Here is a 66007-nt window from a genome sequence, read left to right on the forward strand (position 1 = left end):
GCAGGTGAACCCAGTATTTATAAAAAACAAAGAATAAATTTTAAATTACCTTAAGTAATAGGAGGCTTTTCTAACTATGATACGAAACCCAGAAGTTAGCAAAGAAAATGCTGACAAATTCAACTACATAAAAATAAAAAATATTTGTATAGAAAAAAAATCACCATAAACAAAGTAAAAAGACATAGGACACTCTGGGGAAAGAAAAATTTATTTGTAACTTACACAAAGATAAAATATTAAAATATGAGCAAAGTATATGAACAATGTACAGAAAAATAAAATACAACTGCCATTTAAACATATTTAAAAATGCTCAACCTTATAAGTGAAATTAAAATTACAATGAGATACTGTTCACACTATCAGAATGTCAAAAATCAAAAAGTTTGATAACACACTGCCTAAGCATGTTGATGGGAGAAAAAAATTAATAAAGCTTCCATATATTTTAATTTAAAAAAATTAGTATCAAAGGTATCTCTCTAGCGGACCACAGATACAATCTTGCGTTCATTCAAGTTCACTGAGTGCTTCTCGTGCGCCAGGCTCTATGATAGAACCTAGTGCGAAAGCTCACATTACAAGGAGCGCCCCACCCTGATCCCCAGGGTGGGCCCTGGTGCGGGGCGGGGGCGGGGGCTGGGGAGGGGCGCTGGGGCCGCTCGCGTGGGTCCTCGCCGCGCACGGGCTACGTCGCAAGGCCCAACCGTCCCCAACGGTTCAGGACCCCGCCGGCGGCTGGAATGTACTCTTCCAAAGCAAACCGCCGCTTTCAGAAACCCACCCCCTTTTTCCTCCCCCACAGAAACCGCTCGCTACGCCCGTCGCCAGACCCGTTTCCCTCGATCCCCAGGGAAGGGCGGGCCCGCAGCTCCCTTACCACCGGCGCTCAGAACTCCTTCATCGTTCCTGCTGCGCATCCATCCTCATCTTCTGTTCATTCCCCGGCGGAGGAATAGTGGGCCCTCGCTCGTGGCCCCGCAGCTCCTTCCCCTTGACCTTCTCTCCGTCTCTGCGAAGCCTATTTTGTGTTCCCATCCCCACCCCCCAAAAATGTTTTCCATGTCTCCCGAGCCCATGTCACGGTGTGGCCAAAGATCGCAAACAAGTAGCGGAGCACGGCCCATCATGAGACTTTTTCTGCAATGGTCACTGGGTTGTAGGGTGGCACTGGCTTTGTACTAAGACAATGATTTTGTGCGAACGATGGCACGGCCCGCCGCTCGCACCTGGATCCCAGCTTTGGGAGCGCAGATTTTTACCCCAAAGCTTAAGAGGTGGGGCCCTCGCCGGTAATTGGCCTAGAGGTGGGCAGGGAGGACTCCATTAGGCCTCTAATTGGCTGTTTAATTCTAAGCAGGTGCACTTCTCAGTTAGCAAAGTCTGCTTTCCCTGGGTCCTATTGGCTGACACGGTGGGCCGGCCTTGAATTCCTTCCGGGTAATTGGGTATCAGGACGCGGTCGCCGGTCGCTCGGGGGGCAACCCGCGTAATGATTGGTTGTGGAGGGGAATGCGATTGGTCAGGCTTCTTGCCGGGCGTTGATTGGTGCGGACGGGCTGCGGGGGCGGGGAAGTGTCGGCCGAAGCGAGGTCCGCGGAGCAGGGAGTCGGGTGCCAGTGGGCGGGGGTGACGGCGGCTGTGCCGAGGTTCGAGGAGGAGTGCGCCACGGCTGAGTCGAGGGTGGTAAGGCGGCGACCCGGAGCAAAGGTTGGGGAAATGGGAGATTCTGGCCCGGGGCGTCCGTGGCAACGAAGAGACGAAACGGGGGGCTGGGGAAGGGAGGCGGCCAAGCGCCCCCGGGCGAGGCCAGGGGCGGCAGTCGGAGCCCCGGGTGCTGAGGCGTTGTTGGGGACAGCTTTATCCCCGGGGACATAACCGTAGCCAAAAGAAATGCTCTGGGCCCAGGGTTAAGCCACAGCAGACTCGGTGCGAGAGGGTTTGCCAGTTCGGACTCTTCCATGGACTGGTCGTTTTTGAGAATTGCTCTGTTTATGTTTGCCTTTTATTTTCCCCTGTTTTTTTTTTTTTTTTCTTTAATTATTTCTAAAAGAATGACGTTTGCAGTCGTCAGAATAATACATTGGGGTGGGGGTTGGTTGTTTTTCCATATTTCCCTCCTTACAGCAGATATCATCATGGTTTTGGGCTGAAGACTCCCATGCCAAAGTTAAGTTTTAGACTCTTCTCAGCTTGAGAGAAATGGAATGAGGCTTTTTTCACTCACTGGTTTAAAAATAATAAAAAATATATCAAGGATGAGGAAAGTGAATGAGGTATTTCAGTTCAACAAGCCTACCTCCATTTTTTAGATACTTTGTAGGTTCTGATAATCAGGAGATAGAAGAATGAGATCCTTTCTCTATGGACTCACAGTGTGATTTGACTCCTATGTTTTTGAAATGACAATTTAGAACTAAGTCTATCAGTTAGTTGTTAGCTGTTTAATACAAATATCTGGAAACTTTGAAGTTTCCTGAAAACCATCATCTAGCTACACTTCTCACCTTAAAATGATCCACGTGTCTCCTCTTTTCTTTACTCAGCTTCCCCTAGGAATTATGGTCTTAAATTCTGATCTCTTCCTCTTCATATTCAATTTGAAGTAATGAAATCAAACACAGGCTAACATTCAGTACTATACAGTTATCCCCATTTCCATCATATTATTTCCCATTTTTATTTCTTTTTTCTGAAGAGAAACTTACAACAGTGTGAAAGAATGTCAATTGGGGGGGGGGACCTTGATCAATCAAGTGGATATTCATTCTTTGAGACATCAGCTGATAGCTAGATTAGCAAAACTATTTCTAATATCCAAAGATGAGTTAGTAGAATTTAGCTTCAAATAGAAGTCACCCAATAAATGTATCCTTGTCACATTCATCTTCATACCACACACACACCCTTCACCACCAAATCATCAATATTTTCTATCTCAGATGCTACCATCTACCAGGTATCTCTACCAGGTGCTCAAATGAGAAACCTGGTAGCCAGGTTTCCTTGGCTCACCCTCTAACGTTTCCATAAGTCAATTTCTAAGTCTTATATATTTTACCTATTAAAACTTGCAAATCCATCTCCTTTTCTCCATCTTTATCTTTGACACCTGGACTTACTTCTGAATTAGTCTCTCTACCCTCACTGTTGCTGCTTCCATTCATTCTCACTACAGACACAGCTGTTAGTAAAAAATTACAAGCAAATTTTGAAGGGATGTTTGGAGTACTGTGGAAGCCCAGAAAGATGAAACCCAATGTAGTATAAGCGTCAGGACTGAGGGGATCTGTTTGCGGAGTCAGGAAAATCAGATATCCTTTTGCCTTGATCCTGATAGTTTCTGAACTGGGGGGGGGGGGGGGGGGGGATGCTCTTAGTCCTTTAAGTCTCCTTAAAGATGTGCTATTTGCGACTGGTCTTCAAACCACATTTGTGGAAACGACTAATTAGCTGTGTATATCCTTAGGGAAATTTCTTTATCTCCCTGGGCCTCAGTTTTCACAGTTGCAACATTATTAGTAGAATTAGATCATTTCTGTGGTCTCTTCGGTTATAAAATTCTGTGATTTCGTTGTCTCATAGCATGAATTACGGCCAGAAAGGTGATGTTAAAGACAGCATTGGAGTTCGGATCAAATACTGCTCTTGTTCACAGGGCTGGTGGATTTATTTTAGTTTCCCCAAACCTTTGACATTTACAAACTGCTGTCAAGATAAGACCTTCCCTACTTGATAGGAAGCTTTTTGAAGGCAGCTACTAAGTCTGTCAGAACTGTTCTATCCCTGGGGCCAAGCACACACTAGATACTATATATTTATTGGTTTCAATGCAGAAGATAAATCATTTGCATTTTAATGGGGTGGTTTTTCACCTGTGCACCATCAAAGAAATAAACCTTTTAAATTCTAGCTCCTCCCAGCTGTTGGATTAACCAACAGCAATTACATTAACCAAAAATGTATATTGTCTTTGCATTGCCATGTAATTGTTCTGGTGTTGATCTTTTCTACTAGACTATTTCAGGGCAGGAATTCTTATCCCTCGTGTCCTGAGCATGCTCAGCCCACAACAGGGAGCTGGCACTATTTAACTGGGGCACATTAACAGCAAAGACAAGCTTTGCATGTTAAGAGACCATATCAGGAAATATATGAAGTAACCAGTAGATAAAAGAAGTGAAATCTTTTCTAGACACTCAGAATAAACCATTTAAGAAAATGGCAGTTCTTTTGGCTCAAGAATTACTTAAGCAAAAACTCTCCTTTATGAAACCAAACTTGTTTCCTTTCGTTTGGTATATAAAAAGATGTTTACATGATGCCACCCAAACTTTCACAGAAAAACCAGCCTAGTTGGGGAGGCAGGAGAGAGAGAAACTGATTTTTATCCAGTTAGGGGAGGAACCTATCTCAAACAAATAACCCTACATTAAAACTCAACCCTTTTATTCCTACTCACTCTAAGGTAGGGGTTCAGAGCAGCCACATTCTTCAGGTTGATACTCAGTCTCTTAAAGTGATACAATCCTGGCCAGGTAGCTCAGCTGGTTGGAGTGTCACCCTATATACCAGAAGGTTGAAGGTTCGATTCCTGGTCAGAGCACATATGTAGGTTGGGGGTTCGATCCATGATCAGGGTGCATCTGGGAGGCAACCGATCTATGTTTCCCTCTCTCTCTCTCTTTCCCTCTCTCCCTCCCTTTAAAAAATCAATAAACGTCCCCAGATGAGGATTAAAAATAAATAAATAAATAAAGTGATATAGTATACTGGATCTACTTACTGAGTAATTGCCTAGAATAACAAGACACTTGAAAAGAGTCCCTCAACAAGCTGATAAAAGGAGGTTTTGTTTTTCTATTCAAGCCATGAGTCTGAGCAAGACAGTGGATTAAATTTGTTTAAAACTATTGGCTAGAAAAAATAGATTTGTCAAACTTCTGGTAGTTCTCTGATGACCTTTATTAATTTCTGTTGATTAGTAAAGCTCTCTGAGGTCAGATGCAAAACTGGGTTCTCTGACTGACAGTAGTAAGAAATCCACCTGCAGTCTCCTTATGTGATTTTTATGTGCTCCTCAGAATGAGATTTCTGTGCAATGGCTTGCTTCTCTTTGCCCTCGTTACTCTTCCTGAAAGGCTTTCAGGAAAAGCATATGTAGAACCAAAGTTTTATTCCTAAGTAGATCCTTATTAATGAATATGTTTTTAGACTTACTTGGATACAACCATTTTTTTTTTCTTGGATATCATGTGGGTTGAATTTTTGTACTTGTAAGCAAATTGTAGCATAAATTACATTTCCTCATTCATTTTAAAGCAAATCTTGTTAAAAGCCACATTGTATTTTGTCCTACTAGATTGTAATATCTGGAAATAGACATTGTCTTTAGTTTTTGTGCATTTTTTTATTTTACCACCTACAATGTTTTCCAACAGTATTTATTCATTTTGAATTGAATGTGTTGACTAAAATAAAAAATAAAGATACTAGGTACTGTTTCACTGAGAGCTAAAAGAAGGGGTGGGCCAGGTGCTTCCAAAGTCACTTTAAAGGGTTTTTAATATGCAAATAATAATCCAGACTCTGGGTAAGAGGTTAGGTGACCTCTTTAATTATGTGTACTCTTCTACAAAACTGGGGTTATTATTTCCTACTTTACAGGATTGTATAAAGATTGAGTAAAATAATGTATGTAAAGTGCCTGGTGGTATTTTACCCAATACATATATCTATTCATCTTTGTGTCCTTAGTGCCATAGTAGCATCTAGCACATCTACTTAATAAATATGGTTGAACTGCACTGGTGAAGCCAGTGACCTAGAGACAACAGATACACCATTGCATACAGTGTGAACAAGTACAGTCATGGAGGCATCATTTACAGGGCAGTGTGAGCTAGGGGAAACCCCAGAGACCTCAGAAGAAGTGGTAGTGGTAGAGCTGAGACTTAAAGAAGGAATAGGATTTTGCCAGGGATACCAGATGGGCTAGGAAGACAGAAGTGACATATGTCAGAGCAAGGATACATAAGAGAGCACATCATACTCCTGTAGTAGAGATGTGGTTAGAATATAATGGTAGTTAGAGATCAGATTACGAAGAACCTTTTATGCCAGTCATGAGTTCACATGTATGCAACAGAGTTGCTGAAGAAGAGAAGTTCATTCATTCAACAAATGATTATTGAGCAAATATTTATCTAGTGGCTATGTTTACTAAGCACTGGAAGCCACTGGAAAGTATTGAGCAGATGAGGAATGTTATTTGACTCCAGCTATTTTGTTGAACATGAATGAACAATGGCAAATGCAGGGACATCATTAAATAATTGCAATAATCTAGGCAAGACATTAGAGTGGTTTGGAACAGATGGTGGTCATAACAGTGAAGAGGTAAAAAGTGGTCAGATTCTGGATAGTTTGAAAGTACAATGAATGGGAGTTGCTGACAAGCTGGATGTATTGTTTGAGGGAGAGGATGAACGGGCTATTTAGTCTGAGAAACTAAAAGAAGGGAATTACCATTTACCAAAATGACAAAGACTAAATACAGGAAGGGGGTGAGATCAGAAGCTCAGTGTTGTACTTGTTTGAGATGTCTATGAAACATCAAATGGAGATGTCTCATATGCAGTAGGATATGTAAACCTGTTCAAGAGAATGGTCCAACTGGATCTATGAATTTGAGAGTCGTCAGCATATATGGGATTTAAAGCCAAGCTGAGAATGAGACTTGCGATCACGAAGGAAATGAAGTAGAGCCCAGAAGAGGGCAAAGGACAGAGCCCTGGGGCACTCTGGTGTTTAGAGATTAGAAAAAGAAGGAACCAGCAAAGGAGACTGTTGGAGCAGCCAGAAAGGGATAAGGAGAGCTAAGCAAGTGCACTGTGGTGGAAGCCAAGAAAATGTTTTAGAGAAGAGGCAATCACCAGCTGTGCCAGACAGGGCACGGTCAAGTAAAGTGAGGACGAGAATTGATTATTGGATTTAGCAGTGTGGAGTCACTGACTTTGACAGGAGCTCTGAGAGTGGATTAAGAAGATAAATTGAGCACATAAGTATTAACACTGTTGCGTTTTCCTGTAAAAAGAAAGAAATGAGAAGTACTTGGAAGAAGAATTGGAATTGAGGAAGGGTTTTCATTTAAGAAACATGTAATAGCATGTTTGTCTGCTGATGGAAAGATCCGGGAGAGAGGGAAATATTAACGATGCAGGAGAAGGAAGGAGAGCAGTGTTGGTGGAGCAACACTTTTATGAGATACTTTAGTGCTAGGAGCAGAGGTTGTTCATCCAGGGCTACAGAAGAGAAGATAGAATATTTAGGCACAGATGGACGTAGGTGGGTAAATGTGGTGGAAGTTTATTTTCTCTGAATGCTCTATTTTCTCAGTGAAATAGTAAGAGCGGATGGAGAAAGAGGTACTAGAGATCTGAGAAGAGATGGTATGAATCATTGTCTGGGAAAGTGAGAATATATAGGGATTAAGGAAATATAGTGAGGGATGTGTTAAGATTTGCTTGGCAGCAAAATTAAGATAAGAGTCAGAGAGTATTTCACTCTGTCACTTGCTGGCCATTGTAAGAAGACCAGTAGGGAAAAAATAAAAAATAAATACATAAATACATAAATAAAAAAGAAGGCCAGTAGGAAGACCACTACAGTGGTCTAATTGAGATTTGTTAAGCTTCTGTAATCAGTCCAGGTGCAGTGTTTTGACATCATTAGCATGTAGGTAATAATTGAGGCTGCAGATGTGGGTGAAATCACCCAAAGAGAACAGAGTGACAATAGCAGTTGAAAGAGGCCACAGAAAGACAAACCCAAAACTCAAAAAAGTCCTCTCCAGTGAAACAGGAGACACCAAGAAAAGGGGGAACAGAGGTAAGATTAGATAAGGCTTATACGTGCCATCTAGGTTAATTAACTCATAGTTTTGGTGGAGCAGGGCAGAATCCCTCCCACCCACCCCTTTCACTGTTAGTTGAGCAATAAATAGAAATCAGGAGTACAAATAATAAAGACTCTACTTTCAAGAAAGATAAGTAGAAGTAGCAAAGCCCAAAATAGGCCTGGAAAGCCATTCTTGCAGCAACGACAGCTTCGGGAAAGGCTGGGAAGCATAGAAGGGCGCACATACGGAATTTTTTTTAAATATGTTTCTATTGATTTTTTGAAAGGAGAGAAACATCCATATGAGACAAACATTGATTGGCTGCCTCCTGCACGCCCCCTACTGGGGATCAAGCCTGAAACCCGGGCATGTGCCCTGATCCGGAATTGAACTGGGACCTCTGTCCATGGGGTGACACTCAGTCAACTGAGTCACACCGACTAGGCTATGTGTGTAATTTTAAATAGTTTGAAATAAAAAACTGAATACAGCCCTGGCCGGTTTGGCTCAGTGGTTCGAGCGTCGGCCCTCGAACCAATGAGTTGCGGGTTCAGTTCTGACCAAGGGTAGGTACTTCGGTTGCAGTTTGTCCCCGGCCCTGGTCAGGGTCGTGCGGGAAGCATTCAGTGGATGTGTCTCTCTCACATCGATGTTTCTCTCTCTCTCCCCCTTTCTCCCCCTCCCACTCTGTCTGAAGATAAATAGAAAAATATCCTTGGGTGAGGATTAAAAAAAAAAAAAAGAAAAGAAAAATATCCTCAGGTGAGGATAAAAAAATCTGAATACATATTTTTAAATATTTATTTAACAATGTTTTGTTCCTTTGTGTTTTAAAACTGTGATCAGTGTATAGTTAGTTCTACTTGGGGTGCGGGGATGAAGTATGCCTCTAGCTGTATGTGTATGTGTCCCTTAGGTAACTTTTAAAAAATACTCTGATACATGATACAGATTTTGAGACTGCTCAAGCTCATAAAATGGGAAAAAGTAGACAGTAGTATTTTTTTTAATAATAATAATAATATACTGTGTTCCCTTGTCTCTCTGCCAGTCATAAAGGTATTGGATGAAAGTTCCTTCTTTTCCCTCATTTGCTTATTTCAGGATGTAAGTCAGAGTACAGCAGAAAATGTCCACTGAACGGACTTCTTGGACAAGTTTGTCCACTATTCAGAAAATAGCACTGGGCCTCGGAATCCCAGCCAGTGCAACGGTTGCCTATATCCTATACCGCAGATATAGGGAAAGCAGAGGTATGTGAACCCCACAGCTGTACATTATGGAAATGTTCAGACCATGTTCCAGCCTTGTTAAATTGGAATGAAAACTGTCCTTGCCAGACTGGGGATCATTTATTGGGATGTAACTGGCTTTCTCTGAGGGGTCTTTGACTGAAACTATTTGGTTTCTTCTTTTCTATAGTCTTAATGTGGAGCTATCATCATTTATATGAAGCTATAATTTCTGTGAAATGAAGAATTCATTTTATAATTCTATTGATCTGTTCCATTCAGCAACATCAACACTACAATGGATTCTTTTTCTTTTTTTAATATCCATATCTTATCTTTTTTATATGCTCCTTCTATTTAATTGTTAGGAGAAGGCTAACGGTGGGGTTCAATTTTTCCTAGAGGCTAGACCTAGAGAAGAGGACCTAGAGAGATGATTTATGTACAAACCAGAGAAGTTCTGAGCCTAATGAACTACTCAGGCAACTTCTAGCCTTCATTCTTCTCCAAGAGAAATAGTTTGCCTAAAATCCAAAACGTCTTGGTTGTAGAGCCAAATGTTTCTCCTACTTTAGCATCTGAAACAATATCCTAGAGAGAATGCTCATCTTCTGGTCTTTGGGGATCGAATTCCCCCTCAGATGCTGCTACTTGTTGTTGCAGTTGAGATTCTCAGTTTATCTCTTGGATCAGTGTCTCTTTGACAGCTAGATTTGCGGGAGGGCTGGTATTAGCTTTGGGTGTTAATAATCTAAGTCTGATCTGATGAGCCATGATCTGTGCAGAAGAACGGCTGACGTTTGTTGGGGAGGATGACATTGAGATAGAGATGCGAGTACCCCAGGAAGCTGTGAAGTTCATAATTGGCCGGCAAGGAGCCAATATTAAACAGGTAAGTGTTAAGCCTGCAATCTGCTCTTCCAGAGAATGATTCTACTTTCCCCCTCTCTGCCCTCATCCCACAAAACCCACCCACACTATGTATATTTTTAAAAGAAAAAAATAATGGGAACTTTTTAGCTGATATGCTATCTATGTTTTAGAAATGAGTACCTCTGCTTCCTAGAGAATAGATGACTGAGCTTGATATGGAGATTTTTGATTGGCTGCATCTCAACTTGAACTGTTTTTTTTGGTTAATCCTCACCCAAGGATATTTTTTTAGAGGGAATGGGAGAGAGGGGTGGGAAAGGAGAGAGAAAGAGATAGATACATCAATTGGTTGCTTCTCACACATTCCCCAGCTGGGGCCAGGGATCAAACCCAAGTACATGCCCTTGACTGGGTCTCGAACCTGCAGCCCTTTGGTGAACGGCCGACACTCTAACCACTGAGCAACACTAGCCAGGGCTCTTTTATACTTTTCAAATTCTCATTAATTGACATTAAATATTGAATTCCTGCCTGATTCTTAGCATCTTTCACTGTTCAGGTGCTGTGTCAAAAATACTTGATTCTCTAATCCAAATAAAATTAGGAGAAAAGAGGGGGCTGTAAATGCAGAGAAACTGTTTTAAATTATCTTTGTCACTAATCTTTTTCCATAAGTACCTATAAGTGAGGAGTGTTTATAACATCCTGATTTTGCTGATAATTGTGTCCAGCTCCATCTAACTCCAAGGTTAGGTTTAGTGTCCTTAGCTAAAGGGGAGCTCTTCCAGAGCGTATTGCTATGTATCCTTTTCTCTGCAGCTGCGGAAACAGACAGGTGCTCGGATTGATGTGGACACGGAGGATGTAGGCGATGAGCGGGTGCTGCTTATCAGTGGTTTTCCTGTTCAGGTGTGCAAGGCCAAAGCAGCAATCCATCAGATCCTGACAGAGACTGCCCCAGTGTCTGAGCAGCTCTCAGTTCCCCAGAGATCTGTGGGCAGAATCATAGGTACCACTGGACAGCTTCCTCTACTGTTTCCGTTTTGTTTTGTTTTTTCTTTACCTTTGCCTTTGTTTCACATCTGCCCAAGGGTTTATCCTGGCCTACTTTCTCCTTCACCTTGCTGAGGAATAAAAAGGGACGTTGAGACCAGAGCTGTACTCTTTTTTCCTCTTTATTGATTTTAGAGAGAGAGGAAAGGAGAAAGAGAGATAGAAACATCGATGAGAGAGAACATTGATTGGCCGCCTCCTGCATGCCCCCCACGGGGGATTGGGCCCACAACCTGGCCATGTGTCCTGACTGGGAATCAAACTGGCGACCTCTTGGTGTGTGGGTCGATGTTCAACCACTGAGCCACACCAGCCGAGCGAGAGCCTTACTTTTTTACAGAGCCGTTGGTAAAGCAAAACCCATTACCTCAAGAAGTTGTATGATCCGAACTTTACAAATAGGTTCCAGAAGGGTTCGGGCAAAGGTACATACCTCATAATAGTTTTGTTGTTGTTGTTAATCATCACCCTACCATATTTTTTCCGTTGATTTTTAGAGTAAGTGGAAGGGAGGGAGTGGGAGAGAGAGAGAGAAACATCAATGTGAGAGAGACACATTGATTAGGTGCCTGCTGCAAGCACCCTGACAGGGGTCAGGGATTGAACCTGCAACCCTTCAGTGTGCAGGCCGACAGTCTAACCACTGAACCACACTTGCTGGACCATAATCGATTTTTAAAGGGAAATTGAGAATGCTCATGTTACCCCAAATCACTGTAGATAGTGCTCTTGAGAGCACCTGTCATGCTTTCCCCTAGAGCACTGCTGTGCCGCTGTTAGAGGCAGAGAAATGTCCTGTCCTTGGTTCAGTGTTTCACACCTTGTAGGATCTCTTCTAATGAAGTGGGGATATAAAGTATGCTGAGTGTCCAGAAAATGGAAATGGCATGAAGTTGTTAACCTAGCCAATGTTAGAGTTTAAATAAAATGGATAGAGCAAATAATCCAGAAATACCCTTCTTACAGTAGGAATTTCAGTAGCCCCTGCTTTCCATTCAATATTTTGCATTCTGTTCAGTTTGAAAATAGGAACTGACTCTCTTCTGGTATATACAAAATAGAGATTTCTCTAGCAGTTAAGGTTGGCCGAAACAGAAGGACGAGATTTTATGTGTCGTTCAATGTAGGGAGAGGTGGCGAGACGATTCGTTCTATCTGTAAGGCCTCCGGAGCCAAAATTACCTGTGACAAAGAATCAGAGGGGACATTACTACTATCAAGACTTATAAAAATCTCAGGAACACAAAAGGAAGTGGCAGCAGCCAAGGCAAGTAGCTGATCAACTTGAATCATATCTCAGAATGAGAAGAACCCTTTATTCCATCCTGGGTCAAAATATCTGGCCACATAGCTGTCACCCCTTTTCTTATTTTCCACAGCATTTGATACTAGAGAAAGTTTCAGAAGATGAAGAACTTCGGAAGAGAATCACTCATTCTGCAGAAACCAGAGTCCCACGCAAACAGCCAATCAGTGTAAGAAGAGAGGAAGTGACAGAGCCCGGTGCAGCGGGAGAGCCAGCTTTATGGAAAAACACTGGTACCTGCATGAAGCAGGCTGCACAGCTGACAGACCTTCCCTGCAAAGGAGCTGGTGACGTGGCTGTTATAGAGCCAGAAGAAGATTCCTGGGAGAAACCTAATGGTGACAGCTTTCAGAAGTCTGGAGCCCAGACCAGTCCAGAGATGTCCATGTTTGAAAGTATGTAACAAAGGGAACACATAGCTATATGGAAGATAGAAATACTGGCTTAGATAACCCACAATAGGAGGCAATGAAAAAATAATTCTTATTTTCTTGACTACACTTACAAGTTTTCATCACACGCCCTGGCCTGTTTGACTCAGCAGTTAAAGCATCGGCCCACGATCCAGAGAGCTCCGGGTTCGGTTCCCGCTAAGGGCATGTACCTCGGTTGCCCCGGCCCTGGTTGGGGTTGTGCGGGAGGCAGCCACTCAATGTGTTCCTTTCATGTCAATCTCAATCTCAATCTCTCTCTCTCTCTCTCTCTCTCTCTTCCTCTCTTTCCTTCCTACTCTGAGCAAAAATGGAAAAATGTCCTTGGGTGAGGATAAGACAAAACAAAAAAACAAGTTTTCATCACAGATACATGTCCCTGGTAATATTTTACTTGGAATACTAAAGATAATATTTTTCTGAATATAAACCAGCTAATGATGGAGAACAATATAGAAATATGCTAGTTCACAGGAAACTAGGCTGTAATATATCAAATAATGAATTTACATGATATTCTTCACCAAAAATACTATTAAACAAGTAAAATAGCCCAATTTTTTCTGCCTGTTTTATTGTTTTTAAAAATCATCACCATTCAAGAAGAATTAAAAGGCTGTACGCTTTCTGTTTTATGCATAGGTATGGGATAGGCAAGGGAAACCAGGGCCCGAGAGGTTCACAGATTTGTCCAGGGTCACATAGTGAGTCAGTGGAAGAATGGAAGCTGGATAAGTCCATATCCGTCCATGTATCTTTCGACTGGTCCATGCTGCAGCTAGCATATGGAGGGTTTACCGTCATTATAATTGGTGACTAATTTGAATAAATAGCTGATGACTAAGAAGTAAACTCTCTTATTACTCAATTATATAGAAAGGTACAGAACATAGCTCAGTACCTTTCTTCAGGGTGTTCTTGTATGATTCATCCAGTTGTCCCTCCAGCTACTTTTAAAATGGTAATAGTACCCTGGCCAGTTTGGCTCAGCGGTTAGAGAGTTGGCCTGCGGTCCAGAGAGACTCGGATTTGGTTCCCGCTAAGGGCACGTACCTAGGTTGCAGTTTTTCCCCAGCTCCAGTTGGGGTTGTGTGGGTGGCAGCTAGTTGATGTGTCTCTTTCACATCGATGTTTCTCTCTCTCTCTCCCCCCCCTCTCTCCCTCTCTTTCTCTCTCCCTCTATCCCCCCCCCCCCCCCCTTTTCCTCCTACTCTATCTGAAGATAAATGCCAAAAAAAAAAAAAATGTCCTCGGGTGAGGATAAAAAAAAAAAAATGGTTATAACTACTTGGTATTTGTACCCCCTGGTGCAGTCTCCTAATTCCAACCAGAGATGATTCTGATATGGTTACCATATTGGAAGGATGATTCTGCAGCTTAATTTGCTTATCCCTATGTTTAGTTCCCAGTCCTGACTTCAGTTTTCATGCTGATGAGTTTCTGGAAGTCTACGTCTCTGCTTCTGAACATCCTAACCACTTCTGGATCCAAATCATTGGCTCCCGAAGCCTGCAATTGGATAAGCTTGTCAGTGAGATGACCCAGCACTATGGGAATAGTCTGGTGAGTTGCCATAGGGACAGGCTCAGTTTGATGGAAAAAAAGCATATGTTTTTCATTGTGGTATATTTTCTTCCTTTTCCTGTGGTGCAACTACTCATTTCTTCTTCCTTCTGATATTGCTTGTTTACCTATTTTTAAGCCTACTTCTTCTTAACTCTACCCCCTCCTGACTTCCTATCTCCTCTATAGCCTGAAGACTTGACTGTGCATGTAGGAGACATTGTAGCAGCACCTTTATCTACAAATGGTTCCTGGTATCGAGCCCGGGTCCTTGGCACCTTGGAGAATGGGAACCTGGACCTCTACTTTGTTGATTTTGGAGATAATGGAGATTGCTCACTGAGGGACCTCAGGGCACTCAGGTCAGTGTGGAGGCCAAGGTAGAATCAGGCTGGAGTGCCAAATATTGACTCAACCCTGGCCGTAGGGTGGTGAGGTAGCTGTTGGCACTCATCACCAGGGGGATTTGGGAGAACCTATTTACATAGAACAAGATTATCTTCTCCTGCTGGGTTAGTTGGGAGCAAGGAATATAAGAAGAAAGCCCTTCTGGCACTAGGAGTCTAATTTTAATTTCTTTCACTTTAGGAGTGACTTCCTAAGCCTTCCATTTCAAGCAATAGAGTGTAGTCTGGCACGGATCGCTCCCTCAGGTAAATTGGTCATACCTATGACCTTGCCTCCAAATACAATACCTTTGATACAGCACATGGCAGGAGTTCTCACATTCCAAGGCTTTTTGAGTTCAGGGAGCTCAGGTGTCTTTTCCTCACCAGCACTAGAAAGCACAGCTAGAAACTTGCCTGGCAGTCAGACATAAGTGCCTTCCAGAGTGGAAAGAGATAGTTCCAGTTTCCCTCCAGGGTATCATCCCACCCATGTCAGCACTGACCCCTTCTTGGGCTCTCCCTACAATCTTTGGCAGGTGAACAATGGGAAGAGGAAGCGCTGGATGAGTTTGACCGACTGACTCACTGTGCTGACTGGAAGCCCCTGGTGGCCAAGATCTCTAGCTATGTCCAGTCGGGGATGTCAACTTGGCCCAAGATCTACTTATATGATACTAGCAATGGGAAGGTAATATTGGGGTTCACTCATTGTTCATTGACTCTTTACTATATTTATAGCCATGTTTACTTTTTCTTTTCTAGAAACCCTATCTGATATTACTTCCTCTTTGTAAGGTCCTGTGCCCCACCAAAAGAATGTCCTTTAAGTATCAGTCCTAGCTCTTCTGCCCTATTTCTTCAGATATGCCCTTCCTTACAGAGAGAATATCATTCCCTTTTCACTTTTCTTCTCAGAAACTTGATATTGGGTTAGAATTAGTTCGTAAAGGATATGCAATTGAGCTTCCTGAAGACATGGAAGAAAACGGAACTGTCCCAGAAGTGTTGCACGACGCGGTGAGTGAGGGAGCTGTAGTAGTCATTGAGGGTGCTTCTTTGGGGCAAATCTCTTGCCTAGAGAGTCATTAGGGCTTCTGGTCATGCATGGCATTTTGTAGAGAGCTTTCCCGTGTTATCAAAGAAGGATCCTCTGAGCAAAATGACAGAGTGTCCACTCCTTTCCCACCATTCTTCCTTTTTTTTCTTATTTCCATCCTCTCAGATGACAGAAACAGATGTCTCTCTCAGCAGCATGCTCACTGAGAGCAAGAAGAGTGCTGGAGAAATAGCAAATACCCTGTCCTGCCTCAGCCTATCAGGTACAAACAGCATTCCCTCCCTAGAGCATCTTGGGAAGTTGCCATTTCTCAGTCAATCTCTCCAAACTAGGGAGCTTGTTAAGGCTTGGCACTTAACCAAGGGGGGTCATCAAGCATTCCTGAGCCTCAGTGACAGTGTCTGCTAGACTAGGTTAGTGTCTAACTTTCTCCTCACTCCTGCTCAATAGAAGCTGCCTCTATGTCTGGTGATGATAACCTTGAAGATGACTACTTAATCTGAAGTCTGCTTCAGCTGCCTCAGCCATCTGCTTTGCTTTGTGAGTGGAGCTATCATCTATCTGTAGCAAAGGGAGAGTAATGAGGGTGACAACAGGGACCTTGCTTTAGTCTGTCTTCCCCACAGCCTAAGCACTACTACCCTGCAGCTGCTTTCCTGTAGCTTAACCTACTCTTAGATTGAGCCCTTTTAAGCTTTTTGTGTCTTTGTGTTCATGTTTTTGGCAGGATTTGGTGCCTGGAGAGAGGAGCCTATGATAAAGAGATCTATGCAGTCCTCCCTTTATTGCATACACAGTCTGGCTTGCTATGGACCAAATGTGTGTTCTCCTTCCATGGGATGACCAGAAAGAGTGTGGGGTAGAGGGAGACAAATATATGCTCCTATTCCATTCCCCACCACCATCTCTTCCAGTGTTTGAATACTGTTGCATTATGTCCAGGCTGCTCAACATCTGGCTTGTTCCCTTCACCAATGAGAATGCACACTCCTGCTAGGTTGTGTCCTTTTTGAAGCTGGGAAGCAGTCAAGGTTTGGTCATTGGAAGTGATGATTCTGCACACTTCTGACTCATCTCCTTAGGCAACTCTGGTTAAGGGAAGTTTTTGAATGATGAACTGACCCAAAGACTGCAGTTGAGTCAGGAAGCAAAGACAAAAATCAGCATATTTATATTTAAAAGCCTCAGGATGTAGGAAAGAGAATGCTGCTTCCAGCCTCAACTGTTGATGTTATTGGAGACCAGTTTTTTGAAAACAGTGTTCTAGCTATTTTCCTGTACACTTTGGTTAAAATATAAGCAAGGAGAGAGGCAGCTCAGGAAATGTTCTAAATTGCTAGTATAGCATCTATAATGTGTGTGTGTGTGTGTGTGTGTGTGTACATACCTATATATATATACATACATACATAGAGGAAAAGAACATGTATAGTTGTTCAAAGCATTTGGGAGGTTCTTTGCTGAATAAAGTTCTCAAAAAATTATCTAAAACTAACTTCTGGTTGAATCACAAGATGGAAGTAGGCCTGTGGGTGTGTCTTCTGAACCTAAATCTGGTGAAAATTGCCAACACCTCACATAGAGGGGGCCCATCTATGAACAAGTGTTCCTCCCATGTATAGATCATATTCTTTCCCTAAAGTTACCAGAACCAACTGAGGTTTGGACTGTGTAAATCAGACCCCTACCTAAAGTATTTGGAAGAAAAGGCCTGGATTCGAATTCCAGAAACCTGGGTTCTAGGAATACATCTCGGGGCTTGAGGAGCCTGTTTCCCTACAGCCTCTCTCCACTTCTGACAGGATTGTGAGGATCCAGTGAGAACAAGGAAGGTACTTGAAGAAAATATCAATACAATGCGGGTGGTAGAATAATGGCAAATGGACTTCTTTTTAAGGATCAGCAAAGTAAACTGGAAAACTTGAAATAGCACATAAGGATGCCTTATGCAGGATTTTTTTTTAAATCTAGGAATGTGAACTAGGTCTGCCCATTTGCTACGTGGCAACTCTGTTTTCCCATAGCCACAATTTTCAGTATTCATTTTATCAGAAAAATCTGAGTACCAGTTAGCAGAGGTGCTCCCATGGAGGAGCAGCTCTGATGAGTAGTTTTGGAAAATTCAATGAAGGGCTACCACTGACCTTTAGACCTTGGCTCAGCCCTGGAATTGGAGCCACTCTACAACAAAGGTTATGAGGTCACTTTGTCCCTAGTTTCCTCAGCTCTTAGTCTTTACTGTAAAATAGAGGACCCCTGACAAATCATACAACTCCTTGCTGTGGAATGAGTGGTGTCTCATTCCTGGCTGCAGTTTGCTCCTGTGTATGGAAGTATGTTCCTTCAGTGTGGCCTTTAAGTCGTCAGTTTCCACCCCATTCTGAAGGGTTCCTTATTCTTCCAACACAACTCTGTACTTTTCCTACTGCCTGGAGTGCCCTATTCTATGCTTCCTAATTGTTATTTTGTCTTTTGAAATCCCCTTGAGTCAAAGCCGTGGGACCCATGGGCCTTCTCTGATTTCCACATCCAAAGAGAAGGAATTCGTGCTTGTCTCCAATTTGAACTGAGACATTTGAATGAAAATCTCCCAGTAGGGCTTGTTTCTTGCTCCTAGTAGGTGGTCAGTAAATGGTTAGAATAAATGGGGTGAGGGGAAGGCAAGAGAAGCCTAAAATCCTTGGGTCCCTTTCCTCTCTGTTCAGTTCCCTCTGATCTTTTCAGTCATTAAATGTTTCTCCTACAGTGAATTCAGCTCTGTAAGGTGTATGGCTCACTCCAGCCAACTCCACCTTCCCCCGAAGAAACAGTGAACACCTGATTGCGCTACCTTTTATTCCTAGGATAGAAGGGGCCCAGAATCATATCCTGGGTCCCTGGGTCCCAATTATCAAGGCCCCCAGCCCTTATTCACAGGGTATGAATAAGCATGTTCAGGGAGGCTCTCTGGGCAGGTGGCCCAGATCCCTTTCAAGGGGGTACACCATAAAGATGGTATTGTCCCAGGGAGGGAGGGCAGGGTGACCTGGTCTGACCAGCTCAAAGCCCATGTAGCTGAAGGCCCGCAGCAGGGAACCTGTGAAAGGAGAGTACAAATTAGAAAACTCTGCAACCCAGTACCTCTATTCCCAGAGAGTTGGTTTTTCCACTCAGGGACGGCTGTGGGGGAGTGTGTAGTGCAAAATTCTAACCCTAGCTATAACATTTACTTTGTTTTGTGACATTCTATGAATTAATCCTTCTAAACTTTTTTGTCATTTGTAAAATGGGGACTATAGAACCTTCTTCACAGAATTTAAGATTAAATAAGATGGCCCTGGCCAGGTGGTTCATTTGGTTGGAGCATCGTCCTGTGCATGGAAAGGTAGTGGGTTCAGTTTCCAGTCAGGGCACATCCCCAGGCTGTGGGCTCAATCCCCAGCCCCAGTCGGGGTGCTTGCAGGGGCAACCAGTCGATGTTTCTCTCTCTCTCTCTCCCCCTCTCCCTTCCTCTCTAAACTCAATAAAATAAAATAAAATAAAATAAAATAAAATAAAATAAACAGTAAATTCCTACAGGGGAAAAAAAGATTAAACAAGATGTTTATGAAGTGCCTAACACAATGATGGTGTTGTAAACTCTTAACTATCCTTTGTCTTAAATCCAAGAGTATAAAGTCCTTGAGGGAAGAGGTTGTAGTTCCTGTAACATGTGCTCCAAGCATCTGGTTAAATACATTCCTATCCTGGCCTTTCACACTGTTGGTGCTTAAAACATTTTGATACCCTTTCTGTCCTACCAGCCACATCCCTCGAATGGATTCTAATTTCACCAGTGGTCCTTTAGTCTGGTTCCTGAAATCTATCTGCAGGGACTTCCTAATAGACTAGTTGTAACTTGAACAGAATGCTAGATACCTTAATTTCCTTGGTGGGAGTTTGGGGGAGAGGCCCTGAAATGCTTGAGCATGCCCTTTTTAAATAGTTGGGGAAGAGGGTCTCCTAAAAAGGAAAAATCACTGTTAGCTGTTTCAGCACCAAGGGCTAAGGATAGAGCAGATCCCCACCTCTGTCATTCCGGTCGTTTTGGAAGTTTACAAACACGGAGTCCACGTTGGTTTTCTCCTCCACGTACTCTAGTGTTGCAGTCAGACTAGGAACCAGAAAGAAAAATCATGGTTAATGAAATGTTTAGCAAACTCAGAATCTAAAAGAAATCTTATTGGTCAGTGTTTGCTAACCCAAGCCAGGAAATGAAAGTTGCTAAACTAATTTTGATAGGTTTCTTTTTTCTGAAGCCAAGGGGATTGCACGCTATGACTGAACCCATGCCACGGATGAAGTCTGGGAAGAAGGCACTATAAAGTCAACAGCTGGAAAGCATGTCCTAGACAGCTGTTTACGGGTTCTCACTTCTGTGTTTCTGACTCTGAATCCAGTAACCTCCCATGGACTGTTACCCTTGAACCTCAGATCCAGGCTGCATGCCAGTTCAGTGGTTTGAATGTATCCAGCTCCTGAATCAGCCCTCACTGGCTAGCATACCCAGTACCTGATGATGACATGATAAAAGAGTGAAACTCCAACTCTCTTCCCTTCCCACTCCCATCCAGGCTCAGTTACCTTTTCTGGTTGCCTTGATCCAAGGCCCGATATGGGATATCCAGGAAGAGTCGACGGTCACAGAGTAGGCCATGCCAGTGGACAGAGGTGTGGGGGGTGAGGCGGAAATGGAAGTCTAACTGCACTGGGTCCTGGTGGAGCAGAGCATCAGGAGTCAGCACCGTCAAATTCCCAGCCTGGAAAAGGAATACAAATGAGAATAACAGTGCCCTGCTTCTGTGTCCATTTGTCTTCACATATCAGATCTCAGGCCGATTTGGGTGGCTGAGGAAGCAAGAAGAGGGCTGATGGAGAGCCTGGGGGAAGTGGAGACAAGGCCTTATTCAACAATACATATCCCTTAGCCCTAGGACTTAACTCCATCCCTTTCGTGGAGTTCTCCTTCATAGCAAACATCTGAAATCCGGAGTCAATGCAAGATTACTGCCTACTAACCTCACCTCGGGGTGCACTATCCCTTTAGAAACTGATATTTGCATCAGAGAGTTTATTCTTTAAACCAGGGGTGGGGAACATCTGGCCCAAGGGCTGTATAAGGCCTGTGAAATCAATAGCAGCTAACATCACACGCCTGACCAAATATAGCAGGCTAATTTTTAAGCTGATAATTTTGTATGGCCCATGAATGCTGTTATAAATATCCAAATGGCCCCTGGCAGAAAAAAGGTTCCCCACTCCTGCAAGTTTAAACAAAGCTATGCCATCTGTTTACTGTGTCACTGATAATACTCTTCCACTTTTTTCCATCATACGGGTTTTCTCTCAATTCTCCCACTTCTCTAAAATGCAAGCATGTCATTGCAAAGTGATACAAGGGCACATGCCGGAGTTCTGGGTTCTAGTCCAAGTCAACATCTGAACAGCCTTATGTCCCACAAGTCTTAATACAATTCATTCTTTGTTCCACTTTCTCTTTTGCCATCCTGCTTTTCACCACCACCTTAAGATCTCTGGGCCAGAATCTTTGTCATTAAAACAAGAAGCTTTCACACATGAGCTTTGAGATCTCAACTAGCTAATGTTCCTTCTCTGCAAGGTATTACAGCAGGCATGGGCTACCTGGTACCAACGCACAGCACCAGCTCACAGCCCACTTACCGAGTACAGTTCTTTAAGCTGGTCATGGTCACCCTGCTTGGTGCTTCTGCCCATCTGGAGGCCTACCAGGGACTCAGGAGCACTGAAGGCAGGAACGGGGCCGGAGTGTCAAGTCCTCCTGTTCCTTATAAATGATGCTGGTTGGGAAAAAGAGGCCCAAATTAGTTTATAAGTCTGCGATGGGGAGAGGGTCATAACTTCCAGGAATATAGGACCAGACTCTGGCCCTGTCTTCTGTATCTTCCCCAGATCAGCCTGTTTCCATTTTCCCAGGCCAGCCAGTGGAAACATCATGAAGTTACATTCCAGCCTTCCACCCTATTTTGCTATTATCATCTCTTGCCACTTGAGGCGTTTTTTCAAGTTATTTTCTTTTTCCTTACAGTTTATATGAACAATTACAAGTAGGGATGAAAACAAGTACCTTTTATAACAAGGCAGCATCTTCTCCCGGAGGGTGATCCGGTATTTGTAACAGTAGAAGTAATAGGCGAATGGTGACCAGATTGGGTAGCGGTAGTTCCGTGTTTTTCCCCTCTTGATATAAGAAAGGGAGTAGAGAGAGGGGCGTGACCTGTTACAAAGCAGTTTCTCAGTTCAGTGCCTCCCTGTGGCAAAGTGAGGTTCAGAGATGGTTGACAAAGGTGTAGGCAACCTGGTACCATTGTGACCCGGTGGGCACTATGACATGGACAAGGAGTCAGCCCTTCATGTCACTTCAAGACTCTGCTGCTCCCTTCCCCCACCCTTCCCCTTTTAGCCAAGGATGCACTTCACAACTGGACCAGTGGCAAACAGCCCTGCCTGAGCATTTGTTGTGACCGCTGAACCTGCCCCCCCGCAACACATACAGAGACACTACTTCCTCCACAGTCAGCAACTAAAGGGTTGGTGTCTGACAGCCCAAGAGGCTTCCAAGATCTTTATCCAGGGTCTGACCTGATTGGATGGTTCCTGGTTCCTATCAGTTCAGTGTTTTCATTATCATCCCTAACTTTAACAACCCATGGGTGCTGCACATATTTGAACTTTCTAATGGCCTTGTAGAGTAGGAATTGCAAATTAAATGTCTCCAGGCTCTGGACAGCCAAAGGAAATTAGTGGAGCTGCTGGGAAGGGCTGTAGCAAAATGGAAAGCTCACACCCTGTCTCAAAGAAGCCAACACAATCACTCCATCCAGTTGCCATGCAGAAATGCAGACTTGGTGATACCAGATTGTATATTTTTCAACAGAAACTAGAAAGATTTTTGTAATAAATTTCTCCAATTTTTAAAAAAACTTTTTACCTTTATTGATTTTAGAGAGGAAGTGAGAGGGAGAGAGGGGTAGAAACATCGATGAGAGAGAACATCTATTGGCCACCTTCTGCATGTCCCTCACTAGGGACTAGGCCCATAATCTGGGCATGTGCCCTGACTGGGAATCAAACCAGTGACCTCTTGGTGCATGGGTCAACACTCAACCACTGAGCCACACTGGCTGGGCAAAACTGATTTTTTAAAAAGCAACATTGTGAGTAAAATTTAGTTGTGGGGCCACCAGTTTGAGACCTCTACATGTTCATTCATCTATTCAACAAATATTTATTGAGGGCCTTTGAGCCAGGCATTATAGGTGCCTGGAATACATAAATAAAGATCCCTGCCCCATGGAAGGTATCTTCTAACAGTGAGAGAACAAAGCTAAACAATAAGCATAAGAAAATCATTTAGTATGTTACAAGATAACATGCTATTTAGAAAAATAGAGCAGGAAAAAGGAGGATCAAGTGTGTGAAGGGGGTGGGACAAGTTGCAGATCCAAGTAGGCCTCATTGAAAAGGTGACATTTAATCAAGGACTTGAAAGAGGTGGGGGGGGGGGGGAAGAGGTGAGGGAGTTAGCCAAGCCAACATCTGGGTAAGAGCATCCCATGCCTACATAACAACCAGTACAAAAACCCTAAGAAGTGTGCCTGGTGTAGGGAGAGTAGAGGGAGATGAGATCAGAGAGCTATCAGACCAGATCATATATGGCCTTGTAGAAAGACCATCATGTGGACTTTATTACTCTTGACTAAATGGGGAAGTAATTTCAAAGTTTTGGCTGGAAGAGTGATATGAGTTTTTATGTTCTTAGAAAGATTATAACTGCCCTGGCTGGTTTGGCTCAGCGGTTAGAATGTAGGCCTGTGGTCCAGAGAGCCCTGGGTTCGGTTCCCGCCAAGGGCACGTACCTTGGTTGCAGTTTGTCCCCGACCCCAGTTGGGGTTGTGTAGGAGGCAGCCACTCGATGGATCCCTTTCACGTCAATGTTTCTCTCTCTCTCTCTTCCTCTCCCTCCCTCCTACTCTATGAACAAAAATGGAAAAAGGTCCTTGGGTGAGGATTAAAAAAAGATTATGACTGCCCAGCCGGTTTGGCTCAGTGGTTGAGCGTTGACCCATGCACCAAGAGATTGCCAGTTCGATTCCCGGTCAGGGCAAATGCTCAGGTTATGGGCCCAATCCCCAGTGCAGGCCATGCAGGAGGCAGCCAATCGATGTTCTCTCTCATCGATGTTTCTGTCCATCTCTCCTCCTCCCTTCTTTCTAAAATCAATAAAGAAAAAATAAAGTACACATTTAAAAAAAAAAAATTATGACTGATGGGGGAGGAGGGTGTTGGGTGGAGGTGGAAGAGGGCATAGAGGGGATAAATGGTGATGAAAAAAAATTTTTTAATAAAAAAATAATTATGACTGATGTAAATAAACTGTAGAGCATTAAAGGGAGATTTGTCAGTAGACTAATGCAGTAACTCAGAAGAATGGTGTCTTATTCCAGGGTGAAGCATTGGAGGTGGTGGAAAGTGGTCAGATTTTGTAAATAGTTTAAAGGTAGAACCCACGGGACTTCTTGGAGTATGAGAGAAAGAAGTTGGGTCCAAGAACTGAAAGAATGGAGTTTCCATCAATTGAGATGGAAAGGCTCCAGGTGAGGCATGTGGGGCACGGGACTAGATATTGGTTTAGTTTGGAGCATGTTAACTTTGAATAGCCCATTAGACATACAAGGGGAAGATGACAACTGGATTTTCAAGTCTGGCCTTTAGAAGTCTAGGATGGAGATAGAAATTTGGAAGCCACTGGGCTATCAATAGTACTTTAAGCCATGAGACCGAATGAGATCGTCAGGAGTATATTGAGAAGAGTCAAGATCCAAAGACAATACTGGGGGCACTCTAAGAAGGGAGAAAAGGAGAAATTAGCGAAGGAGACTGACGCAAACTGAAGTAGGAAGAAAATAAAAAACTGGTGTTCTGGAAGCTAAGAAGGCATAATTAGGAGGGACTGCTAGTCACAGGCTGTTCATGGGTCAAAAATAAGATGCGTAGAGCCATCTTTCCATAATCTCCTCTGCCAGTAGACCCCATTCATTCCATTTGGTCTCCATAGAACCGTCTGGGCCTTCTCATAGTTTACTTTCTCTATAGCTCTCACCCTTATGATTTAGAATTCTTTACATATTAGCCTAAATACTGCAGTTGTAAAGATTAAGAACAACAACTGTCTTGGCATAGAATCCATCCTTTCACCACCTTTAAGTAGATTTTAAATAAGGAAAAGTGAGAGCGGCAACCCTCCCTATCCCATTGTAGAGTCAGAATTGGAAGTGACTTCGGAGAGCAACACCCAAACAAGAGGGAGACAGTGTCGTTTCCGTGTCCGTCCACCTAGCAATCACTCCACTGTGCGCTAGTACAATGGGCGTCCCTCCCGAAAAGGAAAACAGGGAGAAGGGAGCGAGGAAGACGCTGAGTTGTGGACCATGCACTCCGGTCTCCGGTCTCCCGGCTGCGGCACAGCAGCGAAGCCCCACCCACGCCGTGCTGCGCCTGCCCCTCACTCAGCCGGGACCGGGCCGCGCCGCCTCAGGCGCGCCGCGGACAGCCGGCAGGGGCCTTGCCTGCGCCTGCGCCGGGCCTCCGTCAGGTCCCTCCGCGCCCGGGAACATGGCGGCCCCCATCGCGGCCTCGGGCCGGGCTCTGCTGCGCGCGGCCGCCGAGCGGCTGCTGCGAGGACGAGTTCGGACCCTGCTCCGGCCGCAGCTCGAAGGGGTCGCCCCGGGCCCGGAGCGCGACTTCAGCCTCTCTCACAGTCGGGTAAGGGTTGGGTCTGGGTTACGGGACCCTCGAGTGGTGGAGCCTTTACGCCGTTTCTGGGGGTGCGTTGAGACGTAGTGGGGCCCCAGCCTGGGAGTGGCGGGCTCCCCTGGAGGGGCGGACGGCCGGGGGACGAAGGGGCCTTTCCGTGGAGACCGCTCATCCTTGCTCTCGGGCCGCCAGGGCACGGTCATCGTGGAGCGCTGGTGGAAGGTGCCGCTGGCCGGGGAGGGCCGGAAGCCGCGCCTGCACCGGCGACACCGCGTCTACAAGCTGGTGGAGGACACGAAACACCGGCCCAAAGATAACCTGGAGCTCATCCTCACGCAGTCGGTAGAGGGTAAGGCCGGGGCAAGAGGTACTTCCATCTACTTTAGGCTGGTTCTGTTTGGCATCAGCTTAGCTCTCTATTTGAGAAGAGAAAGCCATGCAAAGTGCTGTGATCGTGATATTGGTTTCCTGCGTGGAAAAGTAGAACAGGGATGCAGAAACCATTAAGTGTGTGTGGCAGAGGGCAGGAGGCAAAGAGGCCTATGTGCCACAGATACTGAAATCATGTGATTGGACAATCACTTTGACCTTTTTTTAAAAAAATTTTTATTCTTTATTGATTTTAGAAAGGAAGGGAGAGAGAGATAGAAACATGGAGAACATCAGTTGGCCACCTCCTTCATGCCCCCACTGGGGATTTAGCCCATAACCTGGGCATGTGCCCTGACCAGGAATCGAACCAGTGACCTCTTGGTGCATGCGTTGATGCTCAACCACTGAGCCACACCGGCTGGGCCAATGCTTTCCTTTGTATAGAGACTATTAACTTTCTAAATCAGACCCTAAACAAATTAATTGAAGTCTCTAAATGTTGTTCCTAGTGAATATTAACATTTCTTATAGGAAGATCAAGAACAGAGAGAACAAGCGGTGGTTCTTTCTTTGGTCATCTTCTCTTTAGGGACTCCTAGCTAGTTCTGATTCAGTGTTTCTCTGTTCGCTTTGGCAGAGCTTGGAGTCCGGGGTGACCTAGTTTCAGTGAAGAAATCTGTGGGCCGTAATCAACTACTTTCTCAAGGACTGGCTGTGTATGCATCCCCTGAAAACAAGAAGTTGTTTGAAGAGGAGAAATTGGTAAGCTCAAAGAAAGGCAGAGGGAGGACTAAAACCTTAAGATTTCCTCCAGCAACTTCCATCCCTTTTATATTTTATTTGAAAATGAAGTAGAGACTGGAACAGGAATCCAGAAATCCAGCCTATGCCTAGCATAGTAACACTTTATTACTATTTGCTGTGGACTGACTTTTCTTTTTTCTTCTTTTTTTTTTCATCTTTAACTTTTTTTCCTAGCTGAGACAAGAAGGAAAATTAGAAAAGATCCAGACCAAGGCAGGTGAAGCGGTGAGTAGAAACAAAGAAAGTCTTTATTTATTGGTCATCTCCATGAGTCACCAGTCTCTTCCTAAGATGTTTCTTGATTTCCTTGAAGTCTTGTGATTGCAGACACAAGTAGGAAAAAGGGGAGCTGGTATTGAGACCTGGGAAATCCTGACCTGTTGGGTGAAGTCCCCTAAATTACTGAGTAAAGCCCAACCTGGGCACCAGGAGACCCATGGAAGAGTGTGAAATGAAGGTTCTGCCTCGGTGATATTTATAGACAAGTTGGAGAGAACATAAACACGTGCAAAAGTGATCAATAAACTTAAGACAGTAAATTATAAGAGTGACATGGACCAAAATGCATTAGGGTGACTGGAGAGGGCTTTTACCCAGATGGGATTGAATTAGGCCTTGTGGGATTAGTAGGATTTGGATAGGCCAGAAGGATGTATTCCTCAGGGAGAAAAAGTATAAGACAATAATTAATGCATGCTTTAGTACAGAAGATAGACTAGTCTAGCTAAAGCAAGAAGACTTGTATAATATTAGGAAACATACAGCTGGAAAAAGAGTAGGGCAGGATTTAGAAAACATCTTGAATCCTTAGCTAGTGAATTTATATTTCATTCTGTAAGCAAGGAGGAATCATTAATGGGGTAGGGGTGGTATTGAAGGCCCAGAAGTGTTGGGTTAAAACAGTCCGTGAAAGTCATTCCATCCTGAGATACCATTGGCCCCAATTTTTATTTTTAATTCTCACCTGAGGATATGTTCTTTTGTTTTTAATTGATTTTAGAGAGAGGGGAAGGGAGAGAGAAACATCAATCGATTGCCTCCTATACATGCCCTGACCAGGGATCCAACTAGAAACTTAGGTATATGCCCTGACTGGGAATTGAACCCACAACCTTTTGGTGTAGGAAACATGCTCCAACCATCTGAGCCACCCAGGCAGGGCCAGTGGCCCTGATTGGTGAAGAAACATGGCCTGTTTCTCCTTGATTAGGAATAGCCATGTATAGGGGACATTATCCTCCAAAGTGTCACAAAAACATCTTTCTGCAATATCAGCCTGAGACAAGAGTGTTCTCTATCTTTTCCATTTATCTTCTCAATCTTCTCACCTATCTTGGCTATGAGACAAAAGTTATGCCCTTTTGCTGAGCTCTCTGACCTTGTGCCTTTTTTTTTTAGAATAGAGTGGGGGCGGTGGGGAGAAACATCGACATGAGAGAGAGAGACACCGAGTGGTTGCCACCCATACGACCCCAACCAGGGCCTGGGACAAATTGCAACCGAGGTACATGCCCTTAGTGGGAACCGAACCCGGGACTCTCCGGTCCGCAGGCCGACGCTCTAACTGCTGAGCCAAACTGGCCAGGGCTGACCTTGTGCCTTTTGCTAACATGTTTCATTTCCTTTGATTCCAACTCTAATGTATGCTGTTTGTATTTCCTTTCAGACAGTGAAATTTCTGAGAAACTGTCACTTGGAGGTGGGAATGAAGAACAACGTCAAATGGGAGCTAAACCCTGAAATAGTTGCCCGCCATTTTCTCAAAAATGTGAGTGTTCCCAAACAGTACTGTATACCACTGAGGGTAGAAGCTACCTCCAGGAAGGAGGCCCAGTATTGATCCCTTTGTTAGGAACAGGTATGAGTCCAGCTGAAGTTAGCGCAGGTGTTCTTGGTTGGTTTTCAGGGGTGTGGGAGGGAAACGGCTAAGGACTAAGGGTGGTCACACAGAATCTGAAGACAGATAAGAAAAGCTGGTATCATGTATTTCCTCTCTAGCTAAGGAAAACATGAGAAGATGTAACTCACTGGAGAAGTTCTTATAATTTTGGTCTCTAGCCCTATTTCTTTGTGAATCCACCTCCATTTCTGAGAAATTAGGACTGTCTCTCTGCCACGATCTTGGACATCTGTGCCCTCCTGTAAGATCGGCCAGGATAAACTCCCAGTATTATTCATCTCTGTACAGGCAATTCTAGAACCCTCTTTATGAGGCTACCTAAAGTGGCAGACACATAAACAGCTCCTTTTTCTATTTTTTCAAGCTTGGTGTTGTGGTAGCCCCACATGCATTAAAGTTACCAGAAGAGCCCATCACACGGTGGGGCGAGTACTGGTGTGAGGTGACGGTGAGTGTTTTACATACTGTCTCCTTTTTCTGACTGGGTGAAAAACCAGGGTGAAAAGCTGGGGTTGGGTGGTGGTAGCTCTTATCTGCCCAGCTGACCTCTGGGGATTCCTGTTGTTTTGTATACAGGTAAATGGGCTTGACACTGTCAGAGTCCCTATGTCTGTGGTGAACTTTGAGAGGCCCAAGACCAAAAGATATAAGTACTGGTTAGCCCAGCAAGCTGCCAAGGGAATGGCCCCCACCAGCTCCCAGATGACCTAAACCTACTCTCCTTCAAAAGTGGTGAAGCAGAATCTGAGGCACAGTGGAGCAAAGATGAGCCAGCTCTGACGAGATGTGGAGTATTAGAGAGCATGTGGGGACATTGGACTGAACTGCACCTACATGCTGAATTCTCCATATTTGCCATCTCCGTCTTCGACTGAATCACATCTGGCCTTCCTGCGGCAATCCTGCTCAAGAAGTACCAAGCTGTACACTTGATAAGCTGATTATTAATAGACCAAAATAGTCTAGATCCTATTTCCTCTTCCTCCACTGGAGTTCATTGGAACACATGGAAGAGCTAGCCATTGTCTTTAGTACTTGGCTTATTCTCATCATTCAAACGGAACATTTATTTCTCAAGAAGAAATAAAGAGGCTGTTTTTTTTTTACATATTTACCGCGCTTGAGTAGACTGGGGACAGGACATCCATATGGGATGTCCTCTTGAGCCACTGGGGTTTGCTGCTGAAAAGGAAGGAAGAAAAGAATACATTTACAGGCTACATCCCACAGTTGCTATGGGCAAATTATTCAACAGCCTGTTTTGTCTTGGATCTTAAAACTTAACTCTCATTAGGTATATTGATAAAGTCATCAGTATGAGTAAGCACAATGGGTTCTACATTTCTAAGGCAATCTGAATTAAGGCCAAAGGGTAATTATTGGAGAAAATGAAGATGGGATAAAAGAAACAACGTTTTTTGTTTTTTGGAACCAGCTGGATGGTTTCCTTGAGGAAATAGTGATATATTAGGGGCTTAGTGTTGGTCTCTGATGCTGGCCAGTTAGACATTCACAGCAGCTGCAGCTAGATCAGTCTTGGTGAGTCCTTGATGTTGGGCTCATACATGACTTCCACCATGGCTTCACCATTCATATGCCCATTTTGCCATCCTTGGGGTGCCAATGACAGAGACTGGCTAATATCAACTGGCTAAGTCATTCAGTCTACTTGGTGATTTGGTGTCTTTTCTTTAGTGGATGTTCTCTGGTAGGCATACATGCAGTATAAAGATCGTCACACTTTGTACCCATTCTTAGGTAAATTAAATGTCTTTTCCTCAGACTTCCTTGTCTTCAACCTTCCTATTTTTCTTGATCAGCCAGCAGAACCATTCACCATTGCCCATGAGTCTGTATTCTTCAGGCAGGTGCCTGAAATTCTGCCCATTGGGAAGATTTTCCTTCACTGCTGTCTTTCAAGGTCACTTCTGAGTGGGATCCTAGTACCTCCACAGTCTATTTTCAGCTTGCTTCCTCCTTCTAAGACAACCCATACATTAACTAAGCCCAGCGTTTTTCCTCTTTTGTCATCTGGTCATAAGGGATTTTCTCTGCTCCATGTGGTGATAGATGTGAACTGAAGAAGCATCAGTACAACAGTGGTGGGTGACAGGGTTTGACCACCTGCTTATGTAGCTTGCTTTTGTCTTCCAGCCCTGCTTGTGCCCAGTTCTATACATACCACTTTCACCTTATGAAAGACTGCTGGGGGACCCATCCAACTTGATGACTTGTGGGTCTCTCAGAACTCAGGTTTTAATAGGCATTTCTGGGCACATGATCACTTTATGTCCCATGGGCAAGCACTTTGTCTTAACTAGGACTCAGTAGCATGATAGCAGCAATCTTTTGAAGGGTGTATAATAAATACTCTTGCAACTGGCATGTTCTTGTTCTAGAACCATTGGGGGTCTATGTGTGACTTCCTATTGAGGCTTGCCATAAACAGCATGTGGCATTTCCCCCATCACTGACACCTTTAATACAATAGGTATACCATTTGTACCAACCTAGACCTGCTGCAGAGCCTTTTCTTGCTCTGGGTCCCACGCAAAGTTGGCAGTCTTGTGTGTCCTCTAATATATGTGTCAGTGCCATATTCCCAAGTATGGACACAAGTAAAGGAGAAGTTTCATATGTTGCTACTAAGGGAACATAAAGTGATCATGTAGACCCCAAAGAGGTTTAGCAGGCATTGTGTTCCATTAATAGAGACATGAAATTTCTCCTTAACTTTGGAGGGAACATTGTGGCGTGGTCCAGACCACTGGACCCCTAAAAATTTCACTGAATATTTGTGGGGTTTATGTACCACCATTTGAAGAACGTTAATCCTACCAAGGCCTCCAGGGTACTTGCCATTTCTTGCTCAACCTGCGCAACTAGCATGCTGTCATCAATAGAGTAATGTGATATACATATACATATATATATATATATATATATATGTTTTTTTATCCTCACCTGAGGATATTTTTCTATCAGGTAGAGTGAAAGGGAGAGAGAGAGAAACATCGATGTGAGAGGGACACATCGACTGGTTGCCTCACACACAACCTGACCAGGGCCAGGGACAAACCACAACCAAGGTACGTGCCTTTGGCTGGAATTGAACCCGGGACTCATTGGTCTGCGGGCTGACGCTCTACCGCTGAGCCAAACTGGCCAGGGCAGTAATGTAATATTTTATGGAAAGTCCAGGTCTCTTCATATTATATTTGACAGTGGGGGGAGAGTTTACATGGTCCAGGCACAAGACTTTAAAGTTGCCCGGCTGGTGTGGCTCAGTGGTTGAACAGTGACCCATGCACCAAGAGGTCACCAGTTCGATTCCTGGTGAGGGCACATGCCCAGGTTGTAGGCCCAACCTCCAGTGGGGGGCGTGCAGGAGGTGGCCAATTGATGTTCTCTCTCATCGATGTTTCTATCTCTCCCTCTCCCTTCCTCTCTAAATCAATAAAGAAAAAAAATTTTTTTTTAAGTATGTTATTGTTTATCTCAGTAGTGTAAACAAACTATTATCTTTTTTTGTTTTTTTAAGCAAAAGATACTTCATTTGAAAAATAGACTCCCCACAGCGGGAAGGGGACCCAAGTGGGTTGCCTAATGATCCTTTCTTACAGCAATGGAAAGGGATATATTGCTCAGATTGATGGCCAACTATGTACCTGAGGCTTTGTTAATCTGCTCTAGCAAAGACAGCACATTTGGCACAGCAGATACAGTTGAAACTATTGGTTGGTTGAGATTGCCATGATCCACTGTTATTTTTCAGGAACGTTCTGATTTTAGCAAGGGCCAGACTGGTGAATTAATTGGTACTATGATGAGGACACTATCCCCGCATCTTTCAGGTCTTAAGAGGGCCACTAATTTGATAGTTGTTATATATTATCTTGGGATGAGATGGTAGAGGCAGTCTCAGGAGCTTCCTGTTAACCTTCCTCGGTACAATACCTCTTATCTATCATGGTTAATGTAGTATGATAGCTCTTAACCTATCATGGGTAATATAGTTCTTCCAGCTATCAAATATGTGCATCTCAGCTCTCCATTAAGGACCCAGTGAAATTACCACTAGGTGGATCTGTGAACCCAGTAGACCCACTGAGAGCTACATCTGGGCCTGGAATATATTTGTTACCTAGCCCCCAAACACTACCACTTCTAATGGGGCCATGATGATGCGTCAGATTATTGAGTATCAGTGTCAAATAGGACCCTGTATCTAACAGTTCTCAAAATGAATATTACTCTGCAATGTGTATTATGCAAATAAATGATCATAAGTCCCTAAGGGCTATTACCAGGGGAATTATTATCTATCTACTTGTCATGGTATTTCAGGGTCCTTTCTCCTAGGGACCTAGGCCTCATTTGACAAAACTCAACACCCATTCATGATTTTTTTTTAATTTCAAAAAATAGAAATAAATACAGGAAAACTTCTTAAAAGCCTATGGTTATACTTAATGATGAAATTCTGAGTGGTTTTCTAAGATCAAGAACAAGGCAAGTATATGTGCTCTCTTACCTCTTATTCAGCATAATGCTAGCAGTTCTAGACAGTACAATAAAGCAAGAGAGGGAAGTAAAAGACATACAGATCAGAAAAGAAAAAATAAAATTTCTCCCATTTGGAGATGACATTGTCTATTTAGAAAATCTCAAGAAATTTACAAAAAGAAACTCCTAAGAATAAATCACACACACACACATACACACACACCATGTGAATGCCAAAATTAAAAAGACAGTAGTGTTTACAATTTCTTTTAAAAGTGCTTGGGTAGCCTTGGCGGGTTTGGCTCAGCGGTTAGAGCATCGGCGTGTGGTCCAGAGAGACCCAGATTCGGTTCCCGCTAAGGGCACGTACCTTGGTTGCAATTTGTTTCCGGCCATGGTTAGGTCATGCGGGTGGCAACCACTTGATGTGTCCCTTTCACGTCGATGTTTCTCTCTCCCTCCCACTCTATCTGAACAAAAAATAGAAAAATGTCCTCGGGTGAGGATAAAAAAATAAAAAGTGCTTAGGTATAAATCTAACAAAACAAATACAGGATTTATATGCTGAGAATTGCAGTGTGGTGAAAGAAATCAAAGATCTAAATATATGGAGAGACATACCCTGTTTATGCATCAAAAGATTAAACACAGTAAAGATTTTGCTTCTTCACCAAATTGATGTGCAGGCAAATGTAATTACTATCAAAATTCCAGAATTTTTTGGTAGACATATACAAAATTGTCCTAAAATTTATGTGGGAGGCAAAAGAACTAGACCAGCTAAAGTAATCTTGAAAAAGAAGACCAGAGTGTGAGGAATCAGTCTACCTGATTTTAAGACTTATATAGCTACAATAATCAATGCTATGTATACAGATGGGGGGATAGACACATAGGTCAGTGCAACAGAATTAAGATTTCAGAAACAGACCCACACAAATATGCCCAGCTCTTTTTTTGACAAAGGCACAAAAGCAATTCAAATAAGTGCTTTTGGGGAGGAAATATACCCTTTTCAACAAATGATACTGGAGCAACTGGACAGCCATAGGTAAAAAAACATGAAACTCAACCGAAGTCTAACACTGTATACAAAAAGAAACCCAAAATGGCCACAGAATTAAATGTAAACTGTAAAACTAAAAAAAAAAAAATTTAATAGGGGAAAATCTTCAAGATCTATGATAGAGTAAGAGTTAAATTTGACACCAAAAGCATGATCCATAAAAGGAATAGTCAAGAATCTGGACCTGATCAAAATTTAAAACTTTTGTTCTTTGAAAACCCATGTGAAGAGAATGAAAAGACAAGCTACTGGGAATCAGTATTTGCAAGCCATATACCTAACAAAGGACCAGTATCTTCAGTGTAAAAGGAACTCGAAAACTGCCCTGGCTGGTTTGGCTCAGCGGTTAGAGCATCGTCCCCTGGACTGAAGAGTCGTGGGTTCAGTTCTGGTCAAGGACATGTACCTTGGTTGCACTTTGTCCCTGCTCTTGTTGGGGTCATGCAGGAGGCAACCAGTCGATGTGTCTCTCTCAAGTTGATGTTTCTCTCTATCTCCCTCACTCTCTCTCTTCCTCCACTCTGATGATAAAATAGAAAAATATCCTCCAGTGAGGAATAAAAAAAATAGAATTCTCAAACTAAAAGTTAAAAATTATAAACAATTCAATCCAAAAATGGACAAACCACCTGGGCATAAATTTCACCCAAAAGGATGTAGAGAGGGAAAATAAGCACATGAAAAGATGTTCAACATAATTAGCCATCAGAGAAATGAAGGACCTGCTTCCCCTGGGACTGAGACAGGGTCAGAAGTCTGTACATTGTGTTGAGAAAGCATTAAGTCTTCAGTCTCACACTAACTAGTCCTAACCTCCAACGTGAGAACTTTTGGTTTATACCTTTTCTTACCAGCATGTTCACACTGTGACTCTCCTCAGTGACCGTTGCTGTGCCAGGTCGAATTGATCCTGCTACTTCACTGAAATAGTAGCTGCTGTCTGTGGAGGCCTACCACAGTAGACTGGGCTGTGGAGCCTAGGCGTGTAATACAACTCTCAACAACTCCACAAGGGACGTGCTGTTGCCCTACAGATAGATAAACTCAGCAACCCAAGGGAACAACAGGAGCGGTTTAAGAATGCTGAGAGTTTATTCTTTTCCACAAGCATTCAGTGAGAGGCTAATGTATGCAAAGCACTTTTGGATTCGAGCTGAATTTTCCTTTGGATACTGAAAAGCATCGGGGTTTTTACATCCATACACACGTGCCAACCTGCTCCCAGGGAGATGCCTTACAAATCAAATGTTAGCATTCTTAGAGTTCAGTCGGGTCGAGGATGTGTAAAGGTAACGCACCCCCTCTTCTTACAGATAGGAAAGCCAAGGCGCTAAGAGACTTAAATACAGAGGTCAAAGTGAGGGCTGGCTGCAGGCAGAATTTCCTTGCAGGAAACAATGCCCTTCAGATTTAATAATGGGAAGCTACGGGATTAGGCAGTAACTCGGTGCCTTCGATTCCAATTCAGCTGTTACCTTTCAGTTCCCCTGTGGGGACACATTTTATAGCCACCTCCTTGTCGTGCCCTGCCCCCCTGCCCCCACAGTGCCAGTCACATGCCCCTCCTCGGGGTGGCTTAGATGTTTCTTTTATCATTTTACTTTTGAAACTGTATTATAATTATCTATGTATTTGCCTTCACTCCTTGAGGAGTGTTTTTTATTCCCAAAACTGTGCATCATAATATGCCCTAATATTTGTTGAATATTAATATTAATATTTGTTGAATAAATGAGTGAATAAGTGAATGAATAAACGAATGAATAGTCAACCTGGCAAGGTTTCTTTTCTTTCAACACTTTTAAGAAGGATACGTCTTAAGAGCTCGTGAAGCAGCACTGCCAAAGATAAGGCCCTGGATTTGGTAACTTGTGAAGAAACTTGTTCTTACAGAAATCTGTAAATTTGTGAGTATTGCCCCACTCCTAGCCTGTTTGTGGACTCCACACAGGCCTGGAACAGGCATTCTCTGAGTGGTGCACCAAGTTCTACGGCCATACCCAGAAGAGGGCAGTAGAGGCCCGCCCAGCTAGGAGGGGGCCTTGCTTTCCACTTGCTGCCCTCCTTCCCACCCAGGGCCAGACGGAGGCGATCCTTACTGCATGCTGTTCTTGGAGTGATGAACAAGACTGACAAGGCCTGCTCTCGCTGGAGCTCACGTTCTCGGAGCCACAGACAATAACGAGAAAATAAGCAAACAAGACAATATCAGACAGTGATAAGTGTTGTATAAGGCAAAACAGTGATATGATAGAGAATGGGGGGAGGGGTTAATAAATAAATAAATATATATATATATATTTTGTTGTTGTTGTTAATCCTCACCCAAGGATATCTTTTCATTGATTTTTAGATAGAGTGAAAGAGTGGGAGGGAGAGAGAGAGAAACATCGATGTGAGAGAGACACATCAACTGGTAAAGCACGACCCCAACCAGGGCCAGGGACTGAACCACAACTGAGGTACATGCCCTTGACTAGAATCGAACCTGCAACTCTTTGGTCCGCAGGCCGACGCTCCAATCGCTGAGCCAGACCGGCCAGGGTGAACCTTAGCATGCTTTGAGGCAGAGAGAAAAGATCGGTGTGGCTGGAGCATGGCAGGAGGGATCAAGTCAGAGAGGTGCAGCAGGTCTTACCAAGCCTTGCAGCCCCTGGGAGTTATCCCAAGCGCATGGAAGACTGCTGAGGGTTTCAGGCGGAAGAATGACACACTCTGATGTAGGTTTCTTAAAAGATCGTTCTAGCTCTAACATGGAGAATGAGTCAGGGAGGCAGGAGAGCAGACACTGCTTTGGGGCTGACTTAGCTGCTCCCACTCTTCTTTTGCCACCTTTTGCTCTAGAAGCTGGAGGAGTTACAAGTTCCCCTTGCTGGTCCCTGTGGCACTTGGGGTGAACCACAGGACCCTGTGAGACATAGTGGGGAGGACTTTCAGAAAACTTTTCTTGCCTGATCAAAAGGGACAGACTTGCCCAGCCAGTGTGACTCAGTGGTTGAGCATCGACCCATGCGCCAAGAGGTCACCAGTTTGATTCCTGGTCAGGACACATGCCCAGGTTGTGGACCTGATCCCCAGTGGGGGGCATGCAGGAGGCAGGAGGCGGCCAATCGATGTTCTCTCGCATCAATGTTTCTCTCTCCCTCTCCCTTCCTAAAATCAATAAAGAAAAAATAATTTTTAAAAAAAGGGACAGACTCAGCTGGTGTGGCTGTCCTTCCTTCTCCTCGCTTGGAGTACAGAAGTGGCCCCTGGGGGGCGGGGGCCCTCTCCGAACTGTGAGGTCACAGGCTAGCGCGGCAGTGAAAGATGGAAGCCTGGTTGGGGTACCTGGCAACATCATTAAACCTGTGAATCTCGCTTACTGCCAGGCTTCTCATTAGGCGAGAGAAATAGCTCCTATTTGTAAAAGACACCATAAATTGCGTTTCTATTACTTGAAACTAAATACATTCTCATCTCACCTAGTAGACACGGGAGTCAGCAAAGAGACGGCTCAGACTTGAGGGAGGTGATGCGAGTGAGAGACAACGGCGACTTGGATATGGAGATTGTCTGCCTTTGTTTCATAGGATGACACTTTCTAAACACAGATCTCTTCTTCATCTCCTCTTGCCTCAAAATCTTCTGCTGGCTCTCCATTGCCTACACGAGAAAACGACCTCCTCTGCCTAACACACCGTGCCCTTCGTGATTCGTCCCCACCTGTTCGTCTCCCACTACTCCCACCCGTGCATTTTACACACCTCCATTGACACACACCCCTGTGAACATCTCCCACGTGCCAGGCACTATCCACTCTTCATCCTCAATCCAGCAGCCCCGAGAGGTGTGTATTTACACATCTAAGTTTACGGATGAGAAACGCAATGCTAGGGAACCGGCTAGGCCTGACCACACATCGACTGAGTGGTGTGTCCGGATTTCAACTCTGGTCTGGTTTCAAAACAAATGTTCCTCACGTGCTAAGAAGTCTGAAGGCAGGTGATTTCTGGGCTGTTCGGGTGCTCAAAGATGCTGCAGGGCCTCAGGTCCACTGACCTTTCCTCTCTGCCACCTCAGAGGACTGGCTCTTACCCGCCTGCTTGTTTCATGGCCTTAAGATGGCTGCTCAGCTCGACATCACATTCAGGTTCAAATCAGGGAGAAAGGGGAAGAAAGGGAGGGCTACACCAGCTACGCCTGTGACAACCACCTCCTGGATTTTTGTTCTGAAAGCAAAAGCTTTCCTAGAAGCCCCAGCACACTTACCAGTAGCTAGCTCCTGGTCACACGGCTGCCCCTGGCCGCAAGGGAGACTGGGAAGTCGGGGACGCGGTTGCTGTGGTTGGCTTAGATAAACACAGCCCACCACTTGGGGTCGAGCCCACTGCTGACCTCAACCAAGCTGGTGTTCCTTCAGCAAGGAAGAAAGGGGTAGTGAGGATGAGCAGGGGACAAGCAGAGCCTGCCACCGCCACCCTGCTCGGCAGAAGGGAAGCACCTGTGGCACCTGCCTGCCCCGGCCTCTGCCCGCACCTGCCTGGCAAGCCCTTTCTTACCCAGCACATGCCCTTTCCGTGAACCTTCCCTTACTCCTGCAGGCAGGTGTTCTTTCTTCTACCTTTTCCTGGATTATGTAATTACTTCCATCACAGATATTTAATTGTCTTCACAGCAACCAATACAGTGTGAGTGCTCATTCAATCACACAAGCATTCGTTCTCTCTGCATATGCTGAGTACTTGCTACGTTCCAGACCCTGTGCTAGGAGTCAGGGATTTAATCGTGCACAGATTCCATTTTTACATTTGGTCCCTGCCCTGATGGAGCTTTCAGTCAAACAGGGGAGATATTTAGACACTTAAGGTTTAGGGAGAAAAGCGGCTCATCTCCCAGACCATGAACCACTGCCTGGCTCTTACTGCCTTACCCTGGGACCTAGCACACTATCTCACACAAAGCAGATACATCGTGACCATGTGTTAAATGCAAGGCTTTGAAGTATATTTTAAAAGAAGTGCATTTCTCATGCCTACCAGGAACCCTGCCCGCCCCAGCACGAGCCATTGTACTCTCACAGTGATAAATCATGCACTCAAGCGTCTTGAAGAACACTTTGCTCTCTCCCCACATGGCTGCAGGTTGCTTCTCCCAAGAAAGGTTCCAAGAGCGTCTAATATAATACTTCACATCAGAGGCCCTCAGCGGATGTGTTTTTGCTGAAAACTTCGTTAGGGTTTTCTAAGCAGAGCCGTAGCCACTGATGTATGATTCTGAAAGCTCTTAAAATAATGTCTCAGGTTCCTATTCCGTAGTTTTTAATAGTTATCTAAATGCCCTATTTTGTTGCCCTTTCTACTACTGCAGCTGAGAACAAGACAGGCAGAGACAAGGGAAATACAGCCTCTGCTTTGGGCTGTGCTTCTGTTGCCATGGTGATGTTGACAAGTGACACACAGGTGACAGGTCCTTCATGCAGTGGAGCCAGTGGGTGGTGGAGGCCAGGCAAGACATAAACAGGCAACAGCCATGCCTTCCAGCCTGGGAAGGACTTCCTAAGGCCAACTGGTCAATTCTCCTACCTCTTAGCTGGAAACTATATGGATGGATGTCTTATTTCCAAAAATCCTCAAAAAGCTTTTGAGGGAAGATCTTTGCTTTGCGTTCATGGTGTTTGCCTTCAGTCAAGATTCCAAATAACTTGATTTGGGGGAAGAGGAGCCACCTCACTTTTTTGGCAGTTGACAATGCTTTTTGGGTCCTCCATTTGACAGGGAGAGTTGGTCAAGTGATGATAACTATTTTTGGAAGATAGTGACAGCCCTTTGGAGTAAAAAGAGGAACAGGACAGAATGCAAATTCTCAATTATAGTCCCAGATCTGTATTAACTGGTAAACTAACAGAATGTTCTATTGGTCAGGTAGCCCACTGAAATCTATAAGGAATACAGACGACACTGGGCATGGGCAGGTCTATTGAAACAGTATGGTCCCTGGACCTAGAAGGCCCAGAGAACTTTTCAGAACATGTGTGGCCAAAAAAAATGGAAAATAAAATGATACTTGACCTTTTTCATCCTCAAAGTTTGTTTTCTAACTGCTTAGCTGAATAAATAGAAAGCAGAAGCCCATGAGAACCTAAATGTCTTTATTAAAGGTCTATTTATAATGTATTTATGAATTATAATAAAGGTGACTATATTATAATAAAAAATAAATAAGTAAATAAATAAAAATCCTCAAGAACAAGGTGCATCACCTCTCTGAATCAACTGTTAGGCTCACACTTCAGTGTTCATTGACCCTGAATGGGTTTTCTACGTCTAATTTCATCCTCCCTTGCTGTTCTTCCAACCCAATTCCTCTTATTGTTTCCATGGAAATAAAAGTTAATCACCTATACACTGAACAGTAACCCAGGAAGTAAGATAAAGAAAACAACAAAAGCCACTGCTGAAGGGTGGACTGTTTCGGTACCACCAGGGCCAGCTGCGGTCCCCGGGGTCCCCACCCCGTTCCCTCATCCGGTCTTGGCTCTGGGAGCGGGTGGCCTGGAGGGTGGGGAGTACACATTACGGAAACAGCCAGCTGACCTGACTGAGAGCCCATGGGCTGCCTACCAGGTCAAAGCAGGGGCAGAGCCCCCCACGAAGGATGTCTTCCTCCTCCTGAGTGAAATAAAGCAGAGAGAGCAGGAAGGTCTGTTTTTAATGAGTATCTTTAAAAGCCTTTGCAAAGCAGACAGAGCCCAAGGCAGCTTGGAAACCCACACGGATGACAACAGGACTCTCTCATTTCCAGATGCCCTGCAAAACAGAAATGGTTCTGCTAAATCAGGAGTGTGGCTTTTTTCCACCTCACAAAAAAAAAAAAATCCCAACCTTCAAAACCATCTCAGAAGTCATCCTGCCTGTACAATGCGTGATGGCCCTGCTGGCCGAGCCTGGCTGGAAGGGAAGGGGAGCAGAAGAGCGCCCAATCCAAATGCAACGAGGAAAGTGCCCCACCTTTCCCAGAGGCCTCTGCCCCCACACCAAGGACGGGAGGAAAGGAGTCTCTGGAACTTTGCAGTCTGAGAGCTGTCTTCATACAAGCAGGCCCCACCCCAATTTCCCTGGCACTCTCTCTACCCCTAACTATTCCCACTTCATTTTCTTCATCCATTTCACCAGAGTGAGAAGACAAATGTCTCTTTCTGCCATGGACATGCTAGACAAACCTTGGGCCCTCTCTTCACAGCCCCTGGTCCCCAAAATAGTGTCAGGAAAACGAAACACGTGCATGAAACTTGTCTTTCAGCTCCTCTGTTTGCTTTCTTTCACACTCTGGGCCCAGAAGCCAGTGCTTATTTTCACAAGAGTGAAGGAGCCTGTGCCAGTGAGGTTAACACCCACCCCCAGGCTGGATTCTTTCTGGGCTCTCTCAACAGCTGAGCATCATGATTCTTCTAATTAAGCTGCTTTCTTCTCCTTAATTAGCTGCATGTGAATCTTGTTGGGAAGTCTTGGATCTGTGAAATAGTCTAGGATAAGAATCAAAAAGAAGAAATTATCGAAACCCAAGGGACAAAGACTGAGGGGGAGACAGTGTACTGTTAAAAAGTTAAGATGGCTCAGTCTTAGCAGGACTGTTACGGGTGGTCCCGCATCACAACGTAATATGAGATGTCACAGCAATCGCTGTGATCCCTGCCTGCCCACCCCCGTGGCCCCCCACATCCCCGGCATTTCGGAGCCTGCCAGCACCAGCATTCCCACAGGCTGGCTCCCGTGCCCCCACCCTGCCCGTCCTCGGCCTGTGACGCACAGGGAGCCATCAGGAGGGCTGAGGGAGCCTCTGGCTTTCTGCTCTCGGCCCATCTTGGGGCCCAAGTAAATGCCAAGTATTATTCTTGTCTCCACTCAGCTTGCCAACTGCTGCTCTGATGTCACGCCCTCTCTGAGAACATCCTCTCAGAGGAGCTGGGCTCCCTGCTCTCCGACAGTGACGACAGAAGAGGGTTTTTATACACACAGCATATGTGAATCAGAGGCATCTGGGGTGGCGGCAGAGCTGTCTTCAGATTCCCTTAGAAATGGTTTGAGGATGTAACCAACTCCCAGGGCTAACAGGACCCAAGAAATCACCCAGCCCAGCCCCTCCCCTCTAAATACCATTGACCTTAAGCCATCTGGGGGCAGTGGAGCCCATTAGAGTCACCTGGGGAGCCTTTAAAACCGTGGAGGCCAAGCCCCACCCCAGACTAATTAAATAGAGACCCCCTGGGGGTGGGCCTGGGCCTCGGTGTTGTAAACACTCCCCGGGTGATTCTAATGGGCCCCAGGGCAGGGAACCCTGCTTTGAGGTTCCCAAGGAAGACGCTGCCACTGTGTTGCTTCGGGAATCTCAAAATCCTTAACCCTCGCCGTGAGGAAGTTCTGCCTCATTTCTTACCTGTCCTCATTGTGAGGAAGTGACAGTGGACAAAAGAGCCTTCTGAAGGAAGCTCCCTTAGGGGACATCAGGTGAAGACAAACCCCAGACTCTGCAGGGAGACTCCTGGGATGGTCTGACTCTAAAGTCACAGCAACACTCCCTGGGGTGGCTTATCGAACACCCAGAATGGACACTGCCTGACTCACCTGCAGCAAATTCTCGGATATTGTCTGGCCTTTTCAGAAACAGTTCTCTGGAAAACATGAAGGGACAAAGCAGGAGGGAAAGCAGGCTTTCGGGCAGGTGGCCGCGGCTGTGGCACTTTCAGGGCAGCTGTGCTGCAGCCAGAGCAAGCTTGTCACATGCTCAGCAAACACGGTCCCAGAACAGGGACCAAGCCGAGCGGGCGGCAGCAAAGATGAAGACCGCGATGCCCATCCCGAGGGGCGGGGGACAGATACGCAGGCCCCCGATCTTCTGAGTTAGCTTTACCGTGAATCCCCATGGGAGATCGGGGTGGACCACAATAAAACTAAGCTGAGAAGGTGGACATAAGAGGGACCGTGACCCTCCAGCCCAGCAGACAGTCCCAGTGCCACTGGGGAGTCAAAAACACATTAGCTCACGCGTAGAGTTTTGTGGTTCACAAATATCATCTCACTTTACAACCCGGTGAATGACTGTGTCATTTTACATATAAACACACCAAGCCTCCAAAAGGTTAATCATTTGCCCGAGTTTATAAAGCGAGTAAATAAAGGAGAGAGGGCCAGCGTCTCCCCACAGTTCCTCAGGGCCACCTGCCCCTTGGGCATTAAGAATTTTCTTCCCGCCCTGGCCGGTTTGGCTCAGCGGTTAAAGCGTTGGCCTGCGGTCCGGAGAGACCCGGGTTCGGTTCCCGCTAAGGGCACGTACCTCGGTTGCAGTTTGTCCCCGGCCCTGGTCGGTCATGCGGGTGGCAGCCACTCGATGTGTCCCTTCACATCGATGTTTCTCTCTCTCTCTCTTCCTCTCTCTCCCTCCCGCTCTATCTGAACAAAAAATGGAAAAATGTCCTCGGGTGAGGATAAAAAAAAAAAAAAAAAAAAAGAATTTTCTTCCCTTCTTCTCCCTCAGTTCAATGTGAGAATTAGAGTGTCCAGACGACATGTACATCATTGTATTAAGTAAGAGAGATTGATATATTTTTAAAGATAAAATATAGCCCCACCTCAAAGAAATTAGTGTTCCTAAATGTCCAAAAGGCCACCTCTAGGAAATGCTACAAGGGGGATATTAGTGTGCTGGGAGATCAGAGACAGAAAGTCACTGAGAGCAGGACCCCAAAAATCCCCACAGCGCTGGCCCTTGAGAGGACCCTTGAGGTGCTCGTGGCATTTCAGTGCAGGACGAGGACTGAGGGACAAAAGCACTCCAGACCCAGAGAAGCCCCAAGAGCAAAGACTCTCAAATGAAAACAGCCCATGTCCTATAGACGGTGAACTCCTCAAGGGTAGGTACTAGGATGTGTCCACCTCTGTACCCCCGGGGTCCAGAATAGCCTTCAGGGAGTGTCAGCACCCCTCCGTGAGGTCAGTAGAATGATCAAGAAGGTTCAGCCTGGCTGGAGTAGGGAGCATACGAAGGAAGTAGTGGGAAGCAAAGGAGGCTCTATTATGGGGTTCATGAAGGCCAGGGAGAGACATTTGTACTCAATTCAAAACACAGTGGCAATGCATAAAGAAAGCCTGGCACAGCCACAGGGTGGAATAAAATACAGGAAAGGGAATGGGAATCTACAAGACACTGTTGGGCAAAAAAAGCCAGGCACAACAGAGTCCAGATTGTAGGAATCCATTTATATAAGGGCAAACCAGATCTGTACTGTTAGAAGTCAGGATGCTGGCTACATTTTGTGGGGAAGTGACTGGAAGGGGCCTCCAAGGGCCTAAGGTGCTAGTCAGGTTGTATTTCTTTTTTTGTTTGTTTGTTTGTTTATCCTTACCCAAGGACATTTTTGCATTTATTTTCAGATAGAGCTGGGGAAGGGAAGAGAGAGAGAGAAACATCAATGTGAGAGAGACACATCAACTGGCTGCCATCCACATGACTCCAACCGGGGCCGGGGACATACTGCAACCAAGGTTCGTGCCCTTAGCGGGAACAGAACCCGCGCCTCTCTGGACCTCAGGCCGACACTCTAACCGCTGAGCCAAACTGCCCAGGACAGGTTCTATTCCTTGATCTTGATGCTCGTGCCATGTTCTCAGCTTGTGAAAGTTCATCCAGCTCAGGCTTTGCCATTTTTCTATTCTTTGTACCTCAATAGAATGTTAAAAAAAAAAAAAAAGCAATGGTGTGGATCCACTGAAGATTTTTCCAGCCAAGGAATGATATGATCGGTGCCGTACTGAGAAAGAGTCATCTGCCTGGGTATTTTCAAATTTAATAAAGCCTTTCTAAAATTCCACTCTGCTAGCATATCTCCAGCCTAAAACCTGAAGTCTCTTGAGTGCCTAAAATATGTTAGATCCTTACTCTTCCCATTTTTTAGGTTCAGAATCCAAGGTTTAGGAGTTCTGTACGCTGTGTGTATGAGTATAGACTGGAGAGTTGCGGCTGAATGGCCATAAATCACTAGGATCAGAAAACCCAAGTGGGGCGCTTGCTTCCCAACAAAAACAGTTCAGAGCTTCTGGTGGCTTGGAGTGAGCCTAGATCAGAGACCTACACCACAGGTGAAGACAGATGTGCTGCCCAAGATTCTGTCCCCTCTTTTCCCTTCCTCTTTTTCTCTGGAAGGACCATCTGAAGCATCCGGTACAGGAGAGGGGCTGATTCTGGTTCATCCTGGCACGACCCAAGGGAAATAACAATAACGCCAAACAAACGAGAGCAAACCAAACTTCAAACACTTCCTCACCCCTTCCCACCTCCACTCCTGAAAGAGAAAGGCCTAAAAGGGGCCAGGAGGATTTCATGTAGGGAGCTTCCGAGACAGCAAAAGAAGAAGACTGGTGGCCCTTCCTCGCCCGGGGAAGGAAGGAAGGAAGGAAGGAAGGAAGGAAGGAAGGAAGGAAGGAAGGAAGGAAGGAAGGAAGGAAGGAAGGAAGGGAGGGAGGGAGGGAGGGATGCTGGGGTTGTTCCTGCAGCAGCTAGGTGATGTCCAGCTCCTGGAAGTTCCTGGAAGAGAAGTAGGGCCATCCCTGACATGTGACTAAAACAGCGCCCTCTTTTGTCTGTGAACAACACAGACGGTGACTGAACAGCTGTCTCCAAGCTCCCTGCTGGAATTAGTCCTAACTTGGATTGTAAGCTCCCCAGGATAGGAAGGCTATCATCCTTATTTCCCTTTAGAACAGCGGTTCTCAACCTTCTAATGCCGTAACCACTTAATACAGTTCCTCATGTTGTGGTGACGCCCCCCACCCCGAACCGTAAAATTATTTTCATTGCTACTTCATAACTGTAATTTTGCTACTGTTATGTCTTAGGCGACCCCTGTGAAAGGGTCATTCAACCCCCAGAGTGGTCGCAACCCACAGGTTGCGAACCGCTGCTTTAGAAGAAAGGGTACAAAAAGCGATGGCCTAATCCCCAGGGCTGACATTCACAGAGGACCCTCTAAACTACCTTTTGCCCAGGCCTTACCCTTGGCCCAAATAAAACCAACCTTCACAGACAGGTTTCAGTTTTCCCTTTTCTCTGTCCACTCCTGCTCTCTGAGAATCTGCTGCCACTTGCAGAAATGGCAAGTAGATTCTTTATGTAAAATATAAAGAATACTGAAATCTAGGAAAAACAAAGGGGACTGGGAAAAAAGACACCTCTCCGGGTCTTCTTTTGAGAAGAGAAAAGAGAACCCCACTGGCAGCTTCCCAGCTCCCATGTGCTTACAAGGCAACACAGTGGGAAAACCAGGGCTTTGGGTCCTGGTTCAGCAAGTTAGAGAAGGTACTTCACTTCTCATAACTTAACTTGAGAGCCTGTAAAATAGAAATGATAATAAGCTATCTTTTGTAGAGTCGCTGGGAGGATCAGCAAGAGTGTACCAAGATGCCATCACTGTGTGGGCTTTGGGGACACCAAACATGGCTCCACCAGCTTAGAGCTTTGGTCCAGGGAGAGAAACTGAAGATTGATTGACAAAGCGATCGCAATACAGTGTGATAACTGCTACTGTAGGAAACCAACACAGTGTCTGCAGATGAAAGCCATTACTGCTATTTAAACCTTGCCTGTCTGTCTACAGCCACAGTATTTGAGAGAGTTCTATTATTTTCATCCGTTGCTGCTCCTTGATTTCTCCCCTCAGTTGTTTGCCTTTTATCCCATTAGGAGATTTTTCTATTCAAACAAATGCCACACTGAAAGTGTTGGAGAAGGAAAGAACATGCTCCGGAAAATGGTCTCTTCCCTAAGACTTACAGAGAAGTGACACCTAACTCTCAGAGTCTTTCTACAACCATGTTTTCAGGTTGGGAAGGGCCAGAAACCTGAATTTGTAAAAAAGTTTGAGTGATCTTGTTAAGAGTCTCTGATGGAGAAGAATGTTCTATTCCAAAAGTCTACCTATGAGTTTCTCAATGACGGATTCCTTCTTCCAAGGGTCTTAAGGTACATAGTTGCCCTTACAGCTACAGTGGGTTAGTATGAATATTTTTGAGAGTTTAGAGATAACTAAAGGAAACCTCTAGGAATAACTCAAGACAACCCAGGGTGCCACAAATCCCAGGGTTGGGAAAAATGAAACCTTAGGACATTGTGTAACTTTCAGACCCTACAGGAAGCAGTAGGAAGTGCTGAAAGAAAGGAGTCACTCGCACTCATCTCTCCCCAGGTTTGGTAAAATGTTCCCACCAGTTGCTCAGTGCGTCTGGAATACCACCTACCTGAAAAAACCACTTATGAGCAACGCCACTTCTTTGTGGGTTCTTAGGTACTTTTCGTTAGCAATCCGCGTCTGAATCTGGGGACAAGAGCAAAGTGTCACGCTCCTTGAGGAGGCCGATTTCAGGGTTCAAGCCCTGGAGCACGTGTCAAGGGTTGGGGTTCTCCCCCCAGCCTTCCGCCCCTTTATCAGGAACAGGCTCCCCCTCTCTCCGGGTCCTCCTCCCTGACTGGGCCCTTATCCTGGGGGAGCTGCGCTTGGGTGGAGGCGAGGGCGGAGGTGCACCCACCTTGAACTCGCGCAGCTGCTTCAACTGCGCGGGGCTCAGCGCCCCGGGGTCAGGCCCCAGCTGCCCGCCCTGCAGCGTCGCCATCTTGTCACGGTCGTCAAGACGACGGGCGCGCGGTGAGGCCCCGCCCCGGCCGCCCCTGCCCCGCCCCCAAGCCCGCCGGCTCCAGCTGCCTGGCGGAGCCGAGAGAAGCAATGTGGGGCGTCTCGGAAACGGGGGTGAGCTCAGGAGCGTCTCTAAAGGATCTCCTTACCCAGAGTTGAGGACTGATTTCCGACTTGATCATATATGCAATAAGCCTTTCTTCTTGACAGCCCCCCAGCTTCAAATAGTTTTTTTTCTTATTTCTAGAGCAAAGCTGGAACGGTATTCCTTAGGAAGAGTCTCCCAGAATCTGGTTCCTGACCCTCTCTTGGGCGGAAGCTGGATGAAGCCTAGTGGTAGAGAAAGAATCCAGGCTTCTCCCCTTCCCGCCCGGAAGCCAAACCCTCTCTGCCCTGTAGACCCTTGACATTGACACGCTGGATTCTTAAAAACACGAAAGCACCCCACAGGATGGAGTGAGCTGAATCTGCAAAGGAAGGAACACTCTCAGACGAAGATTCTCGAGAGGACCTGGGGGAACATCCTGCCAGAAGTTTCCCCTCTTGGACTGACCTTCAAGCGTAGATTAACTTGATCCTCATAAATTCTAAATTATTTCTCCCATTCCCAATTGAGTAAGAGCCGGGAAAGGCAGTAGGTCTTTAAGATGCGTTTTTCTAGTATCTAATTAAGAAGGGAAGTGAAACATAAAGCTGAAAATAGCAGCCTGGAAAGGGCAGGAGCCCGTCTCTCAATATGCACCTTTCTACGCTCCGGGGACCATGCCCAGTGAAGGTCTTCAAGCTGAAGAGAGCCCAAAGGGAAGCTGCCTTTACAGGTTTGTGAACTACCCAATGGGCAAGGAAAGTGCCTGAGAAACAAACCCTGCATTAGGCCATGACCTTGGAAGGGTCTCTCAGTGGTCTGCCTCTGTCCTTCTTGGCAAAGACTGAGGAAAAGAAGTAAAAATGTTGGCACTTCCCAAGTCAGGAAAAACCCAAAAGAGGCAGATTAGGTGGGCGGCTACAGGCCTCTTCCCAAAAACCCCACCCAGGTTAGTAATCACGTCACTTGTTTGTGTTTTTTAAGAGAGAGAGTTAGTACAGTGAGAGGTAGATAAGCTGCCATCTGTCAAAAGTGATTTTTTTTCAGGCAGGAGTAGAGATTAATCAGAGGTGATAGTTCTTGTTGGCCAGTTCCTGTCTCTTTCCGTCCCCCCCCCCCCCAGAAGTTAATGTTGAAACCTCTAAAACTGTACCATTCAGCATGGTCACCACCAGCCACCTGTGCCTACTGAGCACTTGAAATGTTTGTGTCAGATGTGCTGTAAGTGTAAAATACACACTAGATTTGAAGACTTAGTAAAAAAAAAAGAATGTAGTGTATCACATTAATCTTTATATTAATTACATGTACAATATATATTTTTTCTTTATTGATTTTTAGAGAGAGAGGAAGGGAGAGGGACAGAGAGATAGAAACTTCAATGAGAGAAAACATTGATTGGCCACCTCCTACATGCCCCTCCCTGGGGATTGGGCCCACAACCACTGACCCACACCGACTGGGCTGATTACATGTAAAATATTTTAGATATGGCCCTGGCCAGTTTGGCTCAGCAGTTAGAGTGTCGGCCTGCGGTCCGGAGAGACCCGGGTTCGGTTCCCGCTAAGGGCACGTACTTCGGTTGCAGTTTGTCCCCGGCCCTGGTTGGTCGTGCAGGTGGCAGCCACTCGATGTGTCCCTTCACGTCGATGTTTCTCTCTCTCTCTCTCCTTCCTCTCTCTCCCTCCCACTCTATCTGTACAAAAAATGGAAAAATATCCTCGGGTGAGGATAAAAATATATATATATATATTTTAGATATGGTCGGCCAGTATGTCTCAGTGGTTGAGTGTCGACCCATGCACCAAGAGGTTGCTGGTTTGATTCCCAGTCAGGGCACATGTCCAGGTTGTGGGCTCAATCCCCAGTGGGGGGCATGTAGGAGGCAGCCAATTGATGTTTTCTCTCATCGATGTTTCTGTCTCTCTCTTCCTCTCCCTCTAAAATCAATAAAGAAAAAAAATAATAATAAAATAAACTTTAAAAATATTTTAGATATATCATAGACACATATTGAATAATATTTTGGATATACATCTATTAAATAACATATATTATTAAAAGTAATTTCAGTCCAGCCAGTGTGGCTCAGCAGTTAAACGTCAACCCATGCACCAAGAGGTCACCAGTTCAATTCCTGGTCAGGACACATGCCCAGGTTGTGGGCCTGATCCCCAGTGGGGGACATGCAGAAGGTGGCCAATTGATGTTCTCTCTCATCGATGTTGCTGTCTCTCCCTCTCACTTCCTCTCTCTCTAAAATCAATAAAGAAAAAAAATTTTTTTAAGTTATTTCACTTGTGTCTTTTTACTTTTTTAATGTGGCTACTAGGACATTTTAAATTATATATATGTCTTACATTACATTAAACTGTGCTGGTCTGGACTGGCAAATCTACCCATGCACACCGGCACATGCATGCACCGTTCTCTTCATCCCTCCCTCCATACAACAAATAATTAATTTCCTTCTTCTGCTGATTTGTGATCTTCCTGTGCTTTGAGAATCAATCGAGCCTTTCGTGACTGAGCACTTCCCATGGCCCAAATCCCAAATCCCCGTGTGTGTAAATGAGAGAGGCTATTTTTACTTTCTTAACCACATCTCAGTCCTCACTGCTGCACACTGTGCTGGCCTCCTGTCTACCTGTCCATTTGAGGTAGAAGCCACTTGAGGGAAGGAAGGTTAAATTATTATTTTTTGTACTTTCTGCTGCAGATGTCTTTACTCTGTTAGTAATTAGTGAAGCCAGCAAGTATTTGGTAACTAGCCACTCTGTCCATATATGCCACCACTACATTTTGCCCTACCTGAAAAATATCCCAATTATTCAGCATTTCTCATTTCCTGATTATCTAAAACCAGGAGTGAATTTTCCCTTTACAAAGTAAGTAATCTTTTTTTGTGAACCAATGTCACCCCAATAAATTCAATTAAGATAACATTTTTATGTAGGGCAACTTAGCATTGAATTCAGAGGAACAAGAAAGAGGGTGGGCTTGGGGATGGTGGGCAGAGAAAGCACCTTGGGGGAATAGGGCTTTGAAGCCTCTTCTGCTCATGGAGAGCAACTCCCCAGAACGGGCCTCTAAGTCAGTGGGGTTTTCCCCCAGTCTTTACCTCACAGGGCTCCCCTCCCTGAGGGCTTGGAGGAAAACAGCAAAGAGGGCTTGATGAGCGATCCCACCTCTTCTCCCCTAAACCCTGCCTCTCCTCCCAGACTGAACCCTTCTGTCTGGGGACCACAAAGAGAAGGATTAGAGGCATTATGCTGCTGGCAGCTGACTCTCCAATTGCTGACGAGAGGAGGAGTAAGGGGAGTTCATTATAATTCATTTTTGTGAATGTTTAATATTTCAATTAATATGATTAGCCCCAAGCCTAAATGAGCAGCAGGGCGGCAGATCTGCTGACAAGACACAGAGTAATGAGATCAACAGGGCAGCGGGGTCTTCCTACCTTCCATCTTCAGAGGGCGTGATCTGTTTATCATCTTCATAAATACCAAGATCACATTAGAAGCAAGAAAAGATGCATGGAGGGTGAGAGAGGTGAGTGGAAAGTTACTTTCCAGAGGTGTTTGCACTCCTGATCCCCTGGCACTGTCATCACATGCTCTGACCACCCAGCACTGGGTCCTCTACCAGCTCCCACACACACCCATCTTAGGAGACCCTATTGGGAGGACCTCAGTGTCTATACGATGAAGTGTAATCATGTCCTCTCTCTCTCTCTCTCTCTCTCTCTCTCTCTCTCTCTCTCTCTCTCTCGTATACACCTGCCAGCGTGTGGCTTCAGGCCCCAGACACTCACATTAAGGAAGGATGAAAAGTGGTCACAGTGAATCAGACAGTAGAAAGAAGGACATCTCTCACTCAGGGCTCAAATGAAGACACAAGAAGAGGCAAGGCCAGGCTTAACCGCTCCCCCCATTCCCACTAGGAGCTTTTTATTTTATTTTCTCACCTAAGGACATGTTTTTTTTATTTTAGAGAGAGAGGAAGAAGGAGAGAGAGAGAAAGAGAGGGAGGGAGAGAAACATTAATACGTTGCCTTTGATGGGGAATTGAACCCGCAGGCTTTTGGTGTACAGAAGAATGCTCCAACCAACTGAGAAACCTGGCCAGGGCCCCACTCAGAGCTTTGGATGTGGGAGTTAAAGGCGTGGACTCAGGAGCACAGCTGTCTGGCTCTACTCTCAGCTAGATCTCTCCGTAGCTGTATGAACTTAGGCAAGTCGTTTACTCTCTGTGCCTTGGTTTCCCCATCTTTATTTAGAGATAATAATTGAATCTACGTCACAGGGTGGTGCTGAGGTTTAAACGAGTTATTAAATATATAGCCCTTGGAACAATGCCTAGGACACAGTACCATCTAAGTGCCATTACAATTACTCCCCTTCCAGAAGAGAAGCCTGCTCGCTGTGACAGCTGAGGAGGCTACTGGGATTTCGTTGGGACATTTTTCAGACACACCAACACCACTGGGAAGACGTTGCCCCACTCTGGGGTGAAGCAAGGAATGACAGGAGGCCGGGTGTTCTACAAAAGCTTTCGAGCCGGCCGTGAGCACCGGCAGACAGGAGCTGTCCAGTCCAGAAGGCTTGATGTCCGCAGATGCTCCATGTCGAGGGGGATCTGCGAGTGGGCCCAGTGCATGGAGGGCCAAGCTCCCTCAAGATTATGAAGCAAACCGACCATCCATAATATAGCTGTTTAGGGGAGTAATGGCCCCCAAAATGTGCTTCCCCTCCTCTCTTTGCTCCCTGACTCAATTAGAGTCTCACTCAAGGAACCTAAGGGGGAGGTGGGGTGACAGGGAGAAGAGAGGAGTAACTGGGTTTCCGCTGTCCTAAAGGAGAACTTGACTGTCTTCCCAACGAAGAGAATCTACTCTTGTCGGAGGGTCTTTGCATCAACCGTTGATTTGAGAAATCTCGGTTAAGCACCTATTACTATGATCAGACACTGTGCTAGACACTGAACAGTAAAAGGCTGAATTACACGGTGCCCTGGTCTTCAAGGAGCTGACAAGTGAGAGCTTCCGCCCTCACCACGCCGCCTCCCTGCTCAGCACTTACACACACACACCCCAGAGGGAGAGAAGAGGGCGTCGGCAAATGCCAGCAAGATATAGGTTTTGTTGGTTCCTTTTCTGGAAAAAATACAGTCCTCTCTCTTCATTCATCTCACCCCTTCTCCGCCCCCTTTTCATCTTTCCTCTCTGGGTCCCTTCTGCCCTTTCCCCGCCAGGCTCTGTGACCTGGTTCCCTCCCAGTTACAACTTCCTCCACCCCCACCCCTCAACCTGCCCAGCTGTTCCTATGCCATTTCTGTTCCCTGGTTTCTCTCCTTGACTCCCCACTCTCCGTCTCCCCAGATGCCGGCTCCCCTCTCCTGGGGTCTTCTCTTCCAGCACCGGGGACAGCTCCAGCCCCCGGAACAATGGACCCCACCTTAGGGCTCCTCTATAAATTCTCCATCTTAGTGCCTTGCCCAACTCGTGACTGGGGAGTAAGCTGGGGGAAGGGTTATTATCAACAGGAACAGCTGCTCTTCTGGGGCGGGAAGGGAGTCAGAGAGGAAGGAGATAGAGAAAGAGGGCGTGGCTCTTGTCTGGATTGTGCGTCCCTCTCCAGGGTAGGGAATTTGTATTCCACCCCTGAGACTGACATCACTGATGTCAGGGGAAAGGAGGTGGGAGTGGGGAGGGGGTGTGGAGGGGGGAGGTTTTTGTTGAGGAGAACGCGGCCGGAGAGCAGAGCTCCGGGACCCAGGTGACCGGGAAAGCAGGCAGCCCCAGAAGCGGGAGCAGCCAGCAGCAGCCCAGGCCCGGGGACCGGGGTGGGGGTGGGAGGGGGGCTGAGGGGAGGATCTGAAGGGGGGCGGCAGGGCAAAAGGGACCCCCGGAGCCCTGCCGCCATCAGAGATCCAGCGTCGGGCATCAGGGATCTTCGGACCCAGCAGAAGGATCAGCCACAGGGGAGGTGTCCTCTCAGGGAAGCCAACAAGAGCTCCACCTGCCCCACATCAGGAGTCCCCTCCCCACCTCCCCCCACCTCCACTGCCGTGCATGCAACCACATCAGGTCCCTAACCCCTCAGCCTCCATCCCCATTGCCCTCAGGCCCTTTCCCCCACCTCTAGCTCTCATCTCAGTTCCCAGTTCCCAGTGCCCCTGATACCACCCTACCCTCCAGGTCTTGGCCAAATCTCTGGGAGGAGATCGTTTGTTTGGGCTATGCCCCCTGGTGGCATGACAGTGCCTGCCTAGACCCTTGACCCCTAGCCTCAACTCCCCAGCCTCCTTTGTGCAAAGAGCTGCCCCTCTGCTCAGCACTGTGGTTGGGGTCCCAAGGGAAAGCCAGCCCCCACCACTTGCCCCTGGTCCCCACCACTTGCCTTCTTGCTGGGCAGCTCCCCCTGGCCTTCAGGCCTCTCCCTGTTCCCCTCGGCCCCTCCTCCTGGGCCGCCCCAATGAAGGAACCGGATGCCATCAAGCTGTTTGTGGGGCAGATCCCGAGGCATCTGGAGGAAAAGGACCTGAAGCCCATCTTTGAACAGTTTGGTCGGATCTTCGAGCTGACTGTCATCAAGGACAAGTACACCGGGCTGCACAAGGGTGAGGGGTCAGGCCAAGCTGGAGAGGCTTTAGGGAGTGGGCTGGGAGGCTGGGGGGAGGGTGGAAGTAGGCTGGAGGGATGGAGTGGCTGCAAAGGGCCTATCTGGAAGGAAAATAGTTTCTGGGCTGGGGAGTGTGACGGAGGAGTTAGAAGAGGACTCAGCTAGGGTGACCAGGGGACCCAGGTGGAGGACTAAGGAGGGCCTCTTTGGGGGAAGAGTTGTCAAGGGGGCCGCAGAGGCATAGATCCTAGAGATGAGGAGGTGATGTCGTGTATGAACGAGAGGAATGGTGGAGGAATAAGAGAGCTGGTTTGGGAGATAAGGAGCCGGGCAGCTGTGTGTGTGTGTATGGGTGTGTGTGCAAGACTGAGAGTTTTAGTACCCTCAGATACTGAGATGGAGGTGAGGACCACAGGATCAGGTGCTCAGCCTGGAAAGAGCAGACATGGACCGGGCAGGGCAGCTCCAGGACGAAGGAGAGGGACCTGGGAAGCAGGATATGAAGGACAGATTGGTGAAGATCTGGGAAGTGTTGGGGACTCAAAAGTTAAGAGCTGGAGGCAGAGAGGATGTGCCTCAGGCCTGTGCAAGTGCTGTGTGGCCAAGCAGGGTCAGGCCCAGTCAGGACTTGGAGAGCTCCAGGCACTGGGGTCACACAAGGGCCACACTGCCTTCCCTCCCATTGGGACTTCCACTGATGCTCTTCCTCTCCCTTTTCCTCTATTCCACTCTCGACCTTCCACCTGCCTCCCAGAGAGTTAGGGAGAGAAGAGGAAATAGGGAAAATGGGAAAAGAGAGGGGTGATGATGACCAAGATGGAGGGAGGTAGAGGCGAAGGAGAAAGAGGAAAGGAGATTAGCTAAGGAAGAGAGGAAACCACACTACATGCACTTAACTGGCAATCACATGCCCCTTCTCCTCCCCCCACATAAAGCCCCATCTCCCAGCAGCCCCAGTGCTCGCCCACTCCCACTGTCACCACCATTTAAGCCTCCCGGCCTCTGGGTCTTAGTTCCAGGCTCATCAGCTCAGAGATCCCCTGGGCAGAATGTTTCCCCCTCTCAGACACTTCCCTACCCCATCAGGCAGAAGATGGCAAGAAGGGATGAGCTTCCCAGACTTCAGTCTCCTTGGGGGGAGCCTTTTAGGGAGGGGAGACCCAGGACTCACCCCCTACTCGGTCTCTCTGCCCCTGCCCCTCCTCAGGATGTGCCTTCCTGACATACTGTGCCCGGGATTCAGCCCTGAAGGCCCAGAGCGCCCTGCACGAACAGAAGACGCTTCCAGGGGTGAGTCCCAGCCTTTCCAAGGCCAGGGGGCTGAGAAGGGCCTTAGCTGGGGCAGGGGGCTCACCACCTTCCCAAGACACTGAGTGTATTTTCCACCTCCTCTCGTAGCAGGAAGTGCCCCTCTCCTCCTGACATCCTTTCTCGAGGTAGATGCATGCACTGCTTCTCACCTGGAGAGAAGCGACTGGCAGAGTAAACGTGACTGCAAGGCAGCCCTGCTTCCCAACCTGTCCGTGGGGCGAGACTTAGAGAGAGGACTAGCTGACTGGAGGCATGAGGAGATGACTTTGGACACTAAGTGTGGGGCAGAGTGAGTGGGAGGCACCCAGTCTCTCTCTAGTGGTTCTGGGGAGGAAGTCTGGCTGTGAGCTGGGGGAGGGGTACCTGCTGCCTGAGATGGGCAGCTGAGGCCTACTGGACTGGCACCTCTTGTTGCTGGCTTCTGAGCTTGAACAGGCTCACCTCATGTCTTCCAAGAAGAGAGGACCAAAGGAACAGGGCCCCAGGCCTCAGGGTGGAGCAGGGCCTGGGAGGGTCCAGGCTGGGAGAGCCGGGGACAAGCACAGGCAGGGGCAGCCATCACGGAGGAGGAGGAGGAGGAGGAGGAGGAGGAGCAGGCCCTACCCCACCAAGTGTGGCTTCGCTCCTGCAAGGTCAGAACTCTTTGTCTGTTCCTCTCAGCCAGCCTTGCGGATTGTCCCAGGCCTGGGCTGGCATGGGGCAGGAATGAAGAATCTCAGACTCCCCGCCCTGCACCCCACCCATTACACAGCCTGGGAAGGACCCATTCACTTTCGCTCTCTATCTGCCTCTGTTGTCACTGGCACAGTGAACCCGAGGAAGTACTTTCTCAGAGCTGGCTCCCTCCACCCTTTCAGCAAACATCTGACTTGTCCCACCTCTGCTCACCCCCACTCCCCACCCCACAGGACATGGAGAGCAGGCTGATTCTCCATCTCTTCCAGGGAAGAAAATAGACAAAACAGATGGGGAAAGAGGGTGGGGAGTCTAGGTAAATTAGAACTGCTCAACCACTCCCAATCCTCCAGGGTCTGTGACACCCCCACTGTGGCCCTCAACCCTGAGTACTACTAGGACAGCAAATCAACAGCCAGCCCCCTGCTGTCACCCAGTATCTGATCCCTGCAGGCAGCCAGGCAGCCCAGAACAGCCATTGCTTGCTGAGTTGAGGTCCATGCATGTGTGTGGGCAGGTTTGGAATCCCAGGAGCATGTGTGTGCATGCACGCACGCATGTGTGGGCAGCCAACAGGCCAGGTGTGTGGATATGGGCTCAAGTATCCCTGGGAGGCCCGGTGCCTATGGCGTCACATTGCAATTTTCTTCTCTCTCCCTGTTCTCTCTGGAGGCGCCTGACAAATCAACAGTTTCACTCCACTGCCGCTTCTCTGTCTTTTCCTGTCATCTCCCCGTCTCTCAAAGCCCCTGGGGAAAGCAGAGAGGAAGGGAAGGGAGAGAGAGGAAAGGAGACTGGAGCTGGGGTATGGGCCCCAGGGCCGGCTGTGCCAGCGGGGGACTGTTCCCCTCCAGCTGCCCACACCGCTCAGGCAGGGCTCTGTCCTGGGTGTGGACAGGCACTGCCTCGCCTTCCCAAGGAGTTCGGCCCTGTGTGGGAGGACAGGGAGGCGGGCACCCCAGTTTGTGATTGTCTGGCCCTGCTCTGAGCTCCCAGGTGCTGCTGACTCCACTGTGGCCCTTGCTCCAGAGGACAGGATGCAGAGGGCCCTGACAGAGCTTGTAGGAGGAAATGAGGGGTTCTGTCCTCCACGAGGGACCCCATGTTGGAGCTTGGGGAGCAGACATCTATGGCGTCACATTGCAATTTTCTAGGGCTAGTCTAGGGAGCAGATATCTGTGACCAAGCTCTTCCTGACCCTTTGTTTCTCAAGGTCTTTTCTCTGCCACCAGCCATCCTGGCAGCATTGTTTATCCTCAGACAGTGGTTGCGTGTGTGTGTGCACATAGTGTGCCCACTCTTGCACAATTGTGTGAGGAAGTCCTTCCTGCTGTCTAATCCACATGCCTTCCCAATGCAAGTTCTTTTTTAATGGGTCCATGTAGCCGTCTCTCCTTTCTCCCCATCGTGGTCACTCCGGAATCTGGAAGCTGCCACCATTTGGGGTGATGCTTTGGGTTGCCCAAGGGAAGAATGGGTTGGGCCTATGACTGTGGGGCCCCATTTCCTTTTCTCTCCCCCAAGGGTACCCAGGAGTGGCTCTGCCACAGGCCCCTGGATTCTTCCTGTGAGCAGGGTGTGACCTCCTGGAGGTGACAGTATGAGGGACTCCCTCTGGCCTGCCCTTCCCCTCTACTTGGGCCAAAATCCCACTCTGGGGACATGGGCAGTAGACTCTGGTCCCATGGAAAGGACCTGTGTGTCATCTGGGACACCGGGTGCAAGTCTGGAGCCAGGAGTGACAGGGTACTAGGCCTGAGCCCTCAGGAGACAGGTGAGATCTTCTTGAAAGTGGTGGGGTCTTTGCTGTTGGTAGAAGAACAAGGGCTTACAAGTGACCATGTGGGTGAGGGGTTCTCAGTCATACTTGGTTAGGGTATAAATAGCCCCCTTCTTCTTTGAGAGGCCCTCAGGGAGGGCTTATCACCTGGAGAGTGGTAGCTAGGGAAGAGAGGCACCCAGTGCTGGGTTGCTAGGTAAACAAGGCCCAGCTGGACTCAGGGGAGGGGGCAGGTGTGCCTGAGCTGAGCTAACAAAGACTAGCTTTCCCACAGGAAGTGCCAGGCCAAGAGGAGGAGGCTGGCAATGGGGCATGGGGGCCACCAAGGGAGGTTGTCTGGGAGGGAGTGTGGGGGAACCTTTGTCAGTGTGGTCTGTGCTGTGGTCTGTACACTGGTGTGTACCTTTGTGTGAATCCATATCAGCTGTGGATATTTACTAATGTGCTATTTTTGTGCCTGGGAGCCTGTGCAGGGAGGGAAGTCATCCTTTCTCTCTGGCCCCCAGGTTCCCCACCCCCAACTAGAACAGCAAATCCCAGGGGCCTGTTGGGAAGGGGTCAGTGACAAGCATGAGAGAATTCCCCAACACTAGGACCCTGGCTCTGGTTCGAGTGTGTGTGTGTGTGTGTGTGTGTGTCTGAGGGGCCTGTGAGGGGACTTCCTGATTGCTTGGGCAACAGTACAGGACAGGAAGAGGGTGAAAGACCAGGAGCCTGAGCTGACCCCACTCCTTGCTACATAAACAGGCACAAACACACAAACACACTCCTGAAGAGATTGAACCTCAGATGGGATAATCCCAGATTGGTGGAGGATAAAGCTGGAAGAGATTGGCCCGAGGATTTGTGCGACCCCCTCCCCAACCAGCTGCTCTGAGAGCCTGGGATGCAACAGTCAGGGCAGGACTATCATTTGAGGGGGGGCTTAGATCTGATCGAGGGCTGGGAATCCCTCAGCAGCAGGGCCCAGCCATACTGGCATAATGTGATACCTGGGAAGAAGGTCCAGTGTGGGGTGGGGGAACTATCATGTCTGCCCTTCTCTGTTAAGTGATGACACACAGTTCTCTGGGCTGGAATACTAGAGCCGAGGGAACTGGCCCAAGACCGGCTGACCCGGCTGTTTTACAGATGAGGAAGCTGAGGCCCAGAGGAGAGAAATGACTTGTCCAAGTTCACCCTGCTGTTGAGTGGCAGGGTCAGTCCTCCGAATCCAGTGCCTCCCCTGAGGGTACCTTTAGCCCCACTCTCAGAATGTAGATGAATAGTTTCTTTTGTTAACTTGTTTTGTTCACTGGAACTAGGACTGCCCTGCCATCAGATGAGTGGGGTGACCAGGTGTGGCCCCACTGGTCAAAGTCCTTAATAGCAAAATATTTTCAGACACGGAAGACTGAGTCCTTCCCTCCCTCTCCAGTTCCTAAGATGTTCCCCATCCTGCATAAGGAAATCAACCTGCAGGAGTCATTCCCAAGTCCTCTCGCCAGACAAGAACATGGAGAGTGGAACTGGGGATGTCTGCATTTCCACTGAAGGCTGAACAAAAGGGAGATGCTGCAGTAGGGGAGAGGGGAGAGCTCTGGAGGACTTCCGGGCACAGGGAGAATCTTGAAAGAGCACGGGACAGCAATCCTCCTTCAGAGCTGTCTCAGCTGTGAGACACCAAGGATTTGATCTGGAGGAGGAAGGTAGAAGGGACAGTATGGCCCCAGCAGGCCCAGCTCAGCATGCCTCCCTCCAGGAAGCCCTTCTGTGCCCATCCCCCACCTCCCAGCCCCCACCAAATCCTCCACCCCCAGCATACCCTGTTCCCACCCCCCTCCCCACTCCTTCTGCGGGTGTGCGGAGCAGCAGAAGTGATGACGTCACCATGGTCGCCAGGGCGACGGGGACGGATAAATCAGGCTGAGTGGGCGGTTGCCATGGCGCGCATTCTCCCGTTGCCACGGAGACTGGGCATCTGCTCCCTTTGTGCAGCCAGAATGCCTTCCCCCTGGGGTCAAGAGGTGTAGAGAGGCAGACACTCCTCTAGGGGTCAGAGGAAGTTGGGGCATCTGTGGGGTCTCTCTCACTCTAGAGTTTTCTTTGGGGCTTCTTGATGGGTGGCCTCTGTTGCGCCTACTGTGTAGAATTGAGGCAGCGCTTGTTGAATAGCCCACTGGTTGGGCTCTATCTCAGGACTCAGGTCCTATGGGCAGCCCCATTCTTCCCCGAAGGAGAGTAGCACCTGTCCCTGGCCAAGTCGTCTGGGGCTCTACCTGTGCCCCATGAGCATCCTCCTCTACATCCTCTCCTTCCATGGCCTCTAATCCCCTCTGGTCCTAATCCTGAACAAGATTAGGCCCCATCCCTTCCTTCCCACTAGCAATTCAGAAGGCTGGGGAAATCTCCAGGGCCTGGGATTTACTCCCTCTTGCCTCCCTGCAGGTCCTGGCCTAGGGAGTGCTCTTAGGGTGTTCGGAGGAGATCCCCAGCAGTTACCTTCTCTTCTCTCCTTTAGATGAACAGGCCAATCCAGGTCAAGCCAGCCGACAGCGAGAGCCGAGGAGGTAGGTTCTATACCTTTGGACTCAGTCCCTTCCCCTCAACTCGCAAGCTCAGGGCTTGGAGTAGCTGTGGGACCGCCTCTCTTGAGGACCAAAGTCAGAATCATGAAAGGTTCCCAGTCAAGGTTGGCGTGGGAGTTGGTGTGGACAGGGGATGTGATTCAGCCCATCATAGAGATGGCAAAACTGAGGCCCATGGTGAAATGCAAGTCCTTCAGAGCTGGGATGAGCCCTCTATGTAAATGTACCCATTCCTCAACCATCGCCCCTTTCACACACAAAGGCCATTGGTCCCCAGGGTGAGGGGAGTATCTGGCCTCCAGGGAAGAGATGAAGGTCAAGGGCAGGGTCCTTGCCTGCCCCAAACTGGGACAGAGCTGAAGGCAGCCTGGAGGCCCTGAACATGCCCCTCCTCCTGTGACCTATCCCCCAGAAGACCGGAAGCTCTTTGTGGGGATGCTAGGGAAGCAGCAGACAGATGAGGACGTCCGGAAGATGTTCGAGCCTTTTGGGACCATAGATGAGTGCACTGTGCTGCGGGGGCCAGATGGCACCAGCAAAGGTAGCCCGTGCCATCCGCCCCCTGCACGCCCGGCCTCGCCTGTGCCATCCGCCCCCCGCACGCCCGGCCTCTCCCGTGCCATCTGCCCCCCGCATGCCCGGCCTCGCCCGTGCCATCCGCCCCCACACCCGGCCTTACAGGGGGCCCTCAGCCTCCTGCCCCTGCCCTCTGGTGTGTTAGGCAGCGGGGCTGTGGGGCCTCAGAGGTGGGCACTCACCCTTTCCTCCTCCCCTTGAACTCTCTAGGCTGTGCCTTCGTGAAGTTCCAGACCCACTCGGAGGCCCAGGCAGCCATCAACACGCTTCACAGCAGCCGGACCCTGCCGGTGAGCCCCGCGCGCCCTCAGGCCTCTCCAGCCCTGGCTCAGAGGGGCCAGGCCATTCCCGACAGGCTCTTTGACTTTATTCAGAAAGAACTGTCTGGCAGAAGAATCGAATTCTTAGGGATACCTTCACATTTAGGATATCTCCCTACCTTTTGTCCCGTCCCTCATCTTCAGCCCAATGCCCTCACCCTCCTGTCCTATCTCCACCTCTCAGCCCTCTTCTCAGCTCCCACCTCTGCTCCACCTTCCCACCCCCCACCCCCTCGCCCGCTGGACATCGGGACACTGCTTAGAGGCCCCACAAGCCCTCTGCACACTTATTTCGCTCCCCCACCCATGAGCAGTGGGCAGGGTGCAGAGCAAACATCTGAACCACAGCTGGCTGGCTCCATGGCGGCGCACCCGCTAGCCGAGGCTCTGCAGCAGGGGTTCAGCCGGCTCTTACAAGGGACTTGCAGCGTGGGGCAGGGAAGTGCATTCCAGACTCTGGGCTCTACCACCGTCCTTGCAAATGTTCCAGTTTGGTTTTTATTTGGTGCAAGCTGGTATTAAAATGTGAGGCTGCATCCCTGAGCCTGAGGACCAGGGTGTGGGGTGGGACTAGAGGTAAGGGGTGGGGCAGCAGCGAGGCTGGACCAGCCTGAGATTAAGCACTCTCTGCAGCTGATCCACTCCAGGGAGGATTTCGGCTCCAAATCCTCATAGAGGAGCCAGGGGTGCCCTCTGCGTCCTTCCCTGTCCAAGCACCTGCCCTCACATCCTCGGCTTTCTCTTGTCTCTTGCACTTGCTGGCCCAGGGAGAGGGTGGGAGGAAAGTGTGCCCGTTTGACAGGCACACTGGCGGCTGCTTTCTCAGTGGCCACGCCACGAGCGGTGGAACCGAGCCAGGTCCCGAGAGCTCTGGGGGAGAGAAACCGCGTCTGCCCCTCTGACCACATGTGGGGCCTTGCCCAGGGTGCCTCGTCCAGCCTGGTGGTGAAGTTCGCTGACACAGAGAAGGAGCGAGGTCTCCGCCGAATGCAGCAGGTGGCCACCCAGCTGGGCATGTTCAGCCCCATCGCCCTCCAGTTTGGAGCCTACAGCGCCTACACCCAGGCCGTGAGCACAGCCCCCTGGTGCTGGCCTGGCCGGCCCACCCCTCTCCCCCTGGCCACCCATGTGCTGCCCCCACCCTCCCAATGCCAAGACCCAGGGTTGGAGGGGAGCCAGGCCAGGTCGCCGGGCCTCGCCCCACACTCCGCTCTCCCCTGCCCCCAGCTGATGCAGCAGCAGGCGGCCCTGGTGGCGGCTCACAGTGCCTACCTCAGCCCCATGGCCACCATGGCTGCCGTGCAGATGCAACACATGGCCGCCATCAATGCCAATGGCCTCATCGCCACCCCCATCACCCCATCCTCAGGTAAGTTCTAGGCAGGGCTGGGCTGGCAGAATGGGGCAGGTGAGGGGAGCCGAGGGGTTCAGGGGTCAGGAAGTAGCCTGTGTCCTCCCCTCTGCCTGCAGACTTGCTGACTGGTTCCCTGCATTTGTGTGTGTTGGCTTCTCTGCTCTGTCTTTGTCGCTTTCTCCTCCCCAGGAACCAGCACCCCTCCTGCCATCGCTGCCACGCCTGTCTCAGCAATTCCCGCTGCCCTGGGCGTCAACGGCTACAGCCCGGTGCCCACCCAGCCCACGGGGCAGCCTGCCCCTGATGCTCTGTATCCCAACGGGGTTCATCCTTACCCAGGTGGGGGTCTCTGCTGCACACCCCTCTCCCAGCAACCCTCCAGCCACATGCCCCTCGCCGGCAGCTGTGACACACCTCCCGTCTCCAGGCTTGGGGCTCTAAGGACTTCTCCTGCTCGGTCATCCTGGGCAGGGATGTTTCTTCCTGTTCTCAGCCAGGGAAACTGAGGCACAGAGAGGCAAAGGGACTTGTCCAGGGTCGCACAGCCAGTCAGACTCCAGTCTTGCTAATGCCGGGCTCTGTGCATGTCCGCCCTCTCATTTTGTACCGGAGCCCCTGAGGCTCCCTCCCTACCTGCCGAGCTCTGCTCTGCTCTCACGGTTGGTGCTGCTCTCCCCAGCCCAGAGCCCCGCGGCCCCTGTGGACCCCCTGCAGCAGGCCTACGCAGGGATGCAGCACTACACAGGTGAGGAGCCCCGCCAGGCCTGGCCCGGGTGGGAGGGATGGCAACACAGCAAGAGGCTCAGAAGCTGGGTGTGGGGCAGCTCCATCTCTGACACCTCTCAGCCCTGCCAACTCCATTGCCAGGGCCAGAGGCCAGGGAGATAGGGCTGGTGGGGAGGGCCGGGGCCAGGGGCATCTCCGGAACCCCAGTAGCTCTCTGTCTCCTCACCCCAGCAGCCTACCCAGCAGCCTACAGCCTGGTTGCACCTGCGTTCCCGCAGCCTCCTGCCCTGGTCACCCAGCAGCCCCCACCTCCCCCCCAGCAGCAGCAGCAGCCACAGCAGCAGCAGCAGCAGCAGCAACGGGAAGGTGCGGCCTGGGAGGCCCAGCTGAGAGCCTTTGGAGTTAGGAGCACCCTTGTCGTGGGCTCGGACTCCCTCGTGCCTGGTCCAAGCTCAGCTTTGGTCCCATGGGTGGGAAGACAGGTAGTGGGGTTGAGGTGGCTGGCACCCTGGCCCACATGTTGAGGGCCAGGATTGGGGGGACCTCTCAGAACCTGCTCTCCCCAGGTCTTTGCTCTTTGAGTCTGTCCCTCAGTCACCAAGCTCTTCCTTGTGTCCCTTTTGCCACCCAGGCCCTGATGGCTGCAACATCTTCATCTACCACTTGCCCCAGGAGTTCACCGACTCAGAGATCCTCCAGATGTTCGTCCCATTTGGCCATGTCATCTCAGCCAAAGTCTTTGTCGACCGGGCCACCAATCAGAGCAAGTGTTTTGGTAAGAATATGATGACCTAAAAGATAATATATGGCACATTTTTGCCAAATGAGGACAAGGTCTGATACATTTGAAGGCACTTATGGTTGCAATGGGCCCAATATTTGGAATTCAGATTGTCCAGGAGTCCCCTCCAAAAACACTTTTTTACACATCCAACATCCCACGGCAGCTGCTGCCAGGCCCATCTCTTCTCCAGAAAACCGCAGGTCCGCCCTCTCCCCTTAGAACTGTTGCTCCACGCCCCACAAGGTCTAGCCGAGGCTCTGGGAGGGGATGGTTGGCTTCCAAAAGGAAGGCTGAGCGAGCTGGGTTCAGTTGCCTGCAGGTCCTTGTCTGCAAGGCGGCTTGAGGGGAGAAAGGGGACGTTCTTGTTCTCCCTGCTTCAGAAGTCACTGAGGGTCTGGGAGTGGTGTTGTCAGCAGGCGGTTCAGAGTCAGGCAGAGGAAGGGGCTGCCCCTCAAGGAACGCCGAGAAGAAATGTCCCATGTGGGAGGGTGGCTGGGGCACAGTCACTCACTCAACCTGTCAATCAAGGACTACTGACTGCATGCCTGCTGTGTGCCGGGCAGTCTTTGGGCCTTTGGAGGACCTGCAGGCAGCAGGGTGGTGGAGAGTGAGGTGGGGCTAGGCCGGCCTCATGCCCCTCTCACCTCAGGCTTTGTGAGTTTCGACAATCCAGCCAGCGCCCAGGCTGCCATCCAGGCTATGAACGGTTTCCAGATTGGCATGAAGCGCCTCAAAGTCCAGTTAAAGCGGCCTAAGGATGCCAACCGGCCCTACTGAGGGCCCCCAGGTGGGTCCTGTTCCTATCCTGTGACCTCTCCAGCCCCACACACCGCAGCCAGGGCCCTCGCTCAGACTGCCTTCACCCTCTCTTCCACCAGCCTCAGGGATGCTCTGACGCTGGTGGTTTTTCAGTCATCCAAGTCTCACCAATTCCACACACACGCAAACACACACGTGCACACACGCACAGAAGGACCCCAGAGAGCGCCAAGTCTTTATATATCTGTGTGCACTCCCCAGGCCTTCCCCGATGTCTGGTCTCGTTTGTCTGGTCAGCGTCCATGTGTCTGTGTGTGTCTCTCTCTCTGGTTTTCCTTTGGGTTGGAGTGGAATTGCAGGAGTAGGGTTTGAGGATGAAGAGGGCTGGTTTAGGGTACTGGAGGGTCATAGAATCACTGGCTCCTGGAATATCTATTGAGAAGTAGGGACGTCAGGCCCTCGGTGCCCTGGACGCCGGGTGATTTCTTCCGTGGCAGTGCACCCATGGGACCGTAGAGT

General features: G+C 47.7%; 5 protein-coding genes across 17 annotated transcripts in view; 3 read left to right on the forward strand and 2 right to left on the reverse strand.

Annotated features, from left to right (window-relative positions):
- Nucleotides 1–1589: 1589 nt before the first annotated feature.
- TDRKH (tudor and KH domain containing) lies at nucleotides 1590–20393 on the forward strand. 7 transcript variants are annotated; one of them, XM_036272210.1, is made up of 14 exons: nucleotides 1590–1689; nucleotides 9008–9156; nucleotides 9921–10027; nucleotides 10828–11017; nucleotides 12189–12328; nucleotides 12441–12762; nucleotides 14201–14361; nucleotides 14551–14723; nucleotides 14950–15014; nucleotides 15287–15438; nucleotides 15666–15767; nucleotides 15973–16069; nucleotides 16258–16347; nucleotides 20085–20393. In XM_036272210.1, exons 2-13 carry the CDS (start codon nucleotides 9033–9035, stop codon nucleotides 16308–16310), a joined length of 1686 nt encoding a protein of 561 aa, XP_036128103.1. In that variant the 5' UTR covers nucleotides 1590–1689; nucleotides 9008–9032; the 3' UTR covers nucleotides 16311–16347; nucleotides 20085–20393. The 7 variants fall into 7 exon arrangements, with proteins under 7 accessions (XP_036128103.1, XP_036128102.1, XP_036128100.1 ...); XM_036272209.1 differs by lacking the exon at nucleotides 20085–20393 and adding an exon at nucleotides 16722–18660; XM_036272207.1 differs by lacking the exon at nucleotides 20085–20393 and adding an exon at nucleotides 16535–16621.
- On the reverse strand, nucleotides 18741–25481 carry OAZ3 (ornithine decarboxylase antizyme 3). The gene is given in 7 exon segments (XM_036273241.1): nucleotides 18741–18883; nucleotides 19854–19939; nucleotides 20410–20585; nucleotides 21508–21582; nucleotides 21584–21644; nucleotides 21932–22098; nucleotides 25434–25481. Coding segments are annotated over 7 exon segments (756 nt in total).
- Nucleotides 25480–31595, forward strand: MRPL9 (mitochondrial ribosomal protein L9). The gene is made up of 7 exons (XM_036272213.1): nucleotides 25480–25629; nucleotides 25813–25969; nucleotides 26630–26754; nucleotides 26971–27021; nucleotides 28463–28564; nucleotides 29061–29144; nucleotides 29273–31595. The coding sequence occupies exons 1-7, from the start codon at nucleotides 25480–25482 to the stop codon at nucleotides 29405–29407; spliced, it is 804 nt and encodes a 267-aa protein (XP_036128106.1). The 3' UTR covers nucleotides 29408–31595.
- Nucleotides 31596–40948: 9353 nt separating this feature from the next.
- RIIAD1 (regulatory subunit of type II PKA R-subunit domain containing 1) lies at nucleotides 40949–48180 on the reverse strand. 2 transcript variants are annotated; one of them, XM_036273423.1, is made up of 5 exons: nucleotides 48078–48180; nucleotides 47537–47613; nucleotides 42872–42918; nucleotides 41645–41772; nucleotides 40949–41056 (listed from the first exon to the last, which is right to left on the reverse strand). In XM_036273423.1, the coding sequence occupies exons 1-4, from the start codon at nucleotides 48108–48110 to the stop codon at nucleotides 41702–41704; spliced, it is 228 nt and encodes a 75-aa protein (XP_036129316.1). In that variant the 5' UTR covers nucleotides 48111–48180; the 3' UTR covers nucleotides 40949–41056; nucleotides 41645–41701. The 2 variants fall into 2 exon arrangements, with proteins under 2 accessions (XP_036129316.1, XP_036129315.1); XM_036273422.1 differs by lacking the exon at nucleotides 48078–48180 and adding an exon at nucleotides 47825–47908.
- A 5580-nt stretch (nucleotides 48181–53760) lies between these two features.
- CELF3 (CUGBP Elav-like family member 3) overlaps nucleotides 53761–66007 on the forward strand; it is a 14026-nt gene continuing 1779 nt past the window's right edge. For 2 of the 6 annotated variants that reach the window (XM_036272472.1, XM_036272473.1), the window contains exons 1-12: nucleotides 53906–54634; nucleotides 55844–55926; nucleotides 60903–60951; nucleotides 61382–61510; nucleotides 61756–61835; nucleotides 62790–62933; nucleotides 63093–63234; nucleotides 63409–63558; nucleotides 63899–63964; nucleotides 64177–64311; nucleotides 64577–64720; nucleotides 65379–65516. In XM_036272472.1, the coding sequence (XP_036128365.1) occupies nucleotides 54490–54634; nucleotides 55844–55926; nucleotides 60903–60951; nucleotides 61382–61510; nucleotides 61756–61835; nucleotides 62790–62933; nucleotides 63093–63234; nucleotides 63409–63558; nucleotides 63899–63964; nucleotides 64177–64311; nucleotides 64577–64720; nucleotides 65379–65506 (1395 nt within the window). In that variant the 5' untranslated portion in view covers nucleotides 53906–54489 and the 3' untranslated portion in view covers nucleotides 65507–65516. Of the gene's footprint in view, nucleotides 53791–53905; nucleotides 54635–55843; nucleotides 55927–60902; nucleotides 60952–61381; nucleotides 61511–61755; nucleotides 61836–62789; nucleotides 62934–63092; nucleotides 63235–63408; nucleotides 63559–63898; nucleotides 63965–64176; nucleotides 64312–64576; nucleotides 64721–65378; nucleotides 65517–66007 lie in introns of those variants that run through there. The other 4 variants (XM_036272477.1, XM_036272475.1, XM_036272474.1 and 1 more) reach the window with 4 other exon arrangements.

This window comes from Molossus molossus, unplaced genomic scaffold, assembly GCF_014108415.1.
Source record: "Molossus molossus isolate mMolMol1 unplaced genomic scaffold, mMolMol1.p scaffold_m16_p_20, whole genome shotgun sequence".
In the NCBI taxonomy this organism is placed as follows: domain Eukaryota; kingdom Metazoa; phylum Chordata; class Mammalia; order Chiroptera; family Molossidae; genus Molossus; species Molossus molossus.

Coding starts and splice junctions, on each gene's coding strand:
- TDRKH (XM_036272205.1), top strand. CDS start 9,033: ATGTCCACTGAACGGACTTCTTGGACAAGTTTGTCCACTATTCAGAAA. Junction 11,018..12,188: donor ATCTGTGGGCAGAATCATAG/GTACCACTGGAC, acceptor CGTTCAATGTAG/GGAGAGGTGGCGAGACGATT. Junction 15,015..15,286: donor GGCACGGATCGCTCCCTCAG/GTAAATTGGTCA, acceptor AATCTTTGGCAG/GTGAACAATGGGAAGAGGAA.
- MRPL9 (XM_036272213.1), top strand. CDS start 25,480: ATGGCGGCCCCCATCGCGGCCTCGGGCCGGGCTCTGCTGCGCGCGGCC. Junction 28,565..29,060: donor CCCGCCATTTTCTCAAAAAT/GTGAGTGTTCCC, acceptor TATTTTTTCAAG/CTTGGTGTTGTGGTAGCCCC. Junction 29,145..29,272: donor AGTACTGGTGTGAGGTGACG/GTGAGTGTTTTA, acceptor TTTTGTATACAG/GTAAATGGGCTTGACACTGT.
- RIIAD1 (XM_036273422.1), bottom strand. CDS start 47,908: ATGGCGACGCTGCAGGGCGGGCAGCTGGGGCCTGACCCCGGGGCGCTG. Junction 47,614..47,824: donor AGCAGCTGCGCGAGTTCAAG/GTGGGTGCACCT, acceptor TCTTGTCCCCAG/ATTCAGACGCGGATTGCTAA. Junction 42,919..47,536: donor CTCATAAGTGGTTTTTTCAG/GTAGGTGGTATT, acceptor CATGTTTTCCAG/AGAACTGTTTCTGAAAAGGC.